The 72089-nt window shown below is 41.4% G+C and overlaps 1 long non-coding RNA gene across 2 annotated transcripts; it reads right to left on the reverse strand.

Moving 5' to 3' along the window:
* Positions 1–29756: 29756 nt before the first annotated feature.
* LOC145788841 (uncharacterized) lies at positions 29757–54341 on the reverse strand. Of its 2 annotated transcripts, XR_014344542.1 has the most exons (3): positions 53741–54341; positions 35650–35790; positions 29757–29984 (listed from the first exon to the last, which is right to left on the reverse strand). It is a non-coding gene; the product is annotated as an uncharacterized LOC145788841 (long non-coding RNA). The 2 variants fall into 2 exon arrangements; XR_014344541.1 differs by lacking the exon at positions 29757–29984 and having other exon boundaries at positions 35421–35790.
* Between the last annotated feature and the right edge of the window lie 17748 nt (positions 54342–72089).

Raw genomic sequence — 72089 nt, forward strand, 5'->3', positions numbered from 1 at the left:
GGAGCCTCATGCAACTTTCTGAAATCAATTGCAAACAAAGGTGAGTCGAGGCATCGCGATGGATTTCTCGACAAGGCGACTCGGGCACGCATGCATCCTCTATCATTCAAGGCAGAGCTGAGGCAATCCATTTCATGTAGCTTGCATGCTAGTTTATTTGCTTCCTTAGTTTAATTTGTTAATTAATTAATGTTGTGTAATATTTAGCTGTAATTCGTTGTTCATTTCAGTTGTGTAATAACTAGTTTAATTAGCTTAGATTAGCTAGTTGGTTCTGTATTACTTATTCAGACCCTCCGAGAGGGAGAACTTTGTAATAAGTGTGCGTGTGTGTGATGCATGTCTTCCAACCCCACGTCTTTCTCCTTTTTATTTACCAGCTTATGATGGTTAGTTTTAGGACATGTTTCGATTAGCATCTATATGTTCGCATGTTTACATTCATTCATCTGTATTGCATGCACCGGGCTCGGCGCATCATGCTAACTGCATTGTATTTCAATTCCAAGTTGAATACATGTATCGATTGTTGCATGTCATATGCCATCTTAGAATAGCCGAGCCTATTGCAGTTGCATTTTTGCATGTGTTGCATTAGGCATTCTTAGCATAGTTAGGATTCATGCATGATTTCTAATTAGCTTCTTTTTTTGGCTCGGAGTACTCGGTAAGTGTTTATGCTTTAGCATCCTTGCATGCGTGTGAGTGACTGCCATGATAGCATGCTTACCATGAGGCTATGTGCTTACGTGATATAACTGTCTGAATGCCTGTGGGTGAAGGTTGGGTTGCTTGAATTAGAATAATTCGTCGAAACCCGTGTTTTAGCCTACTTGCGAGTAGCAAACTTCAATCCATTTTCAAAACAAACGGATATGCGATACTTTGTTCCAACTTAGGCAATCTAGTCTATACTTGTATGTTGTGCGCATCATATAGTAATTCTAGGTTAATAGCCGGAATAAGAGCACATGTGTTTTTCAAAAAACAAGATATCATGCTTAGTAGTGGCCGATCTTTGATCGGGCGAGCGGAGGTGCTCATGAAATGACCTTCCCCAATCGTACCCAAGTTCCCGAGCCGAGGCAACTTTGGTGATGACAGACACGTGGCCTTAGGCACGAGTCAGGGTTTCCTAAATTCCCCCAAAATAAAATATTTAGGTAGCGACTCTGTATCTGGCAAAGCAGTCCATGTTTGGCACTTCTTTCTAAAAATCAGTTTTTCAAAACGATTTGTCGAATTTGGACTCTTTGGTGATTTATCAATCTCGTATTGCACTTTGCGCGATCAGATTAAGAACCGTGACATTGAGTCCGAACTGTAGTGAGCCCAATGAACAAAATGGGATTTTTCCAAGGACGTTCGGGCGTGTTTACAGTTTCTGGCGACTCTGCTGGGGACTTAGAGAACTTGACTCAAACTCATGATATCGTGTTTTGACTACACGTATTTGTTTCTTTGCATTGCATGTGCATTGGTGCGCCTTGGACACCGTGTTTGCCATCTGCTATTCCTGAACGGTCTGCCGGAGGCTCGCTTTGAGAAGCGTGCCATAAGGCTGACCGGTTACGGGCTCTGCCATGATGGGAACACAAACCCCAATTTTTTACCGGGGCACCCTTTTTGACCATTCGACCTAGTGCATATTCGGAATCCATAGTGACCATCCCAAACTAGGACAGGTTGCTTACCCAATTATAGGCTGCTTGAAACCGTTGTGTGCATAGTGAAACCCTAGTTCTTCACGAAACTAGGACAGGGAAACCCCACCCCAATATAGTGGTGTTTTGGCTCTCACTTGCTTGCTATGTGCTTTTAGAGTGTGTCTCTACAGGAATGCATATATCAGTTTGCAAGTCTGGGTATCAGGCCTGCGGACATCAGTATCAGTATATGGGAATCAGTTATATCTGTGGGTATCAGATTCAGTTTTGGGACAGTAATTTCGGGAGCAGTGATCAGTGATCAAATATAGTTATAGGGATACGTCCCAGTGTTTCGGAGTGGTATAAGCATCGGAACACATTCCAAATGCTCTTAACCAAAGAGGGAGAAACATAGGGATACGTCTTAGTGTTTCGGAGTGGTACAAGCATCAGAACACGTTCCAAATGCTCTTAACCAAAGAGGGGGAAGCATAGGGACACGTCCCAGCGTTTCCAACCAAAGGAGTGGTATAAGCATTGGAACACGTTCCAAATGCTCTTAACCGAAGAAGGGGATGTATAGGGACACGTCCCAGTGTTTCCAACCAAAGGAGTGGTACAAGCATTGGAACACGTTCCAAATGCTCTTAACCAAAGAGGGAAAATCATAGGGACACGTCCTAGTGTTCCGAATCACAGAGAACAACAATAACAGGTGGAACACATCCAACTATGCTGGAATCATGAGAGAAGGAAGAACAAACCCCAAACATGCTGAAATCGTGTGAGGAAGGGGACACTCAAACCACGCTGAAATCGTGAGAAGATGTCCGAAAACAACTACACAAGGGCGCACTCGACATAACCTGAGATAAATTCCAAACACGCTGAACCCGTGCGAGGAAGGAAATACTCTAACCACACTGAAATTGTGAGAAGAGGTCCGAAAACAATAATCAGGGGCGTACTCGACGCAACCTGTGAAAGCCCCAGAGGACAACAATCCTAAACGCTGCTCAGCGTAAAAGGATAAATGATACAAGATAACACGAGATGCAAATGAATTCAATAAGTGCGAAGATATGATACATGTTACAAGCCATGCAGTGCATGATGCTTAGGGAGTGGCGATAAACAAACAAAGCGGCACTTTAGAAAGCACCTCACGGGGTGAGTGGCGGTGAACCGCTCTACTCTGATGGGAATCTCCCCTTGTGTTCTTCAAACTCTTACCTTCAACTCACGGTTCAAAGGTTCTAAAATACTGACAAGGAGTAACCTCTGCATGTAGAAGCCACAGATGCCATTTTTCTTCATGATCACATTCACAACTTTCCCTATTCTCCAACGGGGTGGCAGACTAGGTTGGTTCAGTATCCAGAATCGAGGCACATACCCGCTACCTCAACCTATGGGGCTTCCATACAGATTTCAAGCCAAGGATACACCCCTGGGTATTTAAACCAGACTTTAGCTACGGAAATTTCAAACCTTTACGTTCTAGGCATCAGTCATTCGAACTCTAGTTTCTACCGTCGCAGTTGATCTCCTAGGAACTCATTGCAAACATAGCCAAGATGTCTTTGGCAGGGAATGGTACTCTGGGAGAGCACTTTGATTGCCATTCTTGCTTGAAGCAGGCTTGAGCTTGAGGTAGAGGCACACTCATACTTTGGAGCATTGACAAGGCCTGAGGAGGTACAAATGGAATGCAATCTCGGAACTTTCTGAAGTTGAAACAAGCTCAGATGCCCCACATTTTACCTCTTTTCTTTTGCTTTGCAGTCTGGAACCTATATAGCTTCAGATAGGTCCTTGTTCTATTGTTCTTACATGACCTGGGTTAAACCCTGCAGTTTTATGAAAGAACAAATCCTGTTTTGCACAAATGAGGAGAATGGCACAGCACTCCGAGCACAAAACGATTTATTTTTGAAATTGAAATTGAGAAACGAGTTCCTAACTGAGTATTGAGCCTACAACTGACCACAGTCAAAACAACTCAACAAAGGAAAAACAAAGGTAAACAACCTAATCACATCTATTGACACTCAAAACGACTCAAAACAAGAATCAAAACAAACCAAAAAACACACACACAACACTCAGATGCGTTACAAAGGCGAGAGACCCTTCGGTTCACGAAGAGCTTGTTTCTCCGGGTATTGTTTCCACCCTTTTTTATTTTTGATCTCACATCACTCTGGTACTCAATCTCTAGTTTTCTGAAAAAGCCCTTTTCCTCATTTTTTCTCTCAGCATATATCTCTCTATTCTTCAATCTCTCTTATTTTTTTATCCCTTCCCTGGGTGGTTAATGGATAAGCAGGTAGTTGTGGGCTTTTGCGCCTAGTATTCTACTAGATGATTCTTCTTCTGCTCACAACTCGTGAACCTTTCCCACAGAGGAGTTGTGGCGTGACTGGATGTGTAGCAGATCTGCAACTGACATCTGTTGACGATGCCCTTGGCCAGTTTAGATTTGATTAGACCTTCTCGGATAAGGGAGTGGAATATCCTGCTCCATTTCCAGTTCATGCTTCGCACTTGGCTTTATACCTTGCTGCTAGGAGGATGTGAGAGCTTTCAGCCCTTTGTTGTTAGCTTCAGTTGTGCCCTTTTGGCAAATATGGTGCCCTTTCTGGCAAGTAAGGTGCCCTTCGTTCATCATTTTGACCATTTTTTGTTTTGGATTTCTACTAAAACAATTTTGACCAATATGAGAGTTAGATTAACACACTTGTTCAATTTTTGATTTGAAATCATGCAAGTCAACCTATGGGCACTAAATTTTTCCTTTTTTGGGTCCAAGAAATGGTCCAGTTTTGAAAAAAATGGAATAATTTTTTAGAAAATTAGTTAACCTCATTAAAAATTCTCAAAAACTATTTTTGCAAATGGCCACTGCTCGACCAACACAGAATCTACTCTCAAGATGCACAACATCAGATCCAAAACAATAGAAAATTGCCCATTGTCTGAATGGCACTACGCGGCACCAAATCTTGCAATGAAAAGTTGCCCCTTGTTTGAATGGCAACTCACGGCAACGGAAAGTTTCCCCCTGTCTGAATAGCGCCGCAGCATACTGTAACCAGTCCTCCTAGTGACAATCACCACCGAACACTCAGATACAGCAAAAACAAAGATGACCCGTTCAATCTCATGAACAGGATAGTTAAATTTGAAGTGTTTACGACTGGACTTCAAGATGAAGTTGCCTACGTATTCCAAAGATGGGAATCAGGCCTTATGTAGTTCGGTTAAGGTACACTCGGGTATTTAACCTCTCCTTTTGCACTCTAACTTTTGCCAAGGCCGTCCTTCTGAGTTTTCAACCTTGTGAGCTTTGTTTTCTTTTCTTTTCATTTCTTTTTCTTCTTTTCTTTTCTTCTTTTCATTTCTTTTTCTTCTTTTTTTTTCATTTTTGTTCTTTTCTTTGCTTTAACTTTTGCCTGGGTCGCCTTTCCGGGTTTTCGGCCCAGCGAGCCTCTCAAGGGTAAAAGTTTAACTTTGTCCATGTTGAATGGTCAGTGTTGAGATCTCAAAGCCACCTGAATCTAGGAGAATGGCTGTTGTTTGCTGATGATGTAGGAGTCCATCCAACCGGGTCTGAATTGCCCCCAGTGTTGTGGATAGGAACTTGATTGTCCTTCAACAAAACTTTCTTCTTTTCTCCATTCTGGGATTTGGCATTCTTGCCGATCTTCGTTAGCTTGAGAAATGTCCCAATTTTTTACTTTTCGAGCACATCTGACATTTTTTGCCCCTAGTTCAAGGGTTGTTTCTCATCCAGCTTTGCAAGCTTTCTTTTGATCATATCTGACCTTCCTGCCCCTAGTTCAAGGGTTGCTTCCAAATCTGGCATGTCAGGCCTCTTTTGATGTCATACGACCTTATTGCCCCTAGTTCATGGGTTGCTTCAAATCCGGCCATACAAGCCTTATACTGTGGTTGACCATTGAACATTCTAAATCCAAGTTCAAGGTTTGAAAGCAAAGGGGTCAAGTCTCGAGGCTGAGAGCGATCCTATGCTGCACAATCTTAAGAGCAATTCCACACAGGTCTTTGCGGGACCACGCAAAACATTTTTTGAAATCTTTTAAGAAAGCGACTAGTTGCTCACGTTGAAGACAATGTAGAACCAATCTGGATCAAGCTAGGATCCTTCTCAGTACTCACATTAACAAACATGATCTCATTCATTAAGGGCTTAGCATGCCTTTATTTCTCTTAGTTTGATCATATTTTTGTAAATCCAGAGGAATTCCTCCCTCTTTGTTTTCAATACATCGTTCAAAAAGTTTTGAAAAACTTAGGTCAATGTAATGGTTTCAAGGCATAGAAAAGGAAAGTGAAAAGCTCTGCTATTTCATTCAAATCTTCTGGCACAACTAGCTCAAGGCATAAAAAAACTCAAAAGAAAGAGTGAAAATCACTGTTGTTTCATTCAGATTTTCTGGCGTAACTGGCTCAATGGCAGAAACAGACGTAAAAGAAAGTGTAAAACAGAAACACAAAACAAGACAGTGATATCCGAGGTAACACCCCCGAAATCACCCGACTCTAACATAACAGGACTGACTTGATACAACAAGACAGACTCAAAATAACACAACAGAACTGACTCAATACCCAAGTCAAAAAGTACAACAAACAGCATTTGCACATTGCTTAAAACAGTGTGTGTCATCCACCACATCTGGAGTAAACTGAACGCCATCAGCAGGTGGTTCATCCCCCGATCACATAATCACATTATCCCCCAAGTTCACTGATCTAGTGCCGATAGACTTTGCAGAGCCTGGTGCGACGATGGCCTCATTGTCAATCAGATTTTGTATTTCGTGGCGAAGACAAAAACACATGTCAGTGTCATGGCCGGTATGTTGATGGAAGGCACAGTACTTAGCTGGGTCATGGAAGGGAGGAAGTTTATTCGATAATGGCCGTGGCTCCAGGGGCTTCAGATGCCCCTTTCTAATCAGACCCTCAGGGCCACTCACAAAGACATGTACAGTGGAGTGAACACCATTTGGCCCCGAGATGGGTATTTGGCAGGTTGTGAGCTGGTTGTGTTGGATGTACCGGCGAAAAGGTCGGCAGGTGTTGACTGGGTTTGCCGATCTGTTTTGAGTGTAGGATTGGAGCTGAAAGGGGTGTTTCTGGTATGACATCCCTTGTCCTGGCTTGCCCCTTGTTTCGAAATGCCCCAAACTTGAGTGACAAAAGTGTCATCCATAATTTTTGCAACCACTGCAAGCACTTGCTGTTTGTTCAATCCTTCGGCTTTTAAAGCCTCAACAGCCTACAGAAGGTGTTCATCGGGACCAATGCCTGCCCTACCTTGTTCTTTCCATTTGCCTCCTCTTTGCCAAAGGATTGGGTCGCTATATCAAAGTGGAGCCCAGTTGTTGCTGACATGCCACCACCCAGATCTGAGATGGCTTCAGGATGGCCCTTTTCAATTGCAGCTTGCCCCAAGATTGAGGAGCCTTTTGGATTGAAACTTCTGGCTCGTGATGTGGTCGATGATGGAACCAAAACCCTAAAGGCTAAATCTGCCACAGTTCTCTGAAGATCTTCAATCATTCTCATCAGCTCAGAATTAGTGGGCTCACGGGTTTGAGATAATTGGGGTTCAGGAGCATTCATCATGCACAATTTCGTGCTTTCTGGAATAAACACCTCAGGCTTGGGTAGATGGGCTGGGGTGATATATATGCTGGGGTCAAACAGGTTGGCCATTGTTTAGATGAAGTTTACCTGCCTAAGTGGAGGGTTTTGATTGACATTTGGTTTTTCTGGAGGTGCTATTACCTTGTTGTCAATGAGATCTTCAATCTCATGACGTAGTCTGATGCAAAGGTCGGTATCATGACCGTGCTGTTGATAGAAGACACAGTATTTAGCCAGGTCATGCTTTGGAGGGAGATGGTCGGGTAAAGGCCGTTGTTCTAACGGTTTCAGATGTCCTTCCCTGAGTAGGACCCCTAGAGCTTTAGACAAAGGCATATAAAGTGGGGTGAAAACCCTCTTACCTCGGGGTAGATAGTTCGAAGTCTGGGGGTTTGGATTGGACGTACCAACAAAGGGGGTGGCTGTTTACGAAGTGGTGGTGACCATTCCAACTTCAAAAGATCTTGCAACTGCATCACCACTGGTGGTCGCATTCAAACTGCGTGTATAACCCTTCTTGGGTGACTCCCTTTGTGGTCAATCAGACCTTACTTCATAGCATCCTCAATTTGTACCGCAATTTCATGCAAGTCAGCAAAAGTGGGAAGGGGTAAGATGATCATTTTCTGCATGAGCTTGGGTTGAAGGTTGCACACAACCATCCTTATCTGATCCTTTTCCAATGGCCGAGTTGTCATCATGGAGGCCTTAGCCCTCCATCGAGTGACAAAATCAGAAAAGCCCTCTTTCGGCTCTTACCTGGTCACCTCGAGATCACGAGTCGTGACCTCAATTTGGGTGTTGTATGAATAATGGGCGATGAAGGCCTCGGCCATCTCTTCCCAACTCCTCTTTACTGAGTCCTCTAGCTTGGCATACCATATGGCCGCAATACCCGACAGGGTCCGACCGAAGAGTGAAAGCTTTTGCAATCTGAAAGCAATACGCGGATAAAACAGAAATTAAAGAGTCAGATGCGGTGTCTTGTGCAGTGTGTGCAGTGTACAAGTAATGTAAAGTAGATTATGTTGTGCAATGTGTGCGGTGTATAGATAATGTAAAGCAGGACTGTAAAGAAAAAGGGAAAGATGTACCTCCCAGGCTCTCCAGTAACCTCCTAGCAGGTGCCCGCTCCGGTGAGATAAAGAACTCATGTATCCATATAATGTGGCCAAGCCTGCGTCGCCCCAGTCATAGCGCCGGACGCGAGACAGGTCCACTAGTGCACTCAAGAGGTAGAGGCCAACGGTGTTCGCCCGATCGGCAAAAAGAGTGGTGCCAAGCAAGAACATGAGAAACCCTGGGCATACTGCTCAACCTCCTCGTGGGTCGTCGACGTCTCCCTCCTGAAGTGGTCGGCGAACCACGAATATCTCACCATTCTTGGTCGAGAGAGAGGTTGGCAAGTCCTTAGCAAAAAGATCTAAGTGGCATCCCACTTGCCCATATCACTGTCGTAAGGGATCGGATCACCCCTTACTCTTATGCCGGTGAGCATGGAGAAGTCGAAGGGAGTCATCGTCATCTCCCCTGCTGTAGAGAGATGGAAGGAATCAGTGGTGTCCCACCACCTCTCCACTAAAGCGCCTAGAAGAGGCCGACTCGCAGTGAGGCACGAAAGTCCCATACATAATTCACCAAAACCAGCCTCATCGACGATGTGGCGAATAGCATCGGGTAGCTCCATGTACCAGTCTCGTGCGATGATGTTCCCATAGCCCCAGAAGGCATGAGAATCTCCCTGTGTCCAAGATAAACAGATGCAAGGTAGTGTCAAAAATACAGTGTATGCATGTGTTCAGAATTGATAGAAATGCAGTGTGTTTGTTCAAAATTGACAAAAGTATCATGTAGGAATGTCCTCAGAATGAGCAAGGCATGTGGTGTACAAGTGTGTTTGGGATAATCAGATGAAGAGCGGTGTGGGCTATCCAAGACATTTGATCTACATTGTAGAAAGTAAAGAGGAAGTGTGTACCTCAGAAGCGTCGTAGGATAAGTGTGACTCCGGCTTGCGTAGCAGGAGATCCTCTGGCGCACCTCGTGCAAACCTCCTGAACTGATGGATGCCGTCGGAAGGCAGCACGTGTACCTCAGGGTCATACGTCTCCGGGTTGAAAGGCCAAATGCCTAGCGGCAATGACTCGAACTCAGGATCCATCTCCATCCCCGGAGGAGCTCCACTGGGTGGAACGTCGTCTGCCATTTGAAAAGAAGTTGAAAAATGAGCGAAATGGGCGAAAAATACCAAAAGTCAACAAAAGTCAACTCTTGGGAAGAGAAAAAAGTCAAAAAGTCAAAACCCGAGAAGGGGGTGCCAAACTCATGGCAAAGATAAGGAGAACAAACCTCAAATGGTGAAGATAGAGGAAAAGGCTCTGAAAACAACTTTTGTTCGGTTCAAAATGAAGGAAATCGAAAAGTCTTAGCGAATCAACTTCGCGGGAGGCATTGGAAAACACGTATAAAGCCCGGATCTAAGAGGAAAAGGGTGATGTTTTTCGGCCTTGTAGGTGTGAAGATTTGTGATTTGGGGTTGTGTTTTTAAAGCCATCCGTGTGGAAAGACTGAACTGCCCCGAATCTGCCACTTCTGGCCGACCGGCCACATTGTTGGCCGACCGGCCACTTTGTTGGCCGATGGACTGGTCTCAAGGCCGATGGCTTCCCAGAGTGGCCAGTGGACCTCCAGTACTCTTCTTGGTTGTGGTTTATGTTCTCACATGCTCCCATCTCTCAAGAAAGCATAAGAAAGTGCACTTTTCGAAGCTTGAACGGCCTCCCTCTGTGGTAGCCCCGAATTATGTTCTCAATGTGTAGCGCCCAATATGCACAACATGTATCCTTTTCATATACTTTTGTATGTTACAAGGCTCGAAAATTGCTTTTGAATACGTTGCATTATGATGTTTTCGCCATGTTGGCAAGGTTTGCATTTGTTATAAGCCTTTTTGCATCGAACATGCCTCGCCTTGTTTTGAAATTGTATCTCAACATTGCAGGAAACACGCCTTTACCTTGCCTGCATTGAGCATGCGCAACTCTATGTCGTCGCATGGAAAATGTGTTTCGCATCATCGCCTAGAATATGCACCGTTCTACTTGCATTGTTATGCACCGTTCCACTTGCATTGTTATGCACCGTTTCACTTGCATTGTTATGCACCTATCCACTTGCATTGTTATGCACTTATTCACTTGCATTGTTATGCACGTTCCACTTGCATTGTTATGTACTGATTCACTTGCATTGTTATGCACGCTTCACTTGCATTATTATGTGCGTCTCCCTTGCATTGTTATGCATCTTTTCATTTGCATCGTATAAGCACGCGTTTATCTTGTATTGGAATTATATCGTGATGTAACGTTGAACATGTGTCTCTACTATATTGTACCTGTCAAAGTTTCTCTTTTGTGCAGGCACAATATTCTATGTATAGTTCATTTGAAGCTGGCACAACCAGACGATGTTGTATGTGTTCCAGTAAGAGGAACTCCAAGTAAGATCATTCCTGCCTCCCTCGAACTCTCTTGTTTTAGTTGGAAACATTGGGACAAGTGCCCGATACTCGTACCACTCTCTGGTGTTCACACCGCACCCTTTCTCCCCTCGTGTTTGACACGCGTTTGGATGTCTTTCTCCTCTCGCGTTTGATAAGCGTTTGGATGCCTTTCTGCTCTCGCGTTTGACAGGCATTTGGATGCCTTTCTCCTCTCGCGTTTGACGCGCGTTTGAATACCTTTCTCTTCTCGCGTTTGACACGCGTTTGGTTGCCTTTCTCCTCTCGCATTTGACACGCGTTTGGATGCCTTTCTCCTCTCGCGTTTGACACGCGTTTGGATGCCTTTCTCCTCTCGCGTTTGACATGCGTTTGGTTACCTTTCTCCTCTCGCGTTTGACACGTGTTTGGATGCCTTTCTCCTCTCGCGTTTGACACGCGTTTGGATGCCTTTTCTCCTTTCGCATTTGATATGCTAGGAGGTGTTTCGTTTGAGGCTCTGGGTGTTCTCGATAGTCATTTTTAGTCTTTCCTGTGTGAGTCGTAGTTAAGGTTGCATAATTTTCTTACATCCTTTCTGAATGAGATGTTGTTTGGTTTATGTTTACTTGCTTGTGTGCGAGTTTGCTGTAGCATTCCTTTGCATAACATTTGCATCTAGATGCTTCTTTACAGCTTTCTTTGCATAATCATAAGTTATGCTCTTGCATTGTGCATGTCATTTGCATTTTGCCCCTGCCTGCGGGTGCATCTATTTTGTTATCTTGTATGTTTGTCTAAATCTTCGGCCTTATCAAAAATGGGTCGTCTCTGGGCTTTGACATTCACTCCCGTCATTTCATGACTTTCGAATTCTGTCAAAGAGAGGCAACTGTAGACACCCCATTTTTGACCGTCCACAAGACTTAGACGTCATTGTTTGAACACTCGATGATCATCCATGCTTGTGTTCGTTTAGAGCGCCTGAAGTTCTTGGTGGAGTGCCTTGCCTCAAGACCTCTCGACTTGTCTATTTTCTGCTTGGTTGTGCTCCATGGACTTGCATCTTTGCTTCTGGGGGAAGAGGGTGGTCTGCCGGCCAGCCCTATAACCCATCGGCCTGGGCTTGTGTCCATCGGCCATCAGTGGTGGCCAGTCGGCTACACTGATGGCCGGTCGGCCTCTTTAATGGCCGGTCGGCCACTAACTTTGGTTGAGGCCCTTTTTTCTGCTTTTGCAGATATTTTTGGTGCCAACTGTTCCAGCTGTTAAACACTGAGCTCATCCTCCATACATAGATTCAACCAAGCTCTTGCTTGCATTTCTATAAAAGGGGAGGTGTCTCCCCCTTCTAAGGGATTGAGATTTTTTAGAGTAAAAAAATATACTCTCTCTAAAATTCTCTCTATATATATATTTTTGTGTTTGAAAGGGCTTGAAAGTGGGAATTCTTGGTGTATTTGCAAAGGGACTCTTGATCAAACACCTCTACCTTGAAGCTAAGGTGCTTGGAGGTCTCATTTGAACTCTTAAAGACTGGTTTTGGCTCAGAAGTTGCTGATTTTAAAATTGTGCTTCAAGGGTGAGTGTCTTCCCTCTTTAAGCTTTATTTTGATCAAGTGTTTGGCCACCTTTGCATGCTGTTTCAGGCCTAGCTTTCAACTACAAAAACCTTTGTTTTTATGTGTTAGAAATGGTTGTTTGAGGCCTTGTTTGAGTTAGGAGTGGTCTACCCCCTTTTGTGGCTTTTTTTTCTTTACTTTGAACCATGTTTTAAAGCCTTTGAAATCATCTTTTCTTGGCCTTTTAACCACTGAATTCCAGAGGAATTTCAGTAGTAGGAAGTGGGTTTTGGGACCCAAAATAGGTGGGGGTGGTGTAGACACCCCATTTTTGACCGTCCTCAAGACTTGGACGTCACCGTTCGAACGCTCGGTGATCATCCATATTCGTGTTCGTTTTGAGTTCCCGGAGGCCTCGGCCGCGCACCTTGCCTCAGGATCTCTTAACTGGCCTGTTCTGTGCTTGGTTTTGCACCAGGGACTTGTGTTTTGTGCTTCTAAGGGTGGGAAGAGGCTTGTTAGCCATCCCTGAAACCCACCAACCGTGGCATGAAGCCACCGACCTTTCCTTTTTCCTACCGACCAAATATTTGGTCGGTCAACACTTATTTGAGGTGTATCGGCATTTTGTGTGGTCGGCCGACCATGTATTTGGCCGGTGGTCTCTTTTTTTGGCCGGCACCTCCTTTTCGCCTTTTTCAGGCATTGTGCATGCCAGCTGTGCCAGCTGGAGTGCACGGGCCTGTCCTCCATACACATGTATGGAGGAATTGCACCCTTTGCACCCTTTTGGTCTAGCTTCTTGGGGAAGCTTGGACCTTTGTCTTAGCTTCCTTAAGAAGCTTAGACACCTATCTTAGCTTCTTAAGGAAGTCTTGGCCCCTTTGCCTTAGCTTCTTTAAGAAGCCTTGACCCCTTTTGTTAGCTTCTCTTGGAAGCTTAGGCTTCCATCTTGCTCTATATAAGGAGGTCTTCTCTCTCCTTTGAGGGGATTTAGCAAAACCAGAGATAATACATATATATCTGATATATACTCCACTCTCTCTCTATATCTCCCTCTCTCTCTCTCTCTCTCTCTCTCTCTCTCTCTTCATTTGTGTGTGTTTGAGGGCCTAAAAGTGTGTTTTCTTCTTAGTTTTGCACTAAAACACATAGCATTACACCATTCTTTGGTTGTGGAGGTGTTAAGAGTTTATTCTTGGAGTTTTGAGGTGGTTTTGATCAGAAGAAGAGGGCTGGACTTGCTGTTCTTGAAGTGTTCTTCAAGGGTAACACTATTGCTTTATATTCCCTAATCTTGCATTAGCTTTTACCCCCCTTTGCATGTTGTTTTGAACTTTGTGTATAACTGAAAAAAGTCTTGTATTTGCATGCTTAAAATGTTTCGTTAAGGTCACTTTGGTGTTGGGGGTCGACCTCCCCCTCTTAGGCCTTGTTTGGCCCTTTTGTGCCTTCTTTGGTTGAGCTTTGAATACCTTCGTGTGTTGGTCTTCTCACCACTGAAATCCAGAGGATTTTCAGTGGTCAAGAAGAGGTTTTGAGGTCTTACATAGGGGAGGGACACCCCTCTCCTTTTGTGTCTTTTTTGTCCATGTTTTTGGCTCATAATGGTAGCATGCATGAGTAGTTGTCTTTGGCTCCATTTCAGAGGTTTTTTGGTGTTGTTAGGTCATAATATGCCTCTATTTTTGGTCGGATTAATGGTCCATTTCATGCATTATACACTTGCCTTGTATTCCCCCATTTTGCCTAGAAGTGCATCTTGCCATTAGACCATCATGCTTGCATGTTTTTGCCTAGCTTTGTGAAGCTTTTGGTCATGTTTCACCATGCTTAAGGTCTGTTGGGTGTTGATTTGGTCATGCCTTTCATGCTTTGTATAGTGTCTTTGCATTCTAGCATGTTGGCATCGGGTGTGTGAGTCATTAACATGCATTATCTTGGCTATTTCAGTGATTTGGAATCACTTATTAGGTCATTTCAGGCCATGTTTTATGCTTACATGTTTTCATTTTGTTTTCCTTTCAATGCTTTGAAGAGATGTGATCCTATGCTCCATATATAAGTGTAGACACCCCATTTTTGACTGACCTTAAGACTCAGACGTCACCGATTGAGCGCTTGGTGATACTGCATAATGTGCTCGTTCAGAAGCCTCAGAGTCACGGCCGTGAGCCCTGCCTCCGGACTTCCGAACCCTTTTCTATGCCTTGTCTCGGTTTGCGAGCTAGACTCGGTTTTCTCTGTTTCTTTTCCTGAGGGAAGGGAGAGGTCCCGTAGACCATCTCTCAATGTCCATAGGCTACATTTGGTGGCCGTAGGCCATTTTGCCCATTTCGGAGTCCGGTTCCCGGTTTTCGGAGCCGTCAGGCCGTATGCCTCGGTTCGGGAGCGCTTAACCATCTCCTATTGCTCTGATTTTTGGCATACATCTTATTTCATCCCTTTTGAGAGACACTGGGGGTTGAGAAACCCACTTCGAGGTCGAATACCATTTTCGGTGCTTAACAGCCCATTTTTGGGACCCCGAACTGCGTGTTTTGGCCCCGGGACATTCGTTTTGCAACGGTTTTCGTTCATTTTTGGCAGGTACCTCTGTTTTATCACAGGGAAGGTCACTGAAGGGTGGGAGGCCAGCAATTGTTGCAGCAACCAGTTATCTCTCTTCCGGAGCCTCCCGGCGCCCGTTTTTCGCACTTCCGGGCTAATGTTGAATACCTTGGAGCTAGTGTTGCCAACTTTCAACCACATATCTGTGATCTACACATCTGAGAGGCCCCTAAAAGTTCATGGCCGGCCATTAAGGTCACCTGACCCTTTTGACCCCTTCCTTCCGGGCTAATGTTGAACCCCTTGGACCTTTTTTCTTGAACTTTGAACCACATATCTGTGACCTACACATCTGAGAGGCCCCTAAAAGTTCATGGCCGGCCAGTAAGTCAACTTGACCCTTTTGACCCCCTCTTTCCGAGCCATTGTTGAACCCCTTGGGCCCACTTTCTTGGAATTTCAACTACATGGTTGTGTTGTACACACATAGAGGTACCTCCCCAGTAGCTGGCCGGCCAGAAAATCACCTTGACCCTTTTGACCCCTAGCCGGCCGGCTAGGGGGTGTGGCCGGCCGGCCACCTCCAGCAAAAGTGTGAGGCCGGCCTGCTTCCTTGCACTGTGCCCTTTCCAGCTGTGGGGCAATATCCCCCAGATATTTTCTGTATCCGGGGGATATTTTATGGGGGAGTTTTGCCCTCCTTCTCCCCCACCTTTACACCCCATTTTTGATCTTTATAACCAGCTGGTGGCCTTCTTCATAAGGGTTAGAAAAACTCTCCTTCAAAGCTCCATAGCCAACTCCATCTTCTTCCCTCTCAATTCTTCAAAAAAAACCTAAGTCCCTAACCTTCATTCCTTCTACACCACCAAGCTCTACCACCACCACCTCACCTCCAGCAGAAAGGAAGGTTTCTAGAAGGCAAAAGAAGCTGCAAATCCATCCAAGAAGCAACAAAAGCTTGAATCTTCAAGGGTAAGTTACACTTTTAACCTTTTGACCCTTTTCCTTGATCTACTTCTAAGCCCCACTTTTTTTTGGTTTCAAGCTCCGGCCCTAACTGAAAAGGGCCATATTTTGAGCTCATCTTCACTTCTCATTAAGGGCTCAACCTTGTTTGAGCCCTCCATAATATACTTGCTTCATTGATCATCTTGTATGTCATGATTTTGCATGCTATCTTTGGCCCATGAGCAATCTGTTTTTGAGCATGTTATAAACTGATATTAGGCTTATTTTGAGCCCCTCTCCAACATTGAGGAAGGGCTCAACCTTGTTTGGTGTCTCCATGTGTCACTTGTAGTTCAATCCCTTATTTGGCCCCATTTTTGCATAAATTGATAGCCCTCTTTTCTTCTGTTTTTGGACCTTGGTCCGAACTGAAAGTGGCCTTGTTTTGGTCTATACTTCATGTTTCATTCACACTTTTTTTCTGTTTGGTGAATATTTTATATACTTCATGTTATAGCACCTTTTGAGCCTTGTTTTGCATCACATTTTTAGTATGTTTGTATACTGATTTGAGGTCTTACATATACTGTAAATGTTCATATTTTTGGTCCATCTTCAGTGTTGTAGAAGGAAATTTTTCAGTTTGAGTTTTGCTTATACCACTTGCCTCATTACCCCTCTTTTGGCCCCTATTCTTGCATGCTATTTTTCCCTTACTTATACTTGCTGTTTGGCCATGTTTATAAATGTGAAAGTACATCTTTTGGGACTGTCTAGCTTCTGTCTTTGCATTGTATGTCCATATTGTGCATGTTTGGCATAGCTATAGGCCATTTCGGGCGCCTTATGTTGCATTTCGGGGCATTTCCTTGCATTTCATGTCATTTCGCTTCATTTCGGGACTATTTTCCCCATATTTTAGTGCTGAAATTCCATTAGTATGCTTGCATATCACTTTTGCCATATTTCATATCATTCTATCATCGCCTCGGTTTGCGTGCCCGTGTGCACGCATTTCGAGGCACTTCATTTTCTGCCATCGGCATCCGATGTGAGTGTGGCTGAGGCTCTCTCATGTTGGTATAAGCTCATTTGTCATTTCCATGTCATTTTCATATCATTCTATCATCGCCTCGGTTTGCGTGCCCGTGTGCACGCATTTCGAGGCACTTCATTTTCTGCCATCGGCATCCGATGTGAGTGTGGCTGAGGCTCTCTCATGTTGGTATAAGCCCATTTGTCATTTCCATGTCATTTTCATCACATTTTAGCATTGTCTCGGTTTGCGTGCCCGTGTGCACGCATTTCGAGGCACTTCATTTTCTGCCATCGGCATCCGATGTGAGTGTGGCTGAGGCTCTCTCATGTTGGTATAAGCCCATTTGTCATTTCCATGTCATTTCATCACATTTTAGCATTGTCTCGGTTTGCGTGCCCGTGTGCACGCATTTCGAGGCACTTCATTTTCTGCCATCGGCATCCGATGTGAGTGTCGCTGAGGCTCTCTCATGTTGGTATAAGCCCATTTGTCATTTCCATGTCATATCTTCGCCTCGGTTTGTGTGCCCGCATGCACGCATTTCGAGACACATATCATCGCCTCGGTTTACGTGCCCGCATGCACGCATTTCGAGACACATATCATCGCCTCGGTTTGCGTGCCCGCGTGCACGCATTTTGAGACACATATCATCGCCTCGGTTTGCGTGCCCGCATGCATGCATTTCGAGACACATATCATCGCCTCGGTTTGCGTGCCCGCGTGCACACATTTCGAGACACATATCATTTTCTCGGTTTGCGTGCCCATGTTCACGCACTCCGAGGCATTTCATTTTCATAGCATTCTGTATTTTCTCGGTTTGCATGCCTGCGTGCACACATTTCGAGGCATCTCATTTTCCGTAGCATCATATATACTAGGTTGTATCTTAATTGCATTTCATGCATATCATGCATATTGCATCGTGTCCGGAATAGGAGTTAGCCCGGGCACGGGAAACGAGGTACATTTCGTACTCCGAGTGACGGAATGTGTCTCAATTCCCCAATCACCGACACTCCGGATTATCCATGATGGAGTTAGGTTTTAGCTGTAGTTTCATGTGCATTCATCCTATATTGAGTTGTGCATTTCGACTTCTCGGCCATCATGCCTCGGTATGCGTGATTGGTGGTACGAGGATCGAGACATGCATATATTTGTGCAAATACATTGCTATGCCCCTTTCCTGCTCTCTGTTGCAGCAAAACTAGGAATCAGCAACTTTTCGGGACTTGGCACGCTTTTCAAGAATAACAGGTGTAAACAGAGGCTAATTGGGGCATTCCGGTGGATTTCCGCGCAAGACAGTCCGGACATGCATCATCCATCAGAAGCAAGGCGGTCCCTGGCTTGCACGCCAGTTTTATTTGCTTTCTAGTTAATTCTTTAATTAATTAGAATTCTGTAATATTTTGGATTGTAATATTCTTTTATTTGGGGACTGTAATATTTGGACTGTATTATTTATTTGGACCCTCCGAGTGAGGGCACAACTGTAATAAGTGTGGGTGAGTGTGATGTATGTCTTCCAACCCCACGTCTTTCTCCCTTTTATTTATCCGCTTTTGATGGTTAGATTAGGGCATATTTCAATTAGCATACAGTATGACAGCATGTTTGCATCATTCATCTGTATTACATGCATCGGGCTCGGCGCATCATACTAACTGCATTGTACTTTCAATTCCAAATTGAATACATGTTAGTTGTAGCATTTCATATGCCATCTTAGAATAGCCGAGCCTGCTATAGTTGCATTTTGCATGTGTTGCATTAGGCATTTCTGTACACTTAGGATCATGCATGATTTCTAATATAGTTTCTATTTTGGCTTGGAGTACTCGGTGAGTTTTATGCTTTAGCATCCTTGCATGCGTGTGAGTGAATGCCATGATAGCATGCTTACCATGAGGCTATGTGCTTATCTGATATATCTGCCTGAATGCCTGTGGGTGAAGGTTGGGTTATCTGAATTGGAATGAATCATCAAAATGTTTCAAGCCTACCTGCGGGTAGCAAACCATTTTCAAAAACAAACATGAAATGTTTTGTTCCAATTCGGGCGACCCGGTCTATACTTATATGCTGTGAGCATCACATAGTAACCTAGGCTAATAACCGGAATAAGAAGTCACAATGTTTTCAAAAATTGATATCATGGTTAGTAGAGGCCGGTCTATGACCGGGCGAGCGGGGGTGCTCACGAAGTGACCTTCCCCAATCGTACCCAAGTTCCCGAGCCGAGGCAACTTTGGTGATGACGGACACGTGGCCTTTTGGCACCGAGTCAGGGTTTCCTAAATTTCCCAAAATAAAATATTTAGGTGGCGACTCTGTATCTGGCAAAGCAGTCCATGTTTGGCACTTCTTTCAAAAATCAGTTTTCCTAAAACGATTTGCCGGATTTGGACTCTTTGGTTCAGATTTAGAACCGTGACAACAAAATCGAGTCCGAGCTGTAGCGAGGTCCCCCCGCGGGCTTGTTACAATAAGCCATTGTGCATGCTTATGTGTTAAAGTCTTTGGGGCTGCCATATCAGTGGGTTTTGGGGCATTTTTTTGATGCATAGATACTCTGTTTTTGGTTGCTTAGTCCATGCCATGAGTGGTCATGATAGTTGTAGTAGAATGCTCCTTTTTATGCCTTAGTCTTAGGCCCATTAGTATGCATGTTTGCATGAGCATTTGTCCACCATTTCCACCACTTTTGGCCATTGTTTTGGGGCATGGCTGAGACCTCCCATTTCAGTTTAAGACCACCCTTGTATATAGTTGCATGCTTAGCATGATGCATGTTGCATTACATTAGTTGCATGCTTGCATTATATCTTGTTTGCATGTTTGCATATTGTTTAGCTAAGTGCATCACATAGTCTTGTTGTATGCTTGACATGTTCATATTGCATTAGTTTAGCTTGCATGAGTAAGTAGTGTCATGTTGCATTAGCTTAGCATGCTCATATTGCCTTGCATGAGTTGCATCACTTTGCATTGTATATGGCATACATGCATTGCATCTTGTTTGCTTTGGGGTGTCAAACCAAACTTGAGGAATGAGGCGTGTTCGTACTTAAAGTGACGAAACACGTCTCACTCCTCAGTCGCCAACGCCCTTGACCTCAACATGATAGGGTATGAGGCATTCATTTCTTTTGTGCATGCATTTATATTGAATGGCAAACTTGGTCTCTTAGGCCATCATGCATCAAAATGCATAATTGATGGCCCGAGGGTCGAGAGCCACGCTCCCTTGAGTCCATTGCATGATAGGGAGTGTGGCCATACTCACATTTGCTTGAAAATTCCCTGCTATACACTGCTTGCCCTCTGCTGCTGTCAACTGCAGGATTCTGCAAGAAGCAATAGCTGTCCGGCCATTTGTAGTGCCGACCGACCATCAATGTCCAGCCGATGGCCCAATATTTAGCCGATGAGCATATTCCCATGGCCGGTGATCTTATTCCTTGGCCGGTGGTATTCCAGAATGCTCAAGGAGCAGTTCAGAAGCAACCTTAGGATTTTCATAATTTTCAGAGGAGCAGGGCAATGTAAACAGAGGCAATAGTGGCATGGTATCGGGTTTCCGAGCAAGGCAAATCAAGCATGCATCATCTACGCATTCCGAGGCAGAGCTATGGCGGTCTTTTTAGTTTCATATTTAGGCTGTTTTTTTGTAAATAATTTGTTAATTAATTAGAGGGTTTGTAATAATTAATTAGCTAGGATAGTTGATTTGTTATTCGGCCTATATTATTCTTTCGAACCCTCCGAGTGAGGGCGAATGTGTAATAAGTGTAGGTGTGTGTGTGCATGTCTTCCAACTCCCACTTCTTTCTCCCTTTTACTTACCTGCTTTTGATGGTTAGCATTAGGTCATATTTAATTTAGCATACCTTATGCTATGCATGCGTGCATCCATTCATTTGTCTTGCATGCACAGGGCTCGGCGCATCATGCTAACTGCATAGTATTTCAAATCTAACTTGAATACGTGTTACTTGTTGCATTCCATACGCCATCCTAGGATCGGCCGAGCCTATTATAGATTGATTTTGTATGCGATGCATTAGCCATTTAACATGGACTTGGATAATACATTTGGTTACTAATATGTTCATTGTTTTGGCTTAGAGTACACTGTAAGTGTTTTATGCTTTAGCATCTCGCATGAGAGTGAATGTTAACATGACAGCATGCTTACCATGTGGCTATATGCTTATGTGATAAATCTGCTTGAATGCCTGTGGGTGAAGGTTGGATTGTTTAAGTTGGAACAACTCGTTGAAAATCCGTGTTTTAGCCTACTCGTGAGTAGCAAATTTCAAACCATTTTCCAAACAAACGGATATGCGATGCTTTGTTCCAAATTAGGCAATCTAGTTTATACTTTTGTGTTGTGTGCATCACATAGTAAGATTAGCTAATTAATCGGAATAAGAACACATAACGTTTTCAAAACGAGATATCATGGTTAGTAGAGGCCGATCTTCGGATCGGGCGAGCGGGGGTGCTCATGGCTAACCTTCCCCAATTGTACCCAAGTTCCTGAGCCGAGGTAACTTTGGTGATGACAGACACGTGGCCTTAGGCAAACGAGTCAGGGTTTCCTAAATTCCCCCATAAAAAATATTTAGGTGGCAACTCTGTATCTGGCAAAGTAGTCCATGTTTGGCACTTCTTTCTGAAAATCTGTTTTCTCAAAATGATTTGCTAGATCTGGACTCTTTGGTTCAGATTTAGAACTGTGACAATCTGAGTCCGAACTGTAGCATAGGGCCCACGGGCGTGTCTACAGGTGGTCCCCCCCCCTTTGTACCTTGTTTGCATGTGTTGATGGCCTCACTCTTTGGCATGTTTTTCTACCCTTTTGGGATTCAATGTTTTTGGTCTTATTTTAGCATGTTACAACTCTATTTTTGGTTGGTTTGGTCACCTCTTGCATGCTTCATACACTTGTAGTGTAATCCTACTTGCTAGCCTAACATGCTTCATGTCTTAGTCTATAATTCTATCATGTATTGGCTTCACTCCAGCATGTTTTTGGCCATTATTTAACATGCTTTAGCTCTAATTTTGGTTGGTTGAGCCACCTCTTGTTTGTATTTTGCGTTTGTAATGCAATCATGCTCATTAACTAGTGCACTTGGTGATTTGGCTTATCATTCTAGCTTATTTTGGCTACACTCCAACATGTTTTAGGCATTGTTTTGACTGTTTTGACGTGCTTTAGGACTGTTTTGAGTGGTCTTGGCCTCTTGGGGCTTGCTTTGTATAGTTATGGCATAGTTGGCTTCACTAGTCTTGTGTTTTGAGACCCTTAGCATGCCTTATTTGTGATGTTTGTGTGATATGGAATCATTTGATATGTGATTTCAGAGCTTATATCTTTGTCATGCTTCCACTCGAATCACTCTTTAAGTGCTCTTGAGAGTTAAGCTTTGCGCCTTGCTTGTGAGCCATCATTTGAGCATGTGTTTTCTTGCTTTTCATGCTATCATTTCAGCCCATTTTAGCCACTGTTTCGGCATGCATGAGGTCTGTTTGGGGCTGGATTAGTCCCTTGAGCATGGTGTTGCATGGTTCTAGTGTTATGCTCTTTACTAGCTTCAATGCTTTCGACTCCGAGCATGTCTTGCATACATCATTTTCATGCTTTGATGTCATTTAGCATCCTATTTCAGTGCTGGAATATGTGCCATTACATTCCTTCTTTCATTTGTTATATCACTTTCGAAAGTGGTCTTAAGCCCTTTGTTGGTTTGAGCACGAAATTGAGGCGTTCATGCCTAATGGTTTTTGCCTTCTCTTGAGGGTTTCTACTAACCAACGGCATGATGCTTCTTTCATGCTCAAGAAGCTTGTGGCTTAGTCCGTCTTTCCCATTAGAGGACTTCTCATTTTTGGACTTAACCAGTTAAAGGATTTATCGGTAATCTAAAACGAGTAAACAAAATGAATCAAAGTAAAACATGCCGAGATAACATGTTTGCGTTGCATTGCATGTGTTTGGATCGGGCGTTAATTCAAACACGAGAAACGAGGGGCGTTTCATACTCAAAGTGATGAAACGTGCCTCATTTCGTAGTCACCGACACCCTTGATCGTGTATGATTGGGTGAAGTCTCATCGAGTCTATTTGTGCATTCATTGACTTGTACACACTTGGCTTCTCGGCCATCGTGCATTGCGATGCTCGGTTGGTGGCCCGATAGTCAAGTACCACACTCCTTTGAGCTTAAGAAATGATAAGGAAGGTGGTCGTACACATATATCCTGCAAATGCCTTGCTTTGCCCCTGTTGTACTCTGTTTGCAGCAAATATGGAGTGTGCAGGAGCAAGTGGCCGACCGGCCAGAGAAAACAGTCGACCGGCCACAAAAGCAGCCGACCGGCCATTGGTACTGGCCGATTACCACCAATCACGACCGGTCATCCCTCAGCATGTTCCTGAGATGGGTTAGAAGCAATCAGGAGGTTGGCACAATTTTTCAGAGGTCCAAAGATGTGCAAACAGAGGCAACCGGTGGCAAGGCGATGGATTTTCGGGACGACGCCAATCGAGCATGCATGTCTCCCTCACCAGCGAGGCCATCTCCTCTTTATCGCTTTATTAGTTAGTTGTTTCTAACTAGTTCAAATGTGTTATAATTAATTAGCTTAGATAGTTAATTAATTTAAATGGCTTTAATTAGCTTAGATTAGCTGACTATTCAACTCGGTCTGTAATAATTAATTAGCTAGAGTAGTTAATTAGTTGATTTGTAGTAAGTAGCTTAGCTTAGCATAGCTTAGCCTATCTATTCGGACCCTCCGTCGAAAGGGCAGATGTTGTAATAAGGGTGCGTGTGTGTGTGCATGTCTTCCAACCCCCACTTCTTTCTCCTTTTTACTTATCCGCTTACGATGGTTAGATTAGCGACATGTCTCGATTAGCATACCTTATCCTTGCATGCGTGCATCATTCATTTGTCTTGCATGCACCGAGCTCAGCGCATCATTCAAACCGTATTGTATTTCAATACCTATTTGAATACATGTATCAAATGTCGCATTCATATGTCATGATTAGGTAGCCGAGCTTACTTCGTTGCATTTTGCATGTGTTGCATTAGGCATCTTAACATAGCTAGGATTATGCATTGATTTCTAACTAGTTTTCTGTTTTGGCTCGGAGTACACTGTAAGTGTTTTCACTTTAGCATCCTTGCATGTGTGTAAGTGACTGCCATGATAGCATGCTTGCCATGAGGCTATTTGCTTAATTGCTATAACTGCATGAATGCATGTGGATGAAGGCTTCATTACTTGAATTGGAACAATTCATCAAAATATGAGTTTTAAGCCCACTTGGAGTGGCAAATCATCATGTTTTAAGCCCACCTTGTTTGGTGGCAAATCCGTATTTCTAAGCCCACTTGAGGGTGGCAAATTCAAACCATTTTCGAAAACAAACATTGAATTGTTTTGTTCCAATTTAGGCGATCTAGTCTATACTTGTATGCTGTGCGCATTACATTGTAAGCTAGCTAATAATCGGAATAAGAACACATGTGCTTTCAAAACAACATATCATGATTAATAGAGGCTGATCCTTTGATCGGGTGAGCGGGGGTGCTCATGTTATGACCTTCCCCTCTCGTACCCAAGTTCCCGAGCCGAGGCCACTTTGGTGATGACGGACATGTGGCCTTTGGCACGAGTCAGGGTTTCTTAAGTTTTTCACAACAAAATACTTAGGTGGCGACTCTATAATCTGGCAAAGCAATCCATGTTTGACACTTCTTGATTAAAATCGATTTTCCAAAATGATTTGCCGGATTTGGACTCTTTAGTGATTTATCAGTCTCACATTGCACTTTGTGAGATTAGATACAAAACCGTGACAGGAGTCCGAACTGTAGGACCAATTCGAGCTCTCTAAAAGGGAGGGTGCGAAAAAGTCAAGTTACACCTAATTCATCTTGCGCTTGACAAAGATATACGAGCCCTTTTGACGGACTCGCATTTTAAGTCATTTTGTGAACATGCACAATTTTTCATCCAAATAGATGATAATGAACTAAATAAAGTGGAAAAGATGTGTATTGCTGATAAGAATTTAACTTAATGTCCAAAGCTAAAAAAGGGCCACCAATCTTATTTAAAAACTGTAATCCTTCCTTATGCATAACATTGAAGATATGTTTGTTAAAGCTCTAAGAAGAAAAAATGAAAGGCATATAAAAAGGGTGGAAAACTCATGTATTCACTTTATTGGAACTAATATCCAAATTCTGAACAGAAGTCTAATTTAGTAGCATGTTAAAACCAATTCAAAAGTGATCAAAATGAACCAAATCTTCTTACGTAAACATTTTATTAATTAGTTATTGTAAAGATAATGGTAATTAGTTATGATCTCTAGTATATGATGTCTGCGTACAAAATTTCCATTACATCCTTTCCTGAATTTCACATTTGTGACTTCCAACAGACTGCCATTTTTCATTTCAATTTCAAACATTAAAGGAAAAAAAATGAGGGGAACATGACATCCTAGTAGGCATCACCAGCCTGCTTGGCAGAGCATTATAAATACAAAAATGATACATCCTCTCATTTGGGAGCTCTAAAAGAGCACTAATGATGTGAAAAAATCAAAAAAAAAAAAATGCCAAGGCCAAAATATCACATCACATGAGACGCACACATCAATTAGAGCTCTTAATTTAGAGCTCCCAATCTTTTTGCTTATAAATAATGTCATGAAAAATCTAGAAATCCCCTAGATATTGATTTGTGATTATGTATCAATTTTAATGAGTAAATAGCAATCTCAATCAAACAATCAAAGACAAATCAACACAACAATTTAACATGAAAAAACCACAATTGGAGCACCTCCAATTGTGATAAAAAATCATGGGCAAGAGCCACAAAACAATCCACTTAGAAGATATAAAGAAATTACACAAGTGTACTCTCAATTACCTAACGAATCCACGCCCGAATTGAACCTACCCCTATGTGCCTCTTCTGACCCCGTCTTCACCTCAGAATTGTCTTCCCAACATTGAATCCACAACGCCAATGTCGAATCCACAACGATAAACCACTCCAGAATCCACCAAAGCTTCAGCCTCGAATTCTACGGAATCCACCGAAGAACAATACTCTCTTTTGTTGAATAAACAAACAATCCTTTGATGTATACTTCTTAAATCATGAGTAGAATACTCAATCAAACATTAAAGAAAACTAGCAAAATAGCCTCAAAAGAAAACCTTAAAACCCTCAAAGAAGATCTGAAAAACGTAACCCTAGATTTGGAGTAACTTGAGGTTTTATAGAAGCTGAGATCGCAAGGTCCACTCGAGCGTGGAAATGGACGCTCGAGCGAGGACTCAATATCACATGTTCCAAACTAGAATGTACACTCGAGCGCGGAAATGGATGCTCGAGCATAAAAATACGCCTCACAGTATATTTGCAAACAGGTCAAACTGCTGGAACCCAACATTCTTTGCTCGAGCGGACAGGCAACTTTGAATTCATTTTTGCATTTTGCTTTGGGGCGCTGCCCCTCAACCCCATCGTGGCGCTGCCCTGGACTCGCCAAGGGGCGCTGCCCCGTGGACCCCCGCAAGCTGACCGGGCAGCTCAGTCCTGGTCATAGTCAGCGAAGTGGCAACCATGAAAGAATTAGCACCACAAACTTCTCTGCAAGGCACAATTCGGGTTGGATTCGCATCTAAAAACTCATAGCCTCACTGAAATAAAAGTGTGGAAACAAGTACAATTGAAAGGAGTTTTGTCAAACGGGATTGCCAAGAATAAAAACCTAAAAATCTCCCCCTTTGGCAATGCCGTGACAAAACACACCTAACAAAAAAAATTCGAATCACCCCAACCCATTACAACCAACAAACCCAAACTTCTTTCTCAAGATCATGATCTACAAAACAGCTATTAGTGTCACAATCTCCAAAACAACTATTAGCGCCACAAGAGTATATGAAAAAGCAATAGACATATAACAAGATTTTCTTGAAGCATGAGATGGAAATATGAATACATATAAATTGGAGATTTTAAGAACATATAGCATGAAAACATGAAAACTAAGACACATGCACCCAGCACATGGCATGAATACATGAAATCCTAAGACATATGCACCCGACAACATTTCTCCCCCTTTTTGTCACGAATTGACAAAGGAAACTCAAACAACGAAAGCAAGATCAAAAATCACACAAGTAGGAACAAGATGATGGAAAAATTATTAAACTGTGAGAAGTAAGCAATAAACAAGCAGTGGATAGCAACACACAAACCAATTCATGCCAAACTCCCTTACCAAACAAATCCAAGATGAACCAAACTCCCCCTTACTAAAAACAACCACAAACACTGAAAACAGTGAACAAAAAGAAAAAGACAAAAACAAAATATGGTAATGCAAGTAAGGAATTTCTGATTTGTACCTTCAAACACACAAAATTATCCAAGAAACACAATTACATGAAAACACAATGTGCACAGCCTCTAGAAGATTCCTCATAAAAAAAAAAGTGATGCATTATGTGAAAAGCATAGATCCCATAATAAAAGTGTGTGTGTGACTCTTGGAGTTCGACAAACACAAGATTCAAATCCTAGTAGTGATCTAAAAGCTAGACCTCCGGCAAGAGAATCTAAGCACAACAAAGCAAAGGCAAACCACTAGGAATCAAGGGGTATTTTGTGAGTAAAAGCGGAGGCTTCCCCTCAATCCATAAATCTTTTTCTTTCTTTTTTTTTTCACATTTTTTTTTCTTTCTTTTGTACATTTTTTTTTCTTTCTTGTGCACATTTTTTTCTTTCCTTTGAAAACTCATTGGCAGCTAACACACTCAAGAGTATGGAAACCGAACCAGAGAAGCATGGATACAATAAGGATAGCCTGGTTGGTGACTCTGAGGTAGCCTTTTCCTCATGGCTGGACTACAAAGAATTGAGGAGAAAGATGTGGAGATACAAAAAGATGGAAGGTGGTTAAAAGACTCAACATCACCCATGATGTGCTAGTATAGGTCAATTCCTCTAGAAAAGCAAAAGATGTAATGCCAGAAGTCCATAGAGAAAAAAATCACTACGGCGGAAGACTTTAATATTTGTTAATCCAAGAGTGTGTACAAAATGAGACATACTAATCAAAGAACACACACTCTGAAATGAGTAATGAGTAATGACCACAGAAAGTACACACATATTAACATGTAATGGATATTCTTATCAATTCTAATATGCCACAAGAACTTCTCAAAAACATCAAGCTTGCAAAATCATACTAAGAAAATCCTTTTGGTTTTTTTTTTTTAAAAAAAAAAAATACAGCAAGACATAAAATGAACAAGCACACACTAAACAATACCACACATTAAATGACCTAAAAAAAAAAAACATAGAAACCCAAAAACTAAAGCGAATAAACAAATTAACACAAGTCAAGTTTTCTCATCCAAACCGCTTTAGTATGAACAAGGTTGTGAGAATTGCTGTTCTTGAGTGGTGTCTTGACGTTGTGGTTCCGTTCCCCTTCAATGGAAACCTGTCTCGACTTGGTTTCCAACTTCCTATACCTAGGTCGAGGCAATGTAAACTCGCTCCATGTTCGGTCTCAAGCAAATCAACTTAACTTCATTACGAACAATGAAGTGTCTACTACCCCATGAGATGTTAGAATTTCTTCCATCTCTATAAGACACTTTCCCATGCAACTCATAACAATAAGGGCGAATATGACCATGCATACCACAATGATGACAAATAAAAACAGGGTGTACCTTCTTTTCTTTGACCTTACCAACTTTAGGAAGATTGACAAGTCTTTCCTCTCGTTGAATCTGGTGCTCCCCCTGCCCTTAAGTTCTTGTATCATGAGATGTAGATGTACTCTGTTTTTGCTCTTTCTTACCACCAAAGCCAATGCCACTCTTGTTAGAACAAATTTGTTGAGACCCAATGATATTGTCCAAAGTCTTTGATCTTTTGTTCCAAAGACTAATGGTTGCCATAGTGCACTTGAGCTCTTCCTCTTTCTTGATGATTAGCTCTTCTAAGGCACCTTGAGACATCTTGAGAGTTTCAATCTTTTCTTCATGCGTTGCTTAGATTTGATGTAGCTCATTCCTCTCTTTCTCACAAGTCAAGAGTTTTGCACAAAGGACTTCTCGATCATTAGATATCTTGATGGCATCAATCTTAGCCTCAGAAATCTCCTCCTTTAGTTTGACATTCTCATTTTCACATGCTTTGAGTTTCATAGTGGGTTTGTCATTCAATTTGGATAAACTAAGAGATTCCTTATAAAAAATTTTATAAGCTTGTTGAAGCTCTTCATCATCACTACCTGAGGATTCATCATCACTCCTCGAGGATTCATCATCTGTGACATTCTCAACCGGTCTCTTCAGAAACTCTATATGTCCTTCAATTTTAGAAGCCGCCATGAAAGCAAGGAATTGTTTATGTCCCTCTTCGCCTTGATCTTCGTTGTCACTTTCATATTTATCAGATTTTGATTCATCATCCCAAGTGATAACGAGGGCTTTCTTCTTTCTCAAATGAGTAGGGCATTCTTGAGCAAAGTGGCCAAACCCTTGGCATTCATAGTGTCATGACCCGAACCCGCCCCTATAGATTAAGGCCATAACCAACCAGTAATCATGAGAATACCAACGGCCTCAAACCTGATATCAATTAATAATTAATAATATGGGGCCAGATGCGGAAGCAAACTTAAAAATTTTGTCCAATGAGCTATGTTTACATGGCATATCAAAACATTTCACATATACTTAATAATAACTCACACCACATATCAGTAGTTAACATCTTGTATACCCAGGATCATTCAAACGCATAGTCAGCTAAACCAAAAGCTTATACACATAAACAGTCTATCATGACCAATAGAAATAGCAAAAGAAATACAAAAGATCATAAACAAAGCCTCTTGCGTGAGGCACCTAGGCTGGCTTCACAAAACTCGGGTTCCTTTCTTAAATTCCACTAAGGCTGGGGTTGAACGTCCCTTTGCTCACCTACATACATATAAATAAGAGTGAGCTAACGCCTAGTGAATAATATCAAAATAAAGAAGTTAATGAATGAGATTCATTCATAAATGAGTCATACTTATAATGTACACATTTGAACCACTATTCTCATTCACATCAGATTTACAAAGCAAAATGACCTCGGGTCCAACACATCATATCTATATGCAAAACGACCTCAGGTTCAATTCTTATATAAAAAAAAATGACCTTGGGTCCATCTATACAAAACGACCTTTGGTCCAACCAACTCTTTATTCAAAACGACCTTTGGTCCAATTCAAACATATCAAACGGCCTCGGGCCCAATTCAAACATATCAGGCGTATCAAACGGCCTCGGGCCCATTCTCTTTATATTCATATCTATGCGTATTTCATATTCATGATCATGATCCCTTTTCATTCAAACGGCCTTTGGCCCATTACGCTCATGTTCAATCAGCCTTTAGCCCATCACGGTATTCAAATGGCCTTTGGCCCATCATCATTATATTCAAACGGCCTTTGGCCCATCTTTATATTCAAACATATCAAATGGCAAATGGCCTTAGGCCCAATTCGGACATATTAAACGTATCAAACGGCAAATGGCCTTAGGCCCAATTCGGATATATCAAACGGCCTTATACAAAATCAGGCATATAGAATACTCATTCATATTTCAAATCAACAAATCCATGAAGCTTATACAGAAGTAGTATTTGAAAAGTAACATACTTGAAAATATCTTTACTAAGATATTACTCACAATGTTTCGCCAATGGATTTGCCCTTGCACTTGACCCTACACATTTCATATTACAATGGGTCATAAGCGATTCAATCCGTTCTTAACTTATTATTTCTCTTAGGCTTCTTTCTTATCCCTTTAGGTCATATACAAAGCTCAATGCATGCCTAAGAGTGCTTAGAAATGAAAGAGAACGAAAAATGAAACACAAAACATCTTTTCAAATTTTCAGAAATAGGGCTCCCCGATCAAGCGCAAATTTCGCCGCTCGAGCGGACCCCTTTGGTCTGCAAAGGTACTGGTTACTTCATTTTTTATGCTCGAGCATGACTTCAGACGCTCGAGCTGAGAGCCAAAGTGTGTGTCTGGGTACTCGAGCATAACTCTTCCCCGCTCGAGCGAACATCATGTCTGCAAAACTTCTGGGAACTAACATTTCACGCTCGAGCGGCGCTTTCCCCGCTCGAGCGGACATGCCAAATTCTGGAATTTCCAGAATTATTCTTGAAGCTCAAACTTAGCATTCAAAGGTTCAAAGTTCGTGTTTTTGGTACAAAATCATGGAAAAACATTACATAGCATGAGAATATAGGTTATTTAAAACCAATTGTCCAAAATCATGATCTAATTCTCAAATTAATCAACATTTCTCTTGGTATGGTCAAAGCTCATGTATTCAAACTTTATACAAGCTTCATATCTTCACAAACCTTTCATGCATGTCAATTATTGACTCCAATCCCACTTTAAATGGCACAAATGATGTTCAAAATCATGGAATCTATTAGAATTATGCATGCATGTATGATTTGGTGTGATATTCTTCATGTTCTCATAATCAACTTCTAATTGTAACATGAATCTTTTGAATTGAGTTCCATACCATGGAAATTCTTACATGCATGTAGTATATGACTCTCAAATCAATATGAGCTACATGTTTCATGCTGAAATATGCAAATTCATGGCAATTTCTTACATGCATGTGTATATTGACTTCAATTTCATCAATTACAACTTGATTCTTGCTCTTGGTTACATATTCTCTTTGAATTCATATAATTACAAACTCAACTCATGAATTAAGGGTTGGTTACTCACCTAGGAGCTTCAATTCTTTCAACTATAGCCAATTCTTGAGCTAATCCTCATAATTCCTTGAATTCTCTTACAATTCTTCAATGTTGACCCACTTCTCACTCTAATTTCGGTTCTCTCTCTCTCTCTCTAGAGTGTAACTTTAGATTTTGAGCTCAAAAAAAATGGTGAGTTTAAGTGTATGTAGGGCCTATTTATAGGCTTATGTAATTAGACTTGGTTAAGGCTAATTATTTGTACCCAATTCAATCAGTTTAATCTAACTATTTTGATCCAAATCAATTTCTAATTAAATTTCACCGTAAACTCAAAAAATTACGCCAATCACAATGGCGTAGTCAATTTTAGTTTCTGTGGCCAATAAGGTCTTCAATTTTCAGTTCAAAGCATAGATTCTAACAAATTTTCCTACAGTGAACAGATACAAAGCCAAAATCACATATAATCATGCAATTAACACCCAAATTCAAATTAAGCACATAATTACAAACATAATCATGATTAATTAACATAATACAGGACAGTGTTATTACACATAGCATTGGACTCTTTTAGAGTTCCATTGTATCTTTCATTTCTCCTTCTTCGCTATAGAATTAATTTTGAGTTTATCTTTGCCTTTTGATTTATGAGTATGAGTAGATTCCAAAAGATTAGGTTTCTTTTTCAGAAAAGATTTTTTAAATTGTTTTACAAAAGCATCCGTAATCTTGGAATCTATCTCACAATCCTCATCAGAATCCTCTCTAACTCTACGAGCACTACTAAAAGCAATAGCATATTTTTGTTTTTTTTTTTTTTTTGAAATTCCTACGTACCTCATAAGTTTGGAAATTTCCAACCAAATGATCTAGCTTAAGGTTGTCAACATCTTGAGTCTCCTCAATAGCCGTAACTTTTGGTTGGAACCGATTGGGCAAGGACCTCAAAATTTTTCCTACAATCTTGGATTCTAGTATTTTTTTCACCTAAATTGAAGCTGGAATTTACAATATCACTCGACCTCGCATAAAATTCATCAAATGTCTCACTATCTTTCATTGAAAGGTTTTCAAAACTAGACATGAGCCTTTAAAGTTTTGAGTGTTTAACAGAAGAAGTGCCCTCATAAATAGTTTGTAACATATCCCAAGCCTCTTTTGTGACTTCACAATTGCAAATTTGACTAAACTCTTCAGGTGTGACGGCGCAAAAGAGAGAATTGATAGCTTTACTATTCCAGCTACTATTTTGGTAATCAATTGAGTCCTAATTATCAATTGGTTTGGGGAAGGTTACTCCATCAATGGTAATCATCGGTTCGGTCCACCCATACATGACAGATTTCCAAACTTTTTCATCAATAGATTTTAAAAACGATCTCATCCGAGCTTTCCAAAAAGAATAATTGGATTTGTCAAGTAAGGGTGGTCGAACCATAGAATTTCTATCATGAATTGAATCCATTATCATAAATCAAACAAGATCTCGCTCTAAAAGATTTTTTTATACAAAAAAATAAAACGACCCGCTCTGATACCAAATTGAAAAATCTAAAAATCCCCTAGATATTGATTTGTGATTATGTATCAATTTTAATGAGTAAATAACAATTCCGATCAAACAATCAAAGACAAATCAACACAACAATTTAACGTGGAAAAACCACAATTGGAGCGCCTCCAATTGTGATAAAAAACCACGGGCAAGAGCCACAAAACAATCCACTAAGAAGACATAAAAGAATTACACAAGTGTACTCTCAATTACCTAGCGAATCCACGCGCGAATCAAACCGACCCCTATGTGCCTCTTCCAGCCCCATCTTCACTGGAATTGTCTTCCCAACGTTGAATTCACAACGCCGATGTCGAATCCACGACGATGAACCACTCTATAATCCACCAAAGCTTCAAGCTCGAATTCTACGAAATCCACCAAAGAACAACACTCTCTTTTGTATTGAATAAACAAACAATCCTTTGATGTATACTTCTTAAACCATGAGTAGAATACTCAATCAAACATCAAAGAAAACTAGTAAAATAGCCTCAGAAGAAAACCCTTAAAACAGTTAAAGAAGATCTGGAAAATGTAACCCTAGATTTGGAGCAACTTGAGGTTTTATAGAAGCTGAGATCGCGAGACCCGCTCGAGCGTGGGAATGGACGCTCGAGCAGGGACTCTATATCGCGTGTTCCAAACCAGGATGTCTACTCGAGCAGGGAAATGGACGCTTGAGCGTAAAAACACACCTCGCAATATATTTGCAGACAAGTCAAACTGCTGGAACCCAACATTCTCTGCTCGAGCATACAAACGACCGCTCGAGCGGACATGCAACTTTGAATGCATTTTTGTATTTAGCTTCGGAGGCGTTGCCCCTCAACCTTGCCATGGCGCTGCCCTGGACCCACCAAGGAGCGCTGTCCCCTGGATCCCCGCGAGCTGACCAGGCAGCTCAATCCCCGTTATAGTCAGCGAAGTGGCAATCATGAAAGAATTAGCACCACAAACTTCTCTACAAGGCACAATTCAGGTTGGATTCGCATCTAAAAACTCATAGTCTCACTAAAATAAAAGTGCGAAAACAAGTACAATTAAAAGGAATTTTGTCAAACGGGATTACCAAGAATAAAAACCTAACATGTCACAATCAAGGTTTTAAAAAACAATCGTGACAGTTACGTAACGCTATTACATAACGATTGTGGTAGTTACTGTCACCCGTAACGGCCGCTATAGCGGTGTAACGAAAATTCACATATGTAATGGCCGTTTCGATGTAGTGGTACCATAACGGCCGTAGTGGTAGCATAACGGCCATAACAGTCCGTTACACCATTTTACAATATTCTGAATAGCTTCCTTTCCCTCAAAAAAAAAAAAGGCTTACAAAAAAAGAACAAATAGTCAAGTGACTAAGCCCAAAGAAAAAATCTTATGTGAAATTTTTTTCTTAATAATTTTTATTTCGTTGCATTAGCATGTAAAATAAAAATATATAAATAGTAGTTGTATTTATTTTTGTAATCATTTTATTTAATATTTAATTATAAATTTTTTTATTTTATTACTGTAATGTGTTGTTTAAAAAGTATCTTTACAAAAATAAATAAAATCAGTAGCTCAAAAATAATTTTTTTTTATGGTACAATTTTTATTTTTATAATCATTTCATTTAATAATTATGAATATGTTTTATTCGATTAGTTCAAGTATTGGTCAAAATAATTTATAGACATTTAAAATCAATTGTTCTTAAAGTCATTAACTATTGAGATAAAATGTAAAAAAACTCCTTTTATAATGATTTGAAAATATGAAATATTTTGGATCATATTTAAAAATTAACAAAGATTGATCAAAATCTATTTTAAACCCCAATAAATGTGATTCTAAAGAAAAAAAAATATGCATATCGGTAAGTTTTCTTCAAATTATGTGAAAATTTTAAAAAAATCACATTTCTGGTTATCTCAACCGTTACGTTACGGCTTTTACACCACGCAATCGCAACCTCTCCACAGCAACCATTACGACGACCACAACCGCTTTTCGAAATCTTAGTCACAATTGAGTAAACAGTGAGCGGCAAAATGTCACCTAATCTTTTTATGCAGCTTGAAATTTAAAGAATATAAATAAAAATATCATCTGAGTACATGAGTGAAGACAATCATCACACTATAAGGATGTTGATCATCTATTTGATATATTGGAGTTTATGCTTCATGTCTTCAATTTGATCCCAAACATCAAAATGTAGCAAACACATGAACAAATTCATATAGCATAGATAGTAAGGCTCAAGCCATGGTCAATAAAAAAAATTACAAACCTAAACCACTGAGACCCGTGATCCATATTACACAACCTTTTCGTTAAAGCAACTCCTGCCTGTCAATTTTCTCAACTGAACACTTATGCCAAGCAATGTTCGTCGAATTCCCAATCGTAGACACTTGGATGGCGCTTTTCCCTAATTAAGCAATCGATTAAAATCAGAATCTCGATACATTTGAGTAACAATTAACCATTTTGCAAGTACATTACAAAGCCAATCTCAAAACATAAAACAATAAAAAATAAGCAATTGTGTGAGTGATTTTCTGACCACACTGCCTGCCTAGTAATCAGCTGGAGAGCACCGGCAGAATAGATGGCTTCAGCAAACCTGTAACAGAAAGAAAGGGCTCCGGCGGTGGCTCTTCCACCCGGGGGCACTCCGACGATCAAGTCAGTATATCTCTCAAAGATAATCAAGTGTTAAACTCACTACTCAAAGCATAAAACTGCGTACCTTAGAGCTACGGGGGTGCCTCTCTTTTATAGTTTACTCAATCCAAATCCCACTAGAAGCTTGACTTCTATGGACTCCAATTCTGTACTTACTTTGGATTTCTCAAGAGATAAAGATAAACTCCCTAAGAGCTTTATCCTTATCTTAGCAAAGTCTTCTCTTTACTCTAGGACTCTTGCCCCTCATCTATTATCCGCTTATCTCGGTGTAGACGTCCCCGAACGCCCCGGGAGGAACGAGCTCCCGTTTTGTTCATTATTGGGGTCTCTACAGCTCAGGACTCTCAAATTGTCACGGTTCTAAATCTGAACCAAAGAGTCCAAATCCGGCAAATCGTTTTGAGAAAACAGATTTTGAAAGAAGTGTCAAACATGGACTGCTTTGCCAGATACAGAGTCGCCACCTAAATATTTTATTTTGGGAAATTTAGGGAACCCTGACTCGTTTGCCTAAGGCCACGTATCCGTCATCACCAAAGTTGCCTCGGCTCGGGAACTTGGGTACGATTGGGGAAGGTCACTTCGTGAGCACCCCCGCCCGCCCGATCAAAGATCGGCCTCTACTAACCATGATATCTATTTTTGAAAACATTATGTGTTCTTATTCCGGTTATTAGCCTAGATTACTATGTGATGCGCACAGCATACAAGTATAGACTGAGTCGCCTGAATTGGAACAAAACATTTCATGTTTGTTTGTTTGAAAACGGTTTGATGGTGCTACCCGCAGGTAGGCTAAGACGTGGATTTGCCACCCTCGGGTGGGCTTAGGAAACAATGGTTTTGCCACTATCTAGTGGGCTTAAAACAAACATTTCATGAATTATTCCAATTTAAATAACCCAACCTTCACCCACAGGCATTCAGGCAGTTATATCACATAAGCATATAGCCTCATGGTAAGCATGCTATTCATGGCAGTCACTCACGCGCATACAAGGATGCTAAAGCATAAAACTCACCGAGTACTCCAAGCCAAAACAAAAACTCATTAGAAATCATGCATGAATCCTAAGTATACAGAAATGCCTAATGCGACACATGCAAGAATGCAAACTATAGCAGGCTCGGCTATTCTAAACATGGCATATGGAATGCTACAGCTAACATGTATTCAACTTGGAATTGAAATACAAATGCAGTTAGTATGATGCGCCGAGCCCGGTGCATGCAAAACAGATGAATGATGCAAACATGCTGTCATACTGTATGCTAATTGAAATATGCCCTAATCTAACCATCATAAGCAGGAAAATAAAAGGGAAGAAAGACGTGGGGTTGGAAGGCATACATCACACTCACGCACACTTATTACAATTATGCCCTCGCACAGAGGGTCCAAATGATTATACAGTCCCAAATAAAAGAATAGTACAGTCCAAATATTACAGTCCGAATAATATACAAATTTCTAATTAATTAACAAATCAACTAAGAAAATAAATAAAAACTGGCATGCAAGCCAGGGACTGCCTTGCTTCTGATGAATGATGCATGTCTGGGCTGCCTTGCGCGGAAATCCACTGGATGCCCCAATTAGCCTCTGTTTACACCTTTTCTTGAAATGCGCGCCAAACTCTAAAATGTTGCTGATTCTTCATTTTGCTGCAACAGAGAGCAGGAAAGGGGCATGGCAATGTATTTTCACAGATATATGCATGCCTCGATCCTCGTGCCACCAATCACGCATATCGATGCATGATGGCAGAGGAATCGAAATGTGCAACTCAATATAGAATGAATGCACGTATAAACACAACAAGAACCTAACTCCATCATGGATGATCCAGAGTGTCGGTGACTGGGGAATTGAGATACATTCCGTCACTCGGAGTACGAAATGCACCTCGTTTCCCGTGCCCGGGCTAACTCCTATTCCGAACACGATGCAATATGCATGACATGCATGAAATGCAACTAAGATACAATCCTAACATATACAATGCTATGAAAATGAGATGCCTTGAAATGCGTGCACACGGGCACGCAAACCGAGAAAATGACAGAATGTGATCTAAGATACAACCTAGTATGTACTATGCTGTAAAAAAGAGATGCCTCGAAATGCGTGCACACGGGCACGTAAACCGAGAAAATGACAGAATGCGATCTAAGATACAACCTAGTATGCACTATGCTGTAAAAAAGAGATGCCTCGAAATGCGTGCACACGGGCACGCAAACTGAGAAAATGACAGAATGCGATCTAAGATACAACCTAGTATGCACTATGCTGTAAAAAAGAGATGCCTCGAAATGCGTGCACACAGGCACGCAAACCGAGAAAATGACAGAATGCGATCTAAATGACATGGAAATATGATATGGGCTTACAGTAACCTGAGAGAGCCTCAGCCACACTCACATAAGAGGCCGATAGATGAAAATGAAGTGCCTCGAAATGCGTGCACTTGGGCACGCAAACCGAGACAATGGTATATGCAATGCAATGGCATGGAAATGGCATATAGAATGCAACATGGACTTATACTAACATGAGAGAGCCTCAGCCACACTCACATAAGAGGCCGATAAATGAAAATGAAGTGCCTCGAAATGCGTGCACACGGGCACGTAAACCGAAGCAATGGCATACACAATGCAATGGCATGGAAATGGCGTATAGAATGCAACATGGACTTACACTAACATGAGAGAGCCTCAGCCACACTCACATAAGAGGCCGATGGATGAAAATGAAGTGCCTCGGAATGCATGCACACGGGCACGCAAACCGAGGCAATGGCATGTGCAATGCAATGGCACGGAAAATGATATGCAAACATGCTAATGGAATTCAGCACTGAAATGTGGGGGAAAACAGCCCCGAAATGAGGCGAAAGTACACCCGATGCATGGAATCTCTCCCGAAATGCAAAATTAGGCACATAGAATGAACTACAGCTATACAAAGCATGCATAATTGGTACATGGAATGAAAATACAGAAGCAAGGCAGCCCCAAAATAAGCATTTTTCCAGTTCAAAGCATGGCCAAACAGCAAACAAGGATAGGGCAACAATGGCATGCAAAAATAGGGGCCATGAGAGGGCAATGAAACAAGTGGTATATGCAAAACCCAAAATGAAAAATTCCCTTCTACAACACTGAAGAGGGGCCAACAATATGCACATTTACAGTTTATGGTAGCCCCAAAATCAGTATAAAAGCATGCTAGAAATGCAATGCAAAATGAGGCTCAAAAGTGGCTATAACACAAAGTATAAAAATATTCAACAAACAGCCAAAGACCCTTGATGAAACATGAATAATGGGCCAAAATAAGACTATTTTTAGTACTGTAAAATGACTAAAAACCGAAGCATGATAGGCTGCCAAAACATGCAAGAAAAGGGGACCAAGAAGGGATATAACATGAAGTAACATATGGAGGTCCCAAACCATGAAAGGCCCTTAATAAAACATGAAGAATGGACCAAAATAAGACTATTTTTAGTACTGTAAAATGACTAAAAACCGAAGCATAATAGGCTGCCAAAACATGCAAGAAAAGGGGACCAAAAGAGAATATAAAGGCAAGTATAGCATGGAGGTCCCAAACAGTGTTGAGCCCTTCTTCAATGTTGAAGAGGGGCTCAAAATAATCCTATTTTTAGTTCTGTAAAATGCCTAAAAATGGAAGCATAATGGGCTTCCAAAGCATGCAAGAAAATAGCATTCAAGGAAGATATTGAAGCAAGTGCAAGATGGGGGGGCTCAAACAGGGTTGAACCCTTAAGAAAAAGTGAAAAAGAGCTCAAAATAAGGCCACTTTCAGTTAGGGCCGGAGCTCAAAACAGTAAGCATATATGGCTAAAGAATGTTGCAAAAATAGGCTTAAAAAGAAGGAAATGGCAACTCACCATTGTAGACCAATCTTTGGTTGCTTCTTGGACCAAGTTGCAGCACCTTTAGCCTCTGAGAAGCCCTTCTTGCTGCTGGAAATGGAGTGGTGGTGATGGTGTTAGGTGGTAGTGAAGAAAAGGGGATGAAACTTGGGTGTTTTAGGGTAGAAATGAGAGAAGGAGAGGGGATCTAATGCAAGAGGCTCAAAGGTTTTTTTTCTAACCCCTAATACAACTGCTGGCCCCTGGTTATATGGAACAAAAAGAGGGTGTAAAGGTGGGGAAAAGGTGGGGGAAAAGGAGGTAAGTTTTCCCCCAAAAAATATCCCCCGGATTGAGATATTTTCTGGGGGATACAGCTATACAGCTGTAAAGTGTGTACTGCAAGGAACATGGCCGGCTGGTTTTTGGACTTGCAGGTGGCCGGCCGGCCACCTCCCCTAGCCAGCCGGCCAAGGGTCAAAAAGGTCAAGTCGAATTAGTGGCCGGCCACTTCACATTGGTGGCCTCCTAGGTCCCCTCATCACAACCCTGTGGTTCAAAATTGTAAACTGTAAAACAGGAGAGAGAATAGGCCATTTTTAGGAGGGGTTCAAAAGGGTCAATCAACATTAGTGGCCGGCCACCAACTTTTAGGGTCCTCCCATGTGTGTACATCACAAATATGTGGTTAAAAGTTCAAGAAAATGGCCCAAGGGTGTTCAACATTAGCTCGGAAGTGAGAAAAACGGGCGTCGGAGGGCGCCGGAGGAGCAAAAACTGGTTGTTGAAACAATTGCTGGCCTCCCACCCTTCTACGGCCTTCCCGGTGATAAAACAGAGGTACCTACCAAAAATGAACAAAAACCGATGCAAAACGAATGCTCGGGGGCCAAAACGCGCAGTTCGAGGCCCCGAAAACTGCCTATTAAGCACCGAAAGTGGTATTCGACCACGAAGTGGGTCTCTCAGACCTCAGTGTCCCTCAAAAGGGAGCAAATAAGAAGTATGCCAAAAACCGGGGCAAACAGAGATGGTTAGGCAGTCCCGAACCGAGGCACACGGCCAACGGCCCCGAAAAATCGGAAACCGGACTCTGAAATGGGCAAAATGGCCTACGGCCACAAAATGTAGCCCACGGCCACTGAGAGATGGTCTACGGGACCTCTCCCTCCCCTCAGGAAAAGAAACAGCGAAAACCGAGCCTGGTTCGCAAACCGAGGCAAGGCACAAAAGAGGGTTCGGAAGTCCGGAGGCAGGGCTCACGGCCGCGACTCTGAAACTTCTGAACGAGCACATTATGTAATATCACCAAGCACTCAATCGGTGACGTCTGAGTCTTAAGGTCGGTCAAAAATGGGGTGTCTACACTCGGATTCCGATATCTTCGGAGATAACCTCGGCCTCACTGAGATAACCTCGGCGTCACAACCAGGACACGTGGCACTTCGGCTGACACGTCGGCGTCACCTTGCCACATGTTGGTATTCAGAAAATACATTCCCACAACTGCCCCCTAGGTTCTATTACCTCGGCATTCTGAGGTGATGGAACCTATATCTGTATTTTCTTCCAGTAAATCGGCTTAAGTTTTGACAGTCGAGATCATTCATTTCTGGCCGACATGCTTTCCCTAAAAAATCAAAGATTTTTAAGGAACTTTTTACGCGCATGAGTTGTTATGCACTTCAATTCAACCGTTTCCTGCACACGTTTCATCTTTATTGGCCCGTGCCTGTGACGCGCTTGTGAGCCGTCTTAATCTGTCTGCGCCGTCTGACGCATGCGTTTTTCCAGGCGCAGTAAATGCCTTATTTTGCCGTCGTTTCACGTTTTCAACAAAAACACTACCTTTGCCTTCGTCTTTTCACTTTGCGCTTTGATTCACTTGCTTTTTCTCTCTCTAAGCTTTGTCTCTCGAATCCGCCATTGTTCAAGCTCCAGGCTCTGCAACTTCATTTGTTTCTCTGGTGAGGCTCTCGCTACTCTGTCACTTCTGTAACCGTCGTCTGTCTTCGGCAAACTTTATTCCGGCTTCAATTTCTCTGGTAAGCCACTATTCTTTATATATTCAGTTCACTGATGTTCTTCTATCTTCTTGCTGCCATTACTGTTCTGTTTAAACTGTTAATTCCGTGAATCATATTTATTGTTCACTACTTCTTGCATTTTTGCCACTGTTCTTGGCCCTGTAGTTCTTGTTTTCTTTATGCTTTTGAGAACCCCACTTCTATTCTTCATTCTGAAACTGCGTTCTGGTTTCTTGTTTCCTGTGTTGTTTTCCAGATCTCTGCCTTCAATTTTTGCTTTCAATCTTTTCCTTTATAGATTTAGGTTTGGGATTTGTCTATAGAACCTATCAATTCTTAGGAAAAAACTGAAACAATCCTTACCAGCATATACCTAGGGTTTCGCCGAGGTCCCGATAACCCCTTAAGAGCATCTTCTTTCTGAAACCTAGCCCTCTGATTTTAGGCCGACGTTATGGGTATGTGGAGGCACAGGGTAGATACCCCGACCAAACTTGAGTACTTTAGGCAGGAGTTCTCCATCCCTGCCGATGTCCATCTGAGACTTGCTAGGGATGATGACTCCATCATGCCTACAGAAAACGCCATGCCCCTTCCCATTGTAGCTTTTACTAAGTGCGGACTCCGGCTCCCACTCAACATTCTTTTTCGTGAGATCCTTCATTATTATAAGTTGAACCCCATGCAACTGGCAATCAATTCTTATCGAGTGATTTTTGGTATTATCGCCTTAGCTAGGCAGGAGAACGTTAGGATTACCCTTGCCGACATCCAATACTGTTATGCCATGTGTGCCCTTAACCTGAAGGAAAAAGGTTACGTCTATTACCTCAAGCCGAGCTCCATTGAATTCAAAATCGCAACCGACCTTCCAGACTCCAACAAGGGGGCTGGAGATGATTATGTTATTGCTTCGGGAAATTGGGAGTTTGGCGCAAACGAGGACGCCCATCTCTACCCTCTTCCCCGATCAGTTAAGGAGGGCAAGGGTAAGAGCCTAGTGTCAATACTTAGTTGTTTATGTTCAAGTCTTCAATATTTTATCTGTTTCTAATGTCTGTTTCTTCTTGCAGACGTTCGCAAGCCAGCGAAAAACTTCCGCCAATCTTACGTTCCTAGTAAGGACCTGAAAAAACTCCTGGACTTGCCAGTTCACAAAAGAAAAGTACCGCTTCTTCTCAACTTTGTTCCTACATACAAATCGATTTTGCCTGACGTTCCCAAAAGAAAGAAGAAAAGCCTTTCTCCTCCTACTGCCATAACTCAAACCGCCTCTACATCACGAACAGATCAAGAGTCAACATCTGACCCAACCAATTAGCCATCTACTTCGGCCCCATACTTGGTCCCAATACAAGAACGAAAACGTCGGCGAAGACTTGTCAAAACTACTGAGATGGATCGCCCAAAGCCCGTTGCTCAAGACCTCCTTGCCGATCTCCTGTTGACGTCGATGCTCCGTCGACGCAAACCATGCCCCCACCAAAGCTGAAACGAACCAAGAAAGCCCAGCCAAAGGCTAAAGCCACTGAAGTTGAGGCTGAGGATACCCTGACAATTTCATAATTGGCAGGGAGTGAGAAGACGACTTCTGTTCCCAAAAAAAGGTCTGCTGAGACACAGCCATCAGAGTCCACACAATCAAAGAAGCTGAGGTCATCGTCTGCGACGACCTCGTGGTCCAGAATACCAAAAGTCCCCTGGACGCGTGAAATTACTTTAGAAGATAAACCTGTTCTTGCCAGCGATAGTGCCGACGACAGTAATGTCGGCGTAGCACTTAGTACCGCCCTACTTCTCCCAGGTGATCTTGAGCGGAATGCCAAGATGAGTGAGTACGAGAACTATGCCTTTATGCTCCAACATTCTGTCCAAGTAAGTGTCTTTACATGGAAACTTGTCTTCTCTTTTACTTTGTAAAATTTTGTAATAATTTTTGCCCTGTGCTCTTTCAGGCCATTCAACATGCCCACTCTCTCTCTATGCAAGCTTTTGAAAACAGGGCAAAGTTGGCCGACATAAAGAGGGAGATTTCTTCCCTTAAGAAGGAGAACAAAACTCTTCAATCAAAAATGAAAAAACTGGAAGACCAGGCTGAGGCTGCCACCAAAGTCTAAACCCTAGCCGAAGAAAAGGCCGAATCTGCTGAGGCCATCAAGAAGGTTGCCGAGGCCGAGAAGAGAGAAGCCGAGGACAAAAAGGCCCAAGCCGAAAAGGAACTTCAGGAGGCCTTGGCCACTAAAGACGCTGAAAGCAAAGAGGCTGACGAAAAAGCCTATGCCCAAAGAATGGCCGATGTTACAGAGGAATACAAATTACAAGTTAGGCAGCCATGCAACAGGGGCTTTTCCCTTGGTTGGATGTCCCTGGCCAAAAAGCTCAATATCCCTGAAGATTCACCTCTGCGCAAGGCCGAAACTATTCCTCTCCCATTCCCTCCTCCTCCTCCACCTCCAAGTCAAGCTGAAGAAGAATCTGAATCTGAGTCTGAAGATGAGGAGGAAGGTGAGGATGAGGTTTTAGTAAGGAAATCCAAGGAGGTTGTTGGGTCTAAGTCTCCTTCTCTGAATGAGCAGGTCTTGGACCTGACTCAAGATGATGATGGTGATGCAGTTGCCAAGGAAACTACTCCTGAATAGGCCTCATCTGACATTCCTCCAGCCGAAAAAAGTCTTGATGAAACCCTTGCGCAGATTGACGCCAAAATCGAGACAGAAAAGACTGCCGAAGTAGCTCTCCAAAAATCAACCGAGGTAGTTCTCCAAGAATCGGCCGAGGTCCAGTCTCAAATTGCGCCTGAAGTAGAAGAATCATAACTTGGACGTCCCTCTTTTCTTGTCTTTTGTACTTTTTTTGTTTCCTGGACAGTAGAAGTTTCTCTGTACGGCCGTTGTGCCTTCTGTTTGTGTTGGATATTTTAACATAACTATCTTTCTTTGAATGACTACATTCTTTTCTGCCTTTTCTTTGACTGCCTCTGTTTGATTCTATACTTAAAATTTTTTGTATGCCTTTCATATTTTGCCTCATTTGTGCAATCTTCTCGGGGTTACATACCTCGGGTATAGTAGCTATAAAACCTTTACTTCGACAAGATACTGGCATGCAAACTTTTCATAAATTCTAACAAGTGTGAAACATATACTACTCAATGTTAACTTTGCAAACTTTTTCTTAAGTTTCAACAAGTGTTTAAACGGCGATCTCGGTCTAGCCCACTTGTAAATTGCTACAAATTTCAACAAGGATTAACATAACAGGTGTTAAACAATAATCTATTTGTAAATTGCTACGAATTTCAACAAGTGTTTAAACAACATACTTAACTTTTTTCTCAACCAGTAAATTGCTGCAAATTTCAACAGATGATCATATGTCGGCTTAATGTTATCTTGTAAATTGCTACAAATTTCAACAAGTGTTAAGCATCTTCTTTGGTTTAACCAACCTGTAGATTGCTACAAGTGTTTAGCAATGACCTCGACTTTGCTTCAACTCGTAAATTGCTACGAATTTAAAAAAGCGAAGAGAAACAGTAATCTTGGCTTAACTTCAACTTGTAAATTGCTACAAATTTCAACAAGTGAAGATAAGAAATAATTTCAGCTTAACTTCAACTTGTAAATTGCTACGAATTTCAACAAGTGAAGATAAGGAATCATCTCGGCTTAACTTCAACTTGTAAATTGCTACAAATTTCAACAAGTGAAGATAAGGAACCATCTCAGCTTAACTTCAACTTGTAAATTGCTACAAATTTCAACAAGTGAAGATAAGGAATCATCTCAGCTTAACTTCAACTTGTAAATTGCTACAAATTTCAACAAGTGAAGATAAGGAACCATCTCAGCTTAACTTCAACTTGTAAATTGCTACAAATTTTAACAAGTGAAGATAAGGAACCATCTCAGCTTAACTTCAACTTGTAAATTGCTACAAATTTTAACAAGTGAATTAAGTGTCTCTGTCTTCTCCCTGCCCCCAATGTGAACCTAAGTTCTACTTGGGTTCTCATTATTCATTTCTCCAAAAACACCAATATGTAACTTTATCAATCATATGTGTTTAAAGAAAAGGGAAAAGATTTTATTGATGACATCGGCCAAAAATAATGCACATCTAATGATAGAAGAATTTTAAATTACAAGTGTTCCAAGGTCTTGGCAGTGCTTTGCCCTCATTATCTTCAAGCCGATAAGCTCTATTGCCTAATACCGAAGTAATTCTGTAGGGTCCTTCCCAGTTTGGGCCAAGCTTGCCCTCTCTGGGATCCTTCTTGTTGCCGACGACTTTTCTCAGGACTAGGTCGCCGACTTGAAAATCTCTTGGATTGACCTTCTTGTTGTAAGCTCTAGCAAGCTGTTGCTGGTATACTGCGAGCTGAATTACAGCTTTCTCTCTTCGTTCTTCCAAAAGATCCAGATCTCGGGCTAAGAGTATGTCATTTGTCCCGTTCTCAACTCCCTGGGTTCGGATCCCTGGGATGCCGATTTCCAGTAGAATGACTGCTTCTGTGACATAAGCCATGGCAAAGGGGGATTCCCCTGTTGATCTTCTCGGCATAGTCCGATATGCCCAAAGCACGTTGGGCAATTTGTCTACTCACTTTCCTTTTGCTGCCCGCAGCCTCTTCTTTATTCCATCCAAAATTACTTTGTTGGATGCTTCTACTTGCCCATTACTTTGGAGAAAACTTGGTGTTGAAAAGTAATTATTGATCTTGAATTTCGCACAAAAGTTCTTGATGAGTTTGCTGTCAAACTCTGTTCCGTTGTCGGCAACTATTGCTCTTGGAATCCCAAATCTGGTGATGATGTTTCTCCATATAAAGTTCTTGACGTCCATATCTCGGATTTTGGCAAGAGGTTCTGCCTCTATCCACTTCATAAAGTAATCTGTTGCTACCAGCAAGTATTTTCTCTGCCTAGTTGCCTGGAAAAGTTGCCCAACAAGATCCATGCCCCATTGGGCAAACGGCCAAGGGCTGGATACTGGGTTTAGGTCAGCAGCTGGCTGATGTATCAAAGGTGCAAACCTTTGGCATTGTTCACACTTCTTCATGTAGGCTTCAGCATCCTTTTGCATGTAGGGCCACCAATACCCATGGGTAATGGCCCTGTGGGCTAATGATCTGCCCCCAGCATGGCTTTCACAAATTTCTTCATGAATTTCATATAGGAAATCTTCAACCTGCAAATGGTGTACGCACCTTAAAAGGGGTCCAGTGAAGGACCTTATGTAGAGGTGTCCATCTGCTGTCAGACTGAATCTTGTCGATTTCAATCTGACTTTGAGTGCCTCATTACGATCTTCTGGAAACTTTCCTTCTTTCAGGAATGCAACAATTGCATCCATCCAGCTTGGCCCCATGTCCACACACATTGCTTCCTGCTCTGTGCTCTGTGGTTCTACGCTCAGGCCCGACATATAGTTGATCATAATTGTCCTTGTTTTTCCAGTCTGTATTGAACTTGCCAGGTTAGCCAACGCGTCGGCGTAGGTGTTGTCATCTCGGCTAACTTGGAGAAGTCAGCAGTTCTGAAATAGGGCTGCCAATCTGATGACCTCTTTTGCATATGCCGACATCCTTTCGTCTCTGGCTGCAAATTCTCCTGTTGGCTGGTTAACAATAAGCTGTGAATCACAAAAAACTATTACCTCATCTACTTCTGCTGCTGCTGCCAGTTTTAGCCCTACAATTAATACTTCATATTCCGCTTCATTGTTTGAGGCCTTGAACCCCAAACGGATGGACTGTTCTATTATTTCTCCATCTAGAGATATCAGCAGTACTCCTACCCCCGCTCCTTGTCGGTTCGAACTTCCATCGACAAACAGTCTGAATGAGTCGCCGATGTAGATGCTGCAGGGTCTGAGTTTTTCCTTCCTTTGCTCTTTTGCCTTAGGCTGGGATTCTCCTTGCTTGCTGGGACAATGCTCATCCTGGCTCAACGGAGCCCGATGTTCGATGGTTTCAGGCGTGAATTCTGCCACGAAGTCGGCCAAAACTTGGCCCTTTATTGCTGTTCTGGGCCTGAACTCCAGGTCATACTGGCCCAAGGCAACTGCCCGTCTTGCGATTCTTCCTGTTAAGTCTCCTTGTTGCAATAGGGACTTCAGTGGGTGTTCTGCGAGCACCACAATCTTGTGCGTCTGAAAGTAATGGTTCAATTTTTTGAGGCCATTACTAAGGCCAGCATTAATTTCTCTAGTGGTAGATACCTTGTTTCTGCGTCGGCCAAGGTTTTACTTACATAATAAACAGCCTTTTTTTCTCCTTGTTCTTCTCGGATTAGCACTGCACTTACTGCGTGTTCTGACACAGCTAAGTACAAAAACAGCTCTTCCCCAGGTTTAGGTGTCGAGAGGACCGGAGCCGTGGTCAGATATTTCTTTAGGTCGGTCAAAGCGGCCTCACATTCCTCAGTCCATATGAAGTCCGTGGTCTTCTTCACCAGGTTAAAGAAGGGTTTACATTTGTTTGAGCTTCGGCTTATGAACCTGTTTAGAGCTGCGGCCCTTCCAGTAAGCATTTGTACCTGTTTTGCTGATGTTGGGCTCTGTAGGTCTAGGATGGCCTTAATCTGATCTGGGCTAGCCTCTATGCCCTTCCTTGTTACCAGGTACCCCAGAAATTTACCAGATCCAACTCCAAACGCACATTTTGATGCATTAAGTCAGAGCCGGTATGTTTTGAGTATGTCGAAGACCTTTTTTAGATCGCCAAGATGGCCCTTTGGATCTTTGGTCTTCACGACCATGTCGTCAATGTAGACTTCCACTATTTGGCCAATCAGATTTTTGAACATCTTGGTTACCAACCTTTGGTAAGTTGCTCCAGCATTTTTCAACCCAAAAGGCATTACCTTGTAACAATACAGTCCTTTTGGGGTGATAAACGTTGTTTTCTCTTCGTCTGGAGGGTACATGGCTATCTGGTGGTATCCTCTGTAAGCGTCCAGGAAGCTCATCCTTCCATGTCCAGATGTGGCGTCTACCAACTGGTCAATCTTGGGTAGAGGAAAGCAGTCTTTGGGACAAGCTTTGTTCAGGCTTGTAAAATCTACGCAGACCCGCCATTTACCGTTCTTCTTCTTTACCACTACTGTGTTGGATAGCCATGTCGGGTAATGAACTTCTCGGATGGCCCTGGCCTCCAGAAGTCTGTCCACTTCTTCTTCTACTGCTTTGACGTGCATCAACGTCAGTCTTCTGGCTCGTTGAATCACAGGTTTTGCCGACCTGTCGACATTCAGTCTATGGCAAGTGACCTCGGGGTCAATGCCAGGCATTTCGTAAGGTGTCCAGGCGAACACCTCAATGTTGGCTCTTAAAAAAGTCTCCAACTCTTTTTTCTCTTCTTCGGCTAAGCCCGAGCCGAGAAGAAAGAAGCATTCTTCGTCTCCATCCTGGACGAGGATTTTCTTTAGCGCCTCTTCGCTCTTCTCGGCTGGTTTTTTGCCGACGTCTTCTAGTACTTCCACGTCCTCATCTTCAATTTCTGCCTCTTTTGGCTCTCGAACGCTGCAAGTAGACTTCATTGCTGCCATGGAGCAACTTTTTGCCTGCAGTTGATCTCCTCTGACTTCTTCAATCCCATGCTCTGTTGAGAACCGCAGTAGTTGATGCAATGTTGAGGGAACTGCCCTCATTGTATGCAACCATGGTCTTCCCAAGATGATGTTATATGGTGAAAGTGTGTTAATCACCATGAATTCTGTCCTGATCTTCTTAGTGCCAGCTTGTACTTCCAAGCTTGTTGCGCCCAGTGGCCATGTCGGCGTTCCATTGAAGCCGACCATCGGGCCATTCGATTGCTCCATGTCGTGTGGGTGAAGGCCTAGCTCCTTGTAACATCTAACGTACATGATGTCACAAGAGCTGCCTTGATCTATTAGGATGCGTTTCACTTGGCACTCCCCAACCTGGAGGGATACTACCAAGGCATCATTATGCGGATGCTGGACCATCTCTAGGTCAGCTTCAGTGAAGGCTATCATCGGTCCTCGGCACTCTTCAGGCTGAGGTCTTTTATGTCCGACCTGGTTCACGTGCTGCAGGTGTTTTACTCTTTGGGTTTCTCCCCGAATGTCGCTTTCGTTCACTTTTGAGTGAATTACATTAACCACCCTACGTCCCCCTCCCTGTGGTTGCTGTGCTGGGGGAGGCGGGGCCGCTGGTGCTTGAGGCAATCTTGCCTATTCTTCTCTTGTCCTAGCTTCGTCGACGAGGTCCCTCAGATGGCCTTGCCTTACTAAGTCCTCTAAGTATGCTTTTAGGGCTCTACAGCCCTGAGTTGGGTGCCCTTCTTCATTGTGGTAAGCACAACGCCTACCAACGTTCCTTCCCATGTATTCCCCTGGGGCCTTTGCTGGTGCTCTGAAATAAGGTTGATTTCGAATTTGCTCCAGGACTTTGTGTACTGGGATTCGGAACACAGTCGTCACTGCCTGTTTACCCCTCAATTCCATCTCCGATTTGTTAAATCCGTTGTCACCTCAGCTTCGCTTCGGCGAGCCGTTCCCTTTTTCCTGCTTTACCTCCTTATTCCCCGATGTGTCCTCCTCAGCTTTAGCATATTTCTCAATTCTCGCCATGAGCTCTTCCATGCTTTTTGGCAAAGTTTTTGCCAAAGACTTCCGTAGTGGACAATTGTCTTTCAGGCCGTTCTTGAATGACACGACCGCTACTTCTTGATTACATTCTGGTATTCGATTGAACACCTCATAGTACCTTTTCGCATAGGCCCTAAGGCCTTCGTCTTTGCTGATCTTCAGAGCCATCAATGCGTCTACCCTTAATGGCTGCAGTTTGTTCGTCACAAACCTGGCCACAAACATCTAGGCCAGGCCTTCCCAAGTCTTTACGCTTCCCTTCGGTAGTTTATGGAACCAATCTGATGCAATTTCCCCAAAGGATGAGGGGAACACTTTGCAGAGCAATGGCTCGTTCCCACTATATAATGCCATTGAATTCAGGTATAGCCCGACGTGGAAGTTAGGATCTGACTTACCATCATATATTTGGAACCTCGGCATACTGAATCGCTTTGGTGCTTCAAATTTGTCCAGTTCCACCGAGAATGGTGTCCTCGGCTTAACCGGGGAAGTTACCTCGGCTTCAGCATTCTGTTGCTTCCTCTTGAGGTAATCTCTCAAGTCTTCTTTACTCCTTCCTGGAGCTCGATTATCTCTGGACTTCAATCTCTTCGGCACACTACTTTCAGCCTCGTGGTGGGCTCGTTTTGATCTCTCTCCATGTGTTGTGTCAAAGCAAAGCGCCTGCCCTTGAACATGTCGATGTTCTTTGGGCTCTGGATCCTTCGTGTGATACGTTCTTCGGGACTCCTCTCGTCCACCTTCCTTGGAAGGTCGGTGAGAGTGCCTTCCGCTCCTGGTATGCTGGGGGACTTCGGGGATTGTTCTTCTTCTTCCCTTCTGGGTGTTAGTTGCTGGCATCGGCGTATCCTGCAGCGGGTATGGTGGCTGCATAACATTGTTTTGCATCATGAAGTTGACCACTAACTGTAGATTTGCCAACTTGTTTGCCAAGTCTTTTACTTCCTCATCCCTCCGTAGGCACCTATCCCTCCATACCTGAAGGTTATCTTCGTTATAATACTTGCTTTGGTCTGTCCTCTTCGAAGCGTCGCCCTCCTGGCCGACGTCTTTCTCTCATTGGCCCTGGTCTTGAGTTTCTGTATTGTGGTTGTCTCCTTCAACGTCAAGGTCAATTGGTCTGCCACTCCCAGCAGGAGTGTTGCCCCCAATGTTTTCCCTCTGTCCGTTATTGGCCGTCTATTCTTCTATCTTCCCACAGACGGCGCCAAATTGTGTGAGTGATTTTCTGACCACACTGCCCACCTAGTAATCAGCTGGAGAGCATCGGCAGAATAGATGGCTTCAGCAAACTTGTAACAGAAAGAAAAGGCTCTGGCAGTGGCTCTTCCACTCGGGGGCACTCCGACGATCAAGTCAGTATATCTCTCAAAGATAATCAAGTGTTAAACTCACTACTCAAAGCATAAAACTGCGTACCTTAGAGCTACGGGGGTGCCTCTCTTTTATAGTTTACTCAATCCAAATCCCACTAGAAGCTTGACTTCTATGGACTCCAATTCTGTACTTACTTTGGATTTCTCAAGAGATAAAGATAAACTCCCTAAGAGCTTTATCCTTATCTTAGCAAAGTCTTCTCTTTACTCTAGGACTCTTGCCCCTTATCTATTATCTGCTTATCTCGGATTCCGATATCTTCGGAGATAACCTTGGCCTCGCCGAGATAACCTCGACGTCACAACCAGGACACGTGGCACTTCGGCTGACACGTCGGCGTCACCTTACCACGTGTTGGTATTCAGAAAATACATCCCCACAGCAATCATTTGCAAAAGGTTATAGAATGAAATCTAAAAAAGCCTCGCGAATAAGCAACAAAACATAAATAAAAACATAAATCAATCTATAAAATGCATTTACCTAATTATACAATTGATTAAGATCAGAATCTCCGTACATTTGAGTACATTTAACTATTTTGCAAGTACACTACAAAATCAATTCTACAACATAAAAGGTTATAGAATCAAATCTAAAAGCCTCACGAAATCGTTTGCACATTTCAAATATAAATTAGATAAGTGATAGATCAGAATACCACTAGGAATGGCAACGGGGCGGGGCGGGGCGGGGCCGGGGATCACCCTCCCCGTCCCCGATCCCCGATGGTGGAAACTCCCCCCGTCCCCGGTCCCGACCCCGACGGGGAGCTCATCACTGCCCCCGCCCCCGCCCCTTAACGGGGATCAGGTTTCCCCGACCCCGAAAAGTCCCCGACCAAAAGAGAAGAAAAAAAAAAATTAGTTCCATGATTTCTTCAAACTACAACAACAACAACAACAACAACAATTATTAACAATGTTGTTCATCACCATTAACAATCTCATGAGCTCAAAAATTTAAGATGTAACAAATGTAAATAAAAAAAAATCAAATCTAACAGATCTGTTGTTCATCACCATTAACAATCTGATGAGCTCAACAAAAAAAAAAATTAGATCTAACATATATATATATATATATATATTTTCAGATCAGATCAGATCATATATATATATATATATATATTGTTCATCACCGGATTAGATCACACACACATACACACACACACACAGATCTAACACACACACACAGATCTAACACTGATCACCGTGGTGGGAGGAGGGAGAAGACGTCGGAGATGGGAGGAGGAAGAAGGCGTCAGAGATGGGAGGAGGGATGGGAGGAGCCGCCGCCGCCACTGCCGACGCCATGACCGTGAGTGAGTAGCACCTGATGGGAGGAGTCGTGATGGGAGATAGGAGGAGGAGATCGCCGTGATGGGAGGAGCCGTGATAGGAGGAGGAGATCGCCATGACCGTGAGTGAATAGCACCTGCAGAGAGAGAGAGAGAGAAATGAGAGACAGTTTGTGTATGTGTGTGAGGAGTGTGTTTACCAAGCCCTAACACATACACATATATTATATATATATATATATAGACGGGGGTAACTTAGTAATTTCCTGTCGGGGGAACCGGGGCGGGGATCGAGGCCGGGGTCGGGCCGGGTCCGGGACTGAAATATGCATCTCCGTCCCCGGCCCGAATGTCATCGGGGATTAAAATTTTAATACCATCCCCGGCCCGTCGGGGGTATTTTTCGGGAAATAACCATTCAATTCGGGGTCGGGGGATCAGGTCCCCGTCGGGCCGGGTTCCAATTGCCATCTCTAAATACCACTAGAATCACTCATCGCATTATCGCTTGAATTGGAGCCCGACTGGTTCAGTTCTCCAACGCCATCAGCTTTGCCATTGACGTACCAAGTTTTAGAACCTTCCATTGCTTTCATTGGCGCGAAAAAGCTCGATCTCGCATTGGTACTTTGGAGCCCCAAACTCTTACAATCAAAATTAGGCAGCAACAACTTCACGAACCCTAAGTTCGGAGACGAAGCCTCAGAAAAGCCACACTCCGACGAAGAACAACACACCAAGGGACGATTTCCGGCAGAAATCATCAGACAATTGAGTCGAGAAATCGATCGGAGAGATTGAGAATTTGAGGATGAAGTTGAAGGCGATTTTTGTACCAGAAAAAATGAATGGTAAAAAATTTGAGATTAGGGAGGGAGAGAGGGAGGGAAAGTGGGTCTCGGTTGACGCCACAACTCGGATCTTTTTAATTAACGGTTTTTGTTTGGTTTTGAAAATGCATTGACACGCACGCATCGATGAGGAGGAGAAGCCTAACAAACATGCTATGAAATGTTGTTGGCTATGATGGAAAGTGAGGGCGGCTCACATGGAGGTGGTGCGTTGTGTGTACATTCTTCTATTTTGATCTGGATGTGGTGGATACCTAGTTGTGGGTATTTTTGCACAATATTTATAGATCTATAATGCCTTTTTGTTTTTTCTTTTCCTCTTTTGGAAAAATTATAAATCAGTAATAATTAAATTATAGTAATCTCAGAATATAGACACGTGATATTTTATAATATTGTGATTAGTGAAAAAGAAGAGTAGGTGGGATACTGTGTTAGGTGATTAGAGAACATGATAGACATATTGAATGATAATTGGTTAAGGAATATACGGACTCAAAGTACTCTAGGAATATTCTATAATTTTCCAAATTGTTGTTGGTGCAATTTTGACACACATGAAGAAAGACTTGCATCATGAATACATGATATTTTTTCATCATCATAAAAATACAAAGGGTCGGTTTAGTTTAGTTTAGTTTAGTTTTGTAATAATTATTTGAGTGTGGAGTTATATTTTGAATTTTAAATTTTTGAATCATAATTTTAAAAAGATAAAATTTGTTTGATTATGAGTCTTGAAAATAATTTTGTGATGATTTGTAATTTTTTTATTTATTTTTGATTGATTGAAGTATAAAATATGATAAATGTGAGAGGAAAGAGGAAAGATAAAAGACAAAAAGTGATTGATTGATTAATAATAATAATAATAATAATAATAATAAATTACAAATACACCCCTGAGGTTTGCTTAAAATATAAATTATCCCCTATGGTTTGAAAAATTGCAAATACCTCCTTATTAGAATTTTTTATTTAATAGAATTAACTAAAAAAATAAAATTCATAATTGCTCTTTTATACAATAATAAAATTACCTAAATTATTAATTGAAACATATTTTTAACATCATTAAAAACTGTTAATTGACTTGATGATTTATTAATAAAATGGGCTATTTGTTATAAAATTAGAAACCTCAAGGAATGAAATATAATTTTCAAAACCACAAGGAGTGATTCTTATTTTAATCAAATCTCAGGGAGTGGAGTGTATTTGTAATTTACCCTAATAGTGAATAGAAAATTTTTAAAATTAATTTTGAGTTGTATTTTAAAATATGTTTGATTAACCTGTTGTTTCCAAATCATGATTTATAAACAGAGTTGAGTTTTGAAAAGTAAATCAAACACTACCAAATACTCTCTTAGGAAAAATTAGTCTATGGTCCTTCTTCCATTTTAGTAATGGAAGAGGTCTACAATATTATTTTATAATGTGTAAAGTCCATCACTCCCGCTCTCTCTCTCTCTCTCTCTTCTCTCTTATTTCTTCTCGTTCTCGACCTCTGCACATCGTCTCTCTCTAAAACTCTATATCTCCTCTCTTTCATATCCAGACCTCCTCCTTGCTTCTGTCTCTTCAACCACTCTCATTTCCTTTCTCTCGACACCGCCAACTACCACCGCCTCATCAATCTTCTCCGCCGCGTTTCTCAGTCACTCTCTCTTCTTCATTTGTCGTAGACCACCGCCTCTATCTGCCTCCTTCGTCGTAGACCACCACCACCTCTCTCTCTCTCTCTCTCTCTCTCTCTCTCTATTCACCTCCCTTGCCGCAGTGTCACCGACTAACCACCATCACCGCCGTCCCTTTCATCTTCATCTCTCCTTCTCGATCTATCACCGTGTTTCCTCGCCGTCAAGCCATCGCATGAGATTTGTAGATCGACCTTAGATCCATAGATCTGCAAAAGTAACCCAGCTCACATATGTTTTGTGTATTCAGATTTAAATGGGGAATTTTATATTTGTGTAAATTGATGACTTATTTGTGTTTGATGAATTGTGAATTAGTCTTGTTGTTAATTGATTTTGATTCTACAAAAGTAATGGATTCTAAGGATTTGATTATATGAATGTGTTTGTAAAAGAAAATTGATTTTAATATTAGCTGTTGATTGTTGTTTAACATAGAAATGAGGGATGATGGCCAGAGAAACTCACAAGGTGAGTGTGTGATTTGGCAAGAGAAATTTGAGAATTTCTCTGATTTGGAGAGAATTTCTCTGTGAAGTCACAAGAGAAATTCTCTGTGAACTAAAATTTCTCTGTGAAGTCCATAGAAAATTTGACCAAAAAAGATAAAATTTGCACAGTGAATTTCTCTGAATTGAATTTTCCCTGGTTTGGACCAGAGAATTTCTCTAGATTGAATTGAATTTTCTCTGGTTTTGGACCAAAGAATTTCACTAGATTGAATTTTCTCTAGTTTGGACCAGAGAATTTCTCTGGTTGAATTTTCTCCAGTTTGATTTGAGGAATCTTAGACATTATGAAAATATTAGATGTCATTTATGTTATAAAATCTTAATATCAGGGACCTTAAAAACAAATTCTCATTCTTTTATTGTTATACTAATTTGTAATTTCTCTTTTCTTTTTCCTTAAAAAAAAAAATCCGATTTACCACTAATTAAAATTTGTAACATTTTGTCCGTTATCGTCTCATTCGTTTTAATTTTAACTTGCTGTTAACATTTTGGTATGAAAAAGTGACATATGAAGGGTACATATCAGTTTTATAACTAAAACATTTATTTAAAAGTGATTTTATAATTCACATTTTTATTTTATCATTAATAAATAACAAAAAATATATATGTTGGATATATGAATATAACTTCTTCTTTTTTTTAAATAAGTATTTTAGGACTCATTTGGTAACTCCATAAATAAATTATTTATTTACTTATTTTGATCACATTATTTCTCTATTTTTTTATACGTACTTTTGTAATAAATAAATAAATAAAATAATTTATAAGCCATACTCAAAATAACTCTTAGTTATAAAATTGGTATAGATAGTCACACCAATGTTTTCGTTATCTTTTCATAAAGAAAATGTAAGGTTGAGATTAAAACAAAACAAATCAAAATATTAAATGAGGAAAACGTATCAATTTTTTTGTTAAAATAACTAAAATGGTAATGGCCCATAGTTAAGAGGACCACAATTTAGGCTTCTAAAGTCACTTACAATGATATAATAATTTAATTGAACCTTATATAATAAGATGTGTAATTAAAAATTGACACCTAATATGTTATATCATTGTGGGTTAAATTGATTTTTTTTAATGGTTTGAAACATTTTCCTATGAACAAGTATTTGGGTACTTGTTAAATATTACATGTGGTTCTAGACCATAGCAGAACGAGATAAGTTTATATATAGAGAGTTGGAGTCACTGTTGTGCGACTTGCACATTATTGACTGTTATACGATTCATAAAAATTATTTCAGACTTTATTTTTATCATTTGAACTGTTCAATTTTTAAAGAACATATTTGTAAAAAATCAAGTTGATCAGATATCAATAAACCTCTCATCAACTCATAGTTGTATTCGGTTTAATACTTATATATTTATTTTTTATATATACAAATTCAAGTTGATGAAGGGCTTATTGATATCCGATCAACTTGATTTTTTACAGGTATATTTTACTCAATGTTCTTTAAAAATTAAACAATTCAAATGATGAAAATAAAATCCGAAATAATTTTCATGAGCCGCATAACAGTCACTGTTGTGCAATCTATTTTTTTTTTTTTACAACAATGATTCATACTACTAAAAAAAGCACTACTAATAGCACTAACGCATTGGCAATGTCAAAAAAAAAAAAAACCAAGACATAGACAGTGGGCAAAGCCTACTAAACCCACTGTCAGATCATTAATACTCCCTTAATGCTCCTATTTTAATGCTCCCAACCATTTTTCTTTTTTTTATGGTGTCTCATCTCGTCCAAAATCATATTGAGGGGGGACGGTTTTGTAGTGTCTCACCCGTCCAAAATCATATTGGAGCCGAGGCATTAAAGAAGTGACAAGGCCGGGCAAATTGGGGACATGACAGAATAAGATAGAGTTGATTTTGTAACTTTAAGAGTTTATAAGTGATGGTAGTTAAAATTGTAAGATGGAAAATAATAATGCTTAATATTTTAATTATATTATATTTAAATAAAATTAAATTATAAAATATATATAAATATATTTAACAAATGTAATGTTGACAGGGACACAAAACTGTCCTTGCCTTAGGCCTCCCTTGGGAAGTATTTTTTTTTTTTAGTTTATTGACTTATTATGGAAAAATAGAGAGATAATATAATCAAAATAAATTAATAAATCAATAAATTGATTTTTTTTTTTTTTTTTTTTTTTTTGCCTTCTTAGACTATCTTCAATAGTTACTCAAACCTTTCATCAAATTTGAATTTGATGAAAATTGCTCATTTTCCTACTCCAACGGTTTCATCAAATAAATATCAAATCGAGAATTTCACTTTTCTTTCATCAAATTGAGGACTAATGTGTCTTTCATCAAATCGCTGTTCATTGCCATTGTTGGATATCTCCCTAGATATCTTCTCCGTCGTCCCTCCGAATAACCATTTGAAGGTAAAAATTTATGAAAAAATTACATTGATCGGTCAACCGATAATTTGATGAAATTCCAAAACTTTTCGTTGAAACACTTGATTTTAAAGAAAAATGCTACTCATATTTAATAAAAAAAAATTAATGCACCGTTAGAGATGCTCTTACCCGATCATGGGACTGACAAAATTCGCACAGTACATGGCGGATACGCAGGTATTCATTTATGAATTAAAAAACCCATGATTATAATTTTAACAAAACGATTTATTTTCAATTTTGTTTTTAATATTATCATACTGGGGGTGGTGTATTTATGCGTGATCCATGTGTATTGTTGTTGGCTTTTTGGCTTCAAAGGTTATTATTGTAATTGCAAGTTTGCCAGCAAGGATCAATCAGTCCTTACAGAAGTTTAATTGCCAACCAATTATCAGACGATTGTGTTTTAGTTCTCTCAGCCTCAATGAAGAGGACTTTTACCGGTGGCTTGATTTAGGAGAATCAAACAAAATATCAATCAAATAAAGAACAACTGAAGCATTTCATTAGAATGAAAAAACTTACAATGATTCAAACTTAACCTCGTAGAGGTTTGCAGCGACAATCTACTTGAAACTACTCCTATGAATGAAGTGCAGTGCAGAATTTAAAGTACTAGAATGTAAAGAACAGGACATGTAAAACTAAGTAAAGTAGAATAAGACTGGTTTTCTGGATCTGAGTCTAGGGGACTTTTCTGGGGCCTTCTCTGCTATTTATACTGCTTAAGGATGACCATCGAACTGCATTTCCAACCGTCGAACTGCTCCTCCATGATCGCTGATCATGTTGCCTCAAGATTAGCTCCAGCACGCCATCACTTGCAGCTAGGCTTCCCTCCTGAATTTGAATTCAAATGTGAGTAACCGATGATGCCACATCACTTTATATCTCTCTGCTGATCCACTACTACTCAAATCTCGTAACAACCAATATTAACTGACACGTGTACGATCAAGATCAAAGATTTGAATAGTCTTCCCGTACTACCCTTGCTTTGCCACGCGTCAAATTGTAATTGACTTGTACAAAATATGTAGCCAACATCACCTCCCGCACTAATATACCCAATACTTGGTGATATTAGTGGATCAAGGCCTTTTTCCCACGTCTTAGAACGTGCATGGGTTTTGCATTTTCCCAGAAATGCAACTGTCATATATCTGCATTAAACTCTCCTTCAATCTTTTGAACTCCCCACCACCTTAGCATTCGAACAGACTGATACATTTTATGGCCGAATCAATGTTCTCCTCCAATGATCGAACTACATGAAGAGTCATATGACGATGCTGTTCCTCCTCGAAAGAACCTCCATGCATTAATTAGCCACCTTTACCTACCTTTTTATATTCAGGTCATGGATGCCTTTGCAAATTATCAACCCTTGGACTTCGAACATATTGCCCTTTATCCTTCGATTCAGAAACTCACAAATATGGACATGGGAAGTTCTTCTTCTGATTCACCCTTGGACTACGAACAAACTGCTCTCAATCCTTTGATTCAAAAAGTTGCAAATATGGACGTGGGAAATTCTTCTTCACAACCCTCTGCATGGGACAAGGTTGCGACTTCTTCCTCTTCTGGTGCTTCTGACTGGACAAGCTAGTCAAAACCTGAGGCCTGTGATTTGAGGGAACGAATCAACCATCACTTTGTGGAATTTACTGACCCTTTAGAGTTCCCTTCTTATGCACGAAGCTCGATGGTCTATCCCTACGTGCCCATTGACCATCGACGCAGTTTGGAGGAGAATCTGCTTGTAGCATGGTATACATCCTCCATACCTACAAAGATAGTGCACGCCACCCGACGTTTAGAAGAGGCACAAGGGTACAATCCCTCATTCTAGCCCAGAAGGCAAAGATTTGTTCTTCTGACTGGCTCGATTATATTAATGCCCTTGTTTTCGTTCTGCCCTTGTTCTATCTCTTGAAATAGAAGCATCCATACCTTCCCCTTCGTTAAATCCTTGCTGGACAGAGAGATTGAGGCTTGCCCTTTCCGCGGCCAAGATCTTTCCACCCTACAAGCCTCCCCCTTCCCTTACTCCAACTGAGCGGAAGCAAGCTCAACTTCTGCTCGCGGCTTTTTCTCACTTGCCATTCAATGTTCTTGAGGACGAAATCCCTTTCAAGAATCTTCGATGGGCTTGTGATATTCTGACTCGGGGCCATGTTCTCAATCCCCTCGTTCAAGCAGAGCTTCACATGTTTTTGGACCAACTTCCATTGCTTCTCCACTGGCATTGGACCTCTATGGACACCACACAATCTTTAGACCAACTTTCGTCCCTTCGAATTCATGCCCAGTACGAAGCAGAGAACTTCATTGAAGAATTCGATGATTTCGAGAACAAAGATTCTGCATACTAGGATGACTTAGAGATAGACGAATTGGAACAAGGATTGAGAGAAATAGCATTTGAAATAAAGGCTGAAGAGCTCTTTTACGAAATGAGAGCACATCAACTCATGCAGCAAATGTTAGAAGAAATAGAGGATAGAATAAAGAAAGAACAGAAATTCATTGATCATTGTTGGACTAAATTTCATGATTTTGTCATTTATTTCATTCCCTATTTTTATAAGCTTGAGTTTGTACCCAAATAGGGCCATTCGATGTAATTGCTTTGGCTTTTAATACCACTAGGACTTTTTCTTTGTTTGGTATGGTTTGATTTTATCTCCGTTTGTCTTTTAAAAGCAAATTCAGAGCTTCGAACTGAACAAGCTTATCCTTCGAACTTGGACTCGATTGTTTTAAATGAAACACTAAAAGAACTAACAATGAGCCTGTCCAATTTATGGAATATAGTTAACAATTTTTATTGATTTTATTTAAAATTGGTGCTTTGAATTTAACAATCTTACTCCTTAAAGCTTGTTTCGATCATAACCAACATATGGACATGGTCAATATGATCAATCAATTTTAAACTGACCATTTTTCCTTAGAATAACAGTTTCAAAAAATATGAAAGCTCCTTTTTAGAGCTGCACTATTTTAGTCTAGAAAGAAAATCTTTCTTAAATACAAACCAATTATTGGTTTTGATGTTTCGAACAGCAATTCCCATCCTTAAGGGATCTCAAGTCTTTCTTTGAAGGACATTACTTTCCTTGAGCAACCTAAAATAGGTCTTTAATTTCTTCGAAGTAAACTAATACTTGAGCACTCTTTCATCCATAAGTATGAAATGTACTTTGAAGTTGGTTTTTTAGCTTCGAAGTCATTTGTTATTTGACTTTTGGCGCCAAAATTTGGTTTCGAAGCCAAATACTTATTTCGAAGCTGGCTTCAACATCTGGGATGTGTTTTTCCCTCCAAAAGTATCAGTATTGGAGGAAGCTTAGTACTTAATGAATTACGCGACATGTCTTCCGAACACAAAAGTTTTTTTTCCTTTTAAAAACCCTTTTTTATTTCGTGCTCTGAAATCATTCGCTTGTTCAATACACAAACCCTTTACCTCTACCGATCTTCCACTTCTCTCTGCTTCTCTTCTCAGCTTCATCCTCTGAAAAAGTGTTCTATCAATGGCTCCCTCTTCATTGAAAGTGCCAGTCATAGACCGTGCGAGCCCATCTGTAACCCTGAAGAGGATCATCGATGTAGAATGTGAGAAGTACAAGGCTGGGAAGAAAACTGTCATTGATGGACGCATCTTTATCCCTCGTCTTCATGAGCAACAAGACTATGTGCTTGGGCCAATATTCAAGGAAATCCTTACCGAGCTTTCAGCTCTATATCCTCGTCTAGAAGACCATTGTCTTCTTTACGAAGGTGGCCTTGACTAGAGGAACTGGAAGACGAATCGCCCCCATCGATGTTCGCCCACAGTGAGACCAGAGTGGCAAGAATGGTATGATCGAGTTGTCCCTAATAGGACTCTAGACCTTCAAGAACTCTGCCTTCTAGATGCCCTCCGATTATCCAGGTTAACTATTCCTGAAGACCCTTTCTTGATTCCTGCTGCTCTATGCTTTTGGAACTCTGTTTTCAATTTCTTCCAATTTAGATGTGGGATGATGGCCCCTACTGTCCTTGACATTTGTCATCTTTTAGGATTATCTCCCATTGGATCCCCCATTGGACCGGACTATCCTGACCTAGCAGTCCCCTTTTCCCTTCCTCCTCTTAACTCTTCCTATAGTGACTTTATCAAGGCTGAGAATAGAAGAGGGGGTCCTGTGACCGATAGGGAATTCTTTTCTTTTTTATTATATTGGCTTTGCAAATTCCTTTTCTGCACTTCCTCTCAAAGAATCATGCCCGAATTAGCCCCTCTTGCCAAAGCCCTTATTTTACAGAAGAGGGTGGCTTTAGCTCCATATGTTCTAGGTCACGTATATAGAGCTTGTTCTCTTTTCTATGAGAAACCCTTAGATGCCAATCAAGGGGGGCCATTCTGGATTCTTCAGCTTTGGCTTTTTGCTTATTTCACTGAGTTACAATTCAAATGCCTTAAATTTTTTGAACCCAGCCATCCTACTCATGGCATGAGGTTAGCCAATGCTTCACTTTATCCTTCTACTTTTGCTTTTTATTTCTCCTTCTTCCACCAACTTCCAGTTTCTCCTCCTTCCTACTGCTTCCGTCCTTTCAAACCCATCACCATTGGCCCACTTTGGTTGAAGAATTTCTTAAGTGATAGGCTCTGTGTTTCACCTGCTCATAAAGACATATGGGCTTCTATTTTAATCCCTAGAGAATTATTCATTGGGACCTTGAACCCTAGAGCTTATAAATGCATTATTGAGCCCTACTGTCCTGCTCAATTTGCTAGACAATTTGGCTTCTCACAAGGGGTCTCAATACCCCTCTGCAGTAATACCAATTTAAGCCTTACCACCAGGGATTTGAAAGTTCGACGGTCCAGACTAGAAGAAGCAACTTCTAAGTTTATACAAGACCTGATCGATTTTGAGTATATCTCTTTTCTTCCTCAAGGTAACATGTTGAAGAGGTACCACAACTGGTGGGCGACCAATATGGAAGTGTACCTGGCCATTCCTCCTCAAGACCTACTGATGGTGTTGGATGTGCCCAAGCCCAAAGGGGCTGGAATTGTTATTTCTTCCACTGCTCTTACCACTCAGATTCCTGTGCCTGCTACTACACAGTCTGCCCCTGCTGCCTCAACTCCTCCTAGAGTCACCCGAGCCGCCTCGAAGAAAGGTATACACCCTTGTTTCTTCTCATTTTGCCTTCTTTATAATGCTCTTAGCCTTATCTTTCGTTCTTCTTTTGCGAAGGTGGTGCGGATGCCTCATAGGGAGAGTCACCTCAGAAGACCCAAGCTCTAAATCTCCTCAAAAGCAAACGACAACAAAAGAAAATGAAGCTTTTACTTGAGCATGAAAAGGAGGTACCTGAGGTTTAAGCAGAAGAAGAAGAAAATCAAAAGCAAGAATCACCCCTGAAAAGAAGGAAAATAGTGACTGTCCTTTCTTCTAACTTGATTCAAGATGAGACAACAATACAGAGAAAGAAGAAAAGAAAGATCACTATCTCTTCTTCTGATTTTGCCGAAGATCCTGTATATGAGGCAGCTGCCAAAGCAGTGGAGTAGGAACACTCTAAGGCCCTAATCGTTTTCGAGAGAGCTGAGAAGAGACGGCAACAACAATTTCTGATAGATGAAGTTATTGCTGCTGATGCATTACAAAAGGAAACTACAAGAAGGCAACAAATTTCCGAACATTACTCCCTTCGTAGCTCTCCTATTATTGCCAACACTTCTGAAACAAGTAATTTCTTTTATGCTTCTGTTGTTTTTCCTTGTCAAATTTTGGTATTGAAACTTGACATTACTTCACATTTCTTCTTCCTTTCGCAGCAACAACTACTGATTCTATTCTTCCAATGGGGACTCCCTCAGTTTCAGTTGAGGTTGATCATTTGCAGAACGTGAGGACTATTCAAATCATCCTTCCACTTCCTAAGCCTACATTTGATGTACCCTCCTTGAGGCCAATCATTCCTAAATTTCTTTCTTTTGGGTTGGCTCCATATCTTCCCCATTTGACCTTTGACCCTCCTCAATTCGGTTCTCTTTCAAACCTCGCTTTTCTCCCTTCTCCCAAGGAAATTCCAGCTGCTACTCCATCTCTGATGGCAGTTGAATCTCCCATAAAGGGTATTGGTAGCTCTCCAACTCATGGTTTATCACCTCTGCCTACTTCCAGCCCTTCTTCTCTTGACCTATTGGTGACTAGGACCATAGAAACTGCTGAAGATGCTCCACCTATTTCTCATATCCCCATGAAATCCTCTGTGCCTTCAATCACTACCCTCTCTGCACCCCTCATGTCCATGGTTGAGGTAGATATCTTTGAGGCGAGACTAGCCAGTTTCTTTGATACGCCCTCTACCTCTCCAATAATCAATGATGAAGCTGAGCCATTAGTTTTGGCTGACTCTTTACTAGAAATTTTTTAGAGTCCTTCTTCCAGTAGTAAGCCTTTTACACCTCCGATAGATTTGGACAATTTCTTGGAACTATTGACATCTGTCTCAAGGATTCCTTTTGAGGCCCTAGAGAGACCTATAATAAGGAATGGCTTCCTTCAGTGCTGCAAAATTGTTAACCAATCCGACATGTCTGTCTCAAGTCATCTATCTCAAGCAACAGCTACTATTGACTTCTATATCAATATTTGCTGTGCTGCCAAGGCTGCAGAGGAGAAATTGGTCAGAGATCAGGACTTTGTTTCAACAGTACATGCCGAGATATCAGAGCTGAAGGGACAACATTCCTTTGTCTCCCAATTCGCACTCAACTACTGGAGAGGAAGGCTCAATTTGAGGAGGAGTTATCCGTTGTCAACCAGGCTTTAGCCCGAACTGATACCAAGTTGCTAATCACCAATCAAGGACTGGCCGATCGAAAGCAAGAAATGACTACAGCCATTCAGTTGTTTTCATCTTTTAAAACTAGAACATTTGTTGTAAAGAACAACTGAGGCATTGTAATGATTTTTGGGCCAATTTATGGCAGAATGTATTCAACTCTTTATAAAAAATAAATTTTTATTTATCATTTGAGTATTTTTGTGTTCTTGTACTTGGCATTTATTTATCTCCTTGTGTTTCCCATATAGTTGGAAAATAAGGCTTCAAATACCTGCCATTAATCTTTTTGGGATGTACATATCCATTCAAATTTCTCAAATGGTTTGCTCCAAAAGGAAGGACTCTATGGATTTGGTATGGTCCCTCCCAGTTAGGTGACCATTTGCCAAACTTATGGCTTTTAATCCCTATTGGGAGTATGGTTTTCCACACCAAATCACCTTCATCGAAGCCAATGTGCTTGACTTTCTTATTGTAAATTTCGGCTGCTTTCTTCTTTTGAAAGAGAATGCTATTTAATGCCAGAATTCTGGCTTCATCTATTCCTTCTAATTCCAAGCACATACTCTGATGGTATTGCTCATGACCTAGCTGGTCTTGGCATCTTACCCTCAAAGACTTAACATTAATTTCCACAGGCAATACAGCATCATGCCCATACACCAAGGCATAAGGAGTAACTCCTGTGCTTGACCTTGGGGAAGTTCTATAAGCCCACAATACATCTAATAATAAGTTATGCCAATCCCTAGGATTGTCTTCCACAACCTTTTGTATTCCTTTCTTCAAGGACTTATTGGATGATTCAGCATGGTCGTTGGCTTGTGCATAATAGAGGGTAGAATTAACAAGAATAATTCCAAACTCAGCCACAAAAGACCTCACCATTTTTCCATCAAACACAGTCTCATTATCAACAGTTATAGTTTGTGGGATGCCAGACCTATGGATTAAATCCTTGATGAACCCAATGACCTCAGTCTGGTCTACAGCCTTGTATGGCTTAGCTTCGACCTACTTGGTGAAGTAATCAGTAGCCACTAAAATGAAACAATGATGCTTCGAAGAAGGTGGGTGTATTTTCCCCATCATATCCATGGCCCATCCTCTGAATGGCCAAGGCTTTACTGCTGCATGAAGGTCAGTTATGGGCACATGCCTTATTGTGCCATGCTTTTGACATGCCTGGCAACCCTTGGCATATTCTATGCAGTCTTTAAGGGTAGTTGGCCAATAGTAGGAATGCCTTCGAAGTAGCCATCTCATTTTTACACCAAGCTGATGAGCACCACAGATGCCTTCATGAACTTCAGCCATAGCTGTTAATACTTTTTTTGGGCCTAAACATTCCAACAATAAACCATCTCCCCCCCTTTTGTAGAGATCATTGTTATATATGATGTATTGCATAGATTGAAATTTAATTTTTATGCTGGCCTTTAAGGATGGGCCAGCCAAGTATTGTATTGTTGGATGCCTCCAATCTTGTTTCTGTAAGTCATTATGATTGACTTCCAGGACCACATTCCTTTTATTTAAGGGTGGTATAGATTTCTGGTATGTTGTTTGGCTTATGTCCTTTTGAGTATTATCCCTCCTCTTGAAATTCGAAGCTTTCTGAGCCACATCATTAGCTCTATTATTCAAGAATCTTGAGACATGAGTTACATTTGCTATTTGAAATTGAGAGAGCAAATGTAATGCAACAACATAGTATGGCAACATGCTTATACTTTGACATTTGAAAATCCCTTTCACTTGATTAACCACCAATTGAGAATCTCCAAATATGTCAACTGCATGTACTTATAATCCAATAAGAATTTCCAATCCCACCATCAAGGCTTCATATTCAGCTTGATTATTAGAACAAGTAGTTTCATCCACTCTGAAACCATGTGTGGTTTCTATTCCTTGTGGTGACTTAATCACTATACCAATTCCAGTTAGGCCATTGGCTTTCGATCCATCGAACCACATTTGCGACAGCTCAACACTAGCCATACCAAGTTCCATTATCTCTTGGCTCTCTATTTGAGATGGATGGTCTACCAAAAAATTGGCTAAAACTTGTCCTTTCACTGCCTTTTGGGGAACATATTCTAAATGAAATTCTGACAAGGCTAATACCCATTTGCCAATTCTTCCCCTCAACATAGGTCTAGATAACATATACTTAACCAAATCTGTGGTTGTAATTACCAAGACAGTTGTAGGCAAAAGATAATATCTTAATTTCATTGCAGCAAAATACAATGCAAGGCAAAGCTTTTCTACAGCTAAATATTTACATTTACAAGAATTTAAAAACCTACTAAGGTAATAAACCGCTTGCTCCTTGCCTTCTTCATTGTCTTGGGCTAAGAAAGCTCCCAATAAATCTTCTGCTGCAGCTATATACAACTTCAAAGGCTTATCGCCCTTTGGTGGCATCAGCACTGGAGGGTTGGCCAAGTAGGCTTTGATTCCTTCAAAAGCAATTTGATGCTCTGCTGTCCATACAAATTCCTCTTCATCTCTTAACCTTAACAAGGAAGAAAATACTTTAGTTTTTCTTGCAGTGTTAGAAATGAATCTTCGAAGAAAATTAACCTGTCCAAGGAACTTTTGTAATTCCTTCTTACTTGATGGGGGTCTGGCTTCAATGATGGCTTTGGCTTTATTTTGGTCAATCTGTATTCCTTTCTTGTGTACTACATAGCCCAAGAAATTTCCAGATGATACGCCAAAAGCACACTTAAGAGGATTAAGTTTCAACGTGAACTTTCTCATTCTTTCGAAAGCTGCTTCTAAGTGAAACAGACGCTCTTCCATGGATTGGGACTTAACTACAATATCATCAATATAACACTCTAAATATCCTCCAATGAGGTCATGAAAGATAGTGTTCATGGCCCTCTGATATGTAGCCCTAGCATTCTTCAGACCGAATGGCATTTTAACCCATTCGAATGTGCCAATATTTCCAAGACATCTGAATGCTGTTTTGTGAACATCCTCCTCCGCAATGCAGATTTGGTTATAACCAGAGTGCCCATCCATCATTGATAAAATTTGATGCCCTGCTGAACTGTTTACCAGCAAATCTACTATAGGCATATGATACTCATCTTTTGGAGTTGCTAGATTTAAGTTTCTAAAATCAATGCATACCCTCATTTTACCATTCTTCTTAACTACAGGCACAATATTAGATAGCCATTCAACATACCTGGCTGTCCTAATAAAACCTGCCTTGAGTAGTTGAAGAATTTCTTCCTTCACTTTCTGAATCACTTCTAGACCCATTCTTCTTGGTTTTTGCTTGTATGACTTAAAGTCAGGCTTCATTGGGAGCCTATGTTCCACTAATGACCTATCCAATCCTGATAGTTCATTATAAGACCATGCGAAACAATCTTTATGTCTCCTCAGAATAACCAACAACTGGTTCTTGTCAAGAGAATTCAACCAAGCACTTATATAAACGGGTTGTTGTACAAAACCTTGCCCTAAATTTATTTCTTCTAAGGGGTCTTGTATCTGAAAACTTACTGGAACTCCTTCTTTGATTCCTTCTGGCTTCAAAGCAATCTCCTTGATGTGTTCTGTTCCCAGGTTCTTTGATTCAACCTCCTTACCCTCCTCCTCATAGACGAAGTCTGTCCACAAGGCTTCTTCTTCCTGTATTTCTTGGACTTTTGTTTCTATGTCCAATGCACAGTATTTATCAAGGGCCAAAACTCTGGCTTGTTGCTGATCCTGCTTGTAGCCAATTATCATGGCTTCCTTCTCTTGCTCCTGCACTTTCTGAACTATTGACTTTACATCTAATATTGAAAACTTAATTAAAGCCAAAGACTTGGCTTCTGGTGTCTTATCTTACTGCCTACAACCAGGCATCATTTTCATCTTTAACGACCACCTCTTCATCAGCGCTCTCCTGGACTAAGTGCTTCAGGTGTGTCACTTCCTCATCAGCCATTACTTCGGCTGAGCCATCAGATTTCCTCAGTATACTGAGTGGTGTCACTCCCTCAATATACAACTTGGCTTCTGCGAAGTCTGCGCAGTCTATGAAAGGTTGAGGATCTGCATCAATTTCCTCTGTCTCTCCATTGCCCAGGGCCATCATTATTTTCTGATGCAAAGAGGAAGGCACACATTTGTTAGTGTGGATCCAATCTTTACCAAGTAAAGCATTATACTTAGCATTACTGTCGATGACGAAGAACGCCGTCATGCAGTCCCTGGTTCCCACACTCAAGTTGATGGGTAGAATTCCCTGGGCTATCTGTTTGTCCCCAGCAAAACCAGCAATGGTTGTGCTGGTTGGGATTAACCTGGGATTCCTTTTCCCTAATTTCTTTAAGGAAGATTTCGGTAGTAAGTTCACCGCTGCCCTATTATCCACTAAGACTCGATTTAACTGTATCCCATCGAAGAAGGCCTTAATACACAAAGACTTAACATGCTGTGTCATAGAATTCGAGGGATATTCAAAAGGATACGAGAGGTTAATACTTACCACTTCTTCACTCTCGTATTCAGTTTCCATTGGGGTAACCATTCCGGAATTATCTTGTACCATACTCACTTATGAGTCTTCACTAGAGATTGAAATTGGGTCAATTTCTTGCCCTTCCTGACTTTCATCTCTTGCTTGGAATTCATGCGGTAGTATGTGTACCATGTTCACTAACACTGAGCCAAATTGGATGGCTGGCTATGTCTGTTTCTCCTTTTGGTCACCTTGTTCAGTCACTCCAGAAGCATCCTCCATGGTGCTCTCTGGTACTTCATCCTTTAAATGGTCTGTCACGACTGGTTTTTCAACCAGAAATGTTTGTTCAGCCATGAAGGCTTCGAACATTTCTTCCTCAACCATTTCTTTCTTTTGGCCTAAGCCAACTTCCATCTCTACCTTGCTGTCACTCTCCATCAATGCCTTCTCCAATCCCGCTAAACTGGACTTTTCTCTGGCTTTTAGTTCAAAGTGAACTTTGGCCAACTGTTCTCTGCCGCAACCCATTTTGCCTTGTAGAGTTGGTTTTGGAGTATGGTCTGACTTTGGATTCTTCTTTCCTCTTGTCTGTACCAATGAAGAACTCTCTCCATTCTCTTTCAGGTCTCGCTGGTACTAAGTGTACCTACGCTGAATTTTTGTTTTTTGTGATCTAGAAATCACGGGGACCATATCTGGTTCCTTTGTTTTTGGGTGCTTAAGCAAGACCCAATTGTTTGGAGCCACCAAAGGAGGTTTGACCATCCTACCTTGGTTTCCAGCAACCTCTCTTTGGGTAGACACCTCCCTAGGTTTGTTCTGCATTACAAACCAGTCTGGGACCCCAGGTACCCACGAACCTACTGACCCTGCCGTTGAACTACTTCCTTCTTCCTTCGAAGCCTTCCTCGAAGCTAGTTGCAAAGGCCACTGCTTGGTCCTGACTTCATGCTTTAGGCCTAACTCTGGCCTTCGATGAAGGTGTCCACTTTCTGCCTTGCGTGAGGCTGGTCTAGGGGACCAATCTCTGGCTTTGATCCCATAAACTGAACTTCTCTCCAATCTCCTCCCAGAATGACTGCTCTCCATTCTGTAATAATTAGCTGGCCTGGATTCATGTAAAGGCTTCTTGCCTTTGAAATGCATCCTGTCAACTGTTGGTTCAACCCTCAATGGATGCTGCCTGACATCAGATGGATATGGCTTTTTATTGTAAGTATTGGTTGGTTTAGGACGTCTCTGCACACCCTTGTAGCATTGCTTCCCATCAATCGGGAGTCCTTTCAACCATTTATAGCTTAGCCTGCACCTAGGACACATCCTCTGCATTACAGCTGCTTCTAAGGAATCGTCATCCAGTGCTTCTTCCTCAGAGTCTTCCCTTTGGTGTGAGAAACCTTGTCCAATAGCTGGTAGATTTCTAGTGTCTTTCTTGATAGCTGTTTGGTTGGCCACATGCATCTGCACATTGACTTCTTTCAATTCTTTCAAAGACAGGTTCAGAAAATTCGACATAATGACATTGGCTGCCACCTCTCCAATTTCTGGAAATAGATTACTGTCGATCCCCATGGCCTTTTCAGCTTTGGCTGGGAATTTCAGACTTCCTTTCCGAATTTGTTCTTAGATCCTGTCTCGAAAAATAGCACAGTTTTTAGTCGAGTGAGACCAAGAATTATGCCATTTACAATATACTTTCTCTTTAAGTTCATCAAGAGATGGAATTTTAACTCCTTTTGGTAACTTAAGGAAGTTGGCCGCAAGCAAATGATCAAAGATGTCATCTGCCTTAGTTAAATCAAAAGAGTATTTCCTGTGAAGGTCTTTCTTTTTAAACTGCTGGTCAATTGTTGTATCCTTATGAATTAATGCTTCACAGATCACAGGTTCTTTCCCCACAATCTCTGCTACATCAATCTCATAGTTAGGATCTTTGTAGTATGTCTTGTATGATGCATTATTTCGATCTTGCTCCT

The sequence above is a fragment of the Camellia sinensis genome, chromosome 1 (assembly GCF_055761805.1).
Source record: "Camellia sinensis isolate YWXY chromosome 1, ASM5576180v1, whole genome shotgun sequence".
Taxonomy (NCBI): domain Eukaryota; kingdom Viridiplantae; phylum Streptophyta; class Magnoliopsida; order Ericales; family Theaceae; genus Camellia; species Camellia sinensis.